The sequence below is a fragment of the Musa acuminata genome, chromosome BXJ3-5 (assembly GCF_036884655.1).
Source record: "Musa acuminata AAA Group cultivar baxijiao chromosome BXJ3-5, Cavendish_Baxijiao_AAA, whole genome shotgun sequence".
In the NCBI taxonomy this organism is placed as follows: domain Eukaryota; kingdom Viridiplantae; phylum Streptophyta; class Magnoliopsida; order Zingiberales; family Musaceae; genus Musa; species Musa acuminata.
Genome location: NC_088353.1, coordinates 36,968,081 through 37,029,028, shown reverse-complemented (window position 1 = coordinate 37,029,028; position 60,948 = coordinate 36,968,081). Strand labels below are relative to the sequence as shown.

General features: G+C 36.2%; 3 protein-coding genes across 4 annotated transcripts; 1 reads left to right on the top strand and 2 right to left on the bottom strand.

Moving 5' to 3' along the window:
• Window positions 1–273: 273 nt before the first annotated feature.
• On the bottom strand, window positions 274–35,285 carry LOC103985946 (kinesin-like protein KIN-UA). The gene is made up of 20 exons (XM_018826682.2): window positions 34,911–35,285; window positions 32,831–32,925; window positions 32,593–32,715; window positions 29,998–30,183; window positions 27,884–28,105; window positions 27,515–27,674; window positions 26,473–26,622; window positions 26,047–26,135; window positions 18,435–18,647; window positions 16,869–17,003; window positions 14,450–14,629; window positions 12,987–13,100; window positions 12,398–12,526; window positions 12,166–12,304; window positions 11,982–12,074; window positions 9,808–9,933; window positions 5,555–5,680; window positions 3,450–3,581; window positions 1,911–2,039; window positions 274–695 (listed from the first exon to the last, which is right to left on the bottom strand). The coding sequence occupies exons 1-20, from the start codon at window positions 35,056–35,058 to the stop codon at window positions 547–549; spliced, it is 2,838 nt and encodes a 945-aa protein (XP_018682227.2). The 5' UTR covers window positions 35,059–35,285; the 3' UTR covers window positions 274–546.
• A 5,540-nt stretch (window positions 35,286–40,825) lies between these two features.
• On the bottom strand, window positions 40,826–47,882 carry LOC135584380 (putative ribosomal large subunit pseudouridine synthase SVR1, chloroplastic). Of its 2 annotated transcripts, XM_065153039.1 has the most exons (11): window positions 47,392–47,882; window positions 47,170–47,249; window positions 46,205–46,305; window positions 46,048–46,117; window positions 45,723–45,816; window positions 45,568–45,616; window positions 44,039–44,189; window positions 43,690–43,746; window positions 41,741–41,796; window positions 41,137–41,330; window positions 40,826–41,046 (listed from the first exon to the last, which is right to left on the bottom strand). In XM_065153039.1, the coding sequence occupies exons 1-10, from the start codon at window positions 47,867–47,869 to the stop codon at window positions 41,258–41,260; spliced, it is 1,209 nt and encodes a 402-aa protein (XP_065009111.1). In that variant the 5' UTR covers window positions 47,870–47,882; the 3' UTR covers window positions 40,826–41,046; window positions 41,137–41,257. The 2 variants fall into 2 exon arrangements, with proteins under 2 accessions (XP_065009111.1, XP_065009112.1); XM_065153040.1 differs by lacking the exons at window positions 40,826–41,046; window positions 41,137–41,330 and having other exon boundaries at window positions 41,737–41,796.
• Window positions 47,883–54,643: 6,761 nt separating this feature from the next.
• Window positions 54,644–59,545, top strand: LOC135638025 (4-coumarate--CoA ligase-like 1). Its single transcript, XM_065150952.1, has 6 exons — window positions 54,644–55,676; window positions 57,107–57,299; window positions 57,739–57,881; window positions 58,304–58,371; window positions 58,521–58,623; window positions 59,248–59,545. Exons 1-6 carry the CDS (start codon window positions 54,663–54,665, stop codon window positions 59,359–59,361), a joined length of 1,635 nt encoding a protein of 544 aa, XP_065007024.1. The 5' UTR covers window positions 54,644–54,662; the 3' UTR covers window positions 59,362–59,545.
• The last annotated feature ends 1,403 nt before the right edge of the window (window positions 59,546–60,948 follow it).

Below are 60,948 nucleotides of genomic sequence, written 5' to 3'. Positions count from 1 at the left end.
GGATAAGGTCAGAATAAGGCCGGGCTGCATGCGGAAGCCAAGTGATAGGTTTTTTACTGGCTTTCTATTTTGCAAACGGAAAAGATCATGCCATCTAAAATATCCCGAAACAAAGCAAAAGAATGTAAAATCCACTGGCACAGGTGGTGATGTGGTCTTCGAAAGACCTAATGTTTTCACCTGAAAATTTTCAAGGACAATTCAGTCATGAGACAAATAAATAAATAGCTAGATAAATAAAGATTTCAATTTTCTAATATTTATTTTCCTTCACACAAACACACCGATTCTGTATGTCCCAACATAAGTTTTAAATTGGATGCTGATGCTCCCATAAAAAGATTGTAGCATGATCCATCAATCTTTTAACATGTTGCATAGATAATATGGCATCATTTCCGTGTTTCAGTTCTTTTTCTTTACATATACAATACACGTTCTAAGACCCAAAACAAGTTATATAGATTGGGTGCTGATGCTGCTATAATGAGATTGTTGTATGAAAGAATGAAGGAAAACTTTTGATGTTGCATCCTCTTTTTTATTTTATGCTGCATGAATCTCAGTAGAAAATGCTGGGTTTGAATCCAATGCTTTCATTGCGAGGTTGCGAGTATCTTCTCTAGAGGACTCTTGTGATATGCGAATAAGCTCCTTGATCCCTCCACTCCTTATGATCTCTAGTGTATTATCCTCTACAAAGGATCCATCATCATTCTTAGAAAAAAATGGTTAAACAAGTGTAAAATGTAAAACAATATTCTGAATGACATGTAATAAATCAAAATGGTTCATCAGCCAGAGTTCAGGCACCACATGTATGTGACAAAAGAATCTAAATCATAAAATAAATTATCTCATTAACTTCAAAAGCAACTTTAACCAGCAACAAACTCGCATTTGAAACAAGCAATGGCAATCGTGTCCATGCAAAATACATGTTAGATCATATGGTTTATAATTTTATTGAAAGTCAGTGTATAACATACCAGCACATCAAAATCATTTGATATAAGACTGCTTCATCGCAAACATTGTCAATGATCTGCTACACTATCAACTCTGCTAATTTAATTTCTTTGTATTTAATGGGTGATTGTAGCAGTTGTTTCTGGTAGATACCTTTTTATTTTATCTTTGCCTAGAGAAGAAAACTCTAATTTCTGCATGTAGTCATTTTCAAGTAAAACTCAGTCCAATTAATATGAAAACTTGGCTCAAACATCACCAAGTCCGACATCCTTATCCTTGGCCAAAGCAGTTTGATGAATTACCTGTTGTTCTATTTTTATCCTTCTGCTCAAAAAATACTTTTCCTGAATACTGTACTAGTCTAGAAAGCATTATATCATTTGGAAGTTGATAGAACAAGCTTCTTAACCTGCTGATGTATTAAAGCTCATTTAACCCAACCATAGTTCTCATCACCATCTCAATAAAACAATACAAAGCATAATTTATCAATTTTATGATATACCTAATAATGAATGAATAATATATCATAAAGACAAGATTAACGATAACGATCAATAACATGTTATGGTGTAACAAAGTTTATTATCAAATAGATGCAAAGAGCTAAATCAAAAAATGCCACAAAGTCCACAGTTTGTTATAAAGATCATGAAGACTCTGGTATTGCAATGAAGATTAGAAAAAAAATGATTGTTCCGGTTAAAATAATGTATTATGATAGGCAAAACCAGAAACATATTTGGACATCCATCGTAGACATCCAAATGTGTATTATGATAATTTAATACAAAATGGCTCATCACTGATCTACCAAGGGCATAACAGACTGATCCTGTTATAAATGCCAAATTTTCACAAAAAAATGATAGAAAGAAAAGTTAAAACGAATGGCAACATGTAAAAATAGAAAGTGTGTGAGTTCATAGCATATGTACCATTTTGAGCTAAATGACAGAATGCAAGTTCAATATGCCGTCTTGTTGAAGCTGAAAATGTAGCAGAGCTAGTGGCCATCCAATTTAATACTCCATCTTCAATAAGAAGAGACCTTCCCTTTCTATGTCCTTTGGAACAAACAATTACAAAGACTCAATAAAAGTATCCTGGTGAAATATCGTATAAAATTCTACTTGTACTTGTGCATAGAATTAAGTCAGAAAACAGGTGTGTAATTACACCTTAGAGAACAAAAAGACAGTACGCTAAACTCAGGACCATAACGTTATGTCACCTTAAATGTGAAAAGAAAAATATATATTTAGAATTGTGAGATTCTGATTTTGAACACCAAGGAATGTCCCAGAACTCCAAATTTGAAGAAATGAAATTGGTCATAAAGCATACTCAAAACATTTCAAGCTACCATAATGTACTAGAACATTTTTGGTCCCTGTCATCATTATCAAGCATAGCACTTATACCATTCCTGAAAAAGAAAACATATTTTATAAACACATCTAATCAGAATGATATGTGGAAAGTAAAGCAGATTTTTGCAGTCAGTTAACCTGGTCTAAATTTCTCATGTACTTGGATCCAAGGCCACGCAAAGTTCATGTTGAATTAGAGAAACAAGAAACCATGAAAACCAACTAATGATTCCCAACTTCCTTGTCATAATATGGTCATGTAACTAATGAACCATGCACCTTAGCCATGCTGACTAAGGGCTGGCACAACACGAGATCCATAGCCTAAAAAGGACTTGTGATAGATGCATAGAAGAAGACAAAGTGCTAGTGAATAACCATGCTAAACAAGCCACACCAATCCCATGCCAATAAATGTTGTATATTCATGTAATACTGTAGCATGCCAGGAACTGAGCAGCACGAGTAGGGAACCATAAACTCAATTGTAAGTACTTTAATGAAAGGTTTCAAGTTTTGGTCCAAAAACCATACCAGTCTGAGATCAGTACACAACACATGGTGTCCCAGTAAATCAGTTGACACAAACCTAAGAGAGTAAGAGAAGAGGGGAGCAGGAGGAGGACAAGTAGAAGAGGAGAGGACTGTTGACAGCAGTCAACAATTGTCCAGATTAAAAAAACGAAAAATGATTTCAAACTCACATGTGCCAGTTCCTGGTCAGTCCAGCAAGTTCTAGTCAGTATATATCGGTCAATCTATTTCTTTTAACGTTGCTACAATGTTATTTATTTAGTGGATGCAACAATGAGTTTGGTGTAATCGACCAGGAACACCTAGGATGATATCTAATCAAACTCTCACAATCGTTTAACTTTGGGCCTGTTTTACTTCAGGTTATAAAGCCTCAACATTATAAGAACCATCTCATCCAAGATAATCAGTCTTAGCTAGGTTTAATCCTTTTTAAGAAGAGGTATTACAAAGTAAATCATATCTTTCAAAGCAAAAAATGCAAAAGTTAAAAAGTAAGTCATATCGTAAAATAAGCTTAAGTTGACAAGTGATCAGTAATTTCATAAAACAAGAAAGAATTATAATAACCTCGTGATTCACATTTTGCAAAATTTGCAAACCCTCGGGCAACCTGAGCTATGACATCGCTATGTCCACACTGCACCATTCCCAAAAGTGCTTTGAGACCACCATCCTTTTTCAATGTCACATGTAACTTTTCTGTCAATCAAAAGGCATGTCTTAAGCAAAATTTTGTTTTTATCTAAGAGATAGAAAGATGAATTCTTGGATATTTCAATTGCATATATAGAACACAAAAATCAGAAAAAAAGATTAAGAAATATATATAAATCCACAATTTCCAAAAGAAGCAATCTTTAGTTTAAAACATAATGTAGGGCCACACATCAGAGGTTCTATAATTATTAGCATTGGCTCGTCCTCATTATATTGTTCACTGATAGTTTTAGGAATAGTAAAATTACATCAAATGAATCACTGGTGCAGTAAACCTGTGCACCAAAAGAACACATGTTTTTTCACAAAGTGCATAAAAGATGGTTTCATAACATTACCGGAATTGGAAAAGTAACAAGGAGGTGTCAAGACCATGAAATAACACAAAATATATGCTGAACACCTTTAAAAAAAAAGGTAGTTGACTAACATGTATTTTAAACCATGTCAATTGGCTACACTAATTTGTGAAATATTTATAAACTATAAACTAAGGTATGTAATTTCATACCGTACCGGAGTTTCGACGTTCGCTCGGTACAGTACGAAATTGTATACCGAGCGGTATACCGTTCGGTATATATAAGAATATATATATATATATATATATAAGGTGACGCCGCGTTGCCTCGACGACGTCACCGAAAAAGGCGATGTCACCGAAAAAGACGACGTCACCGAAAAAGACGACGTGTACCGGTAAGCTAACGGACCAATACATACCGCCCGCACCGGACGGTATTATTCGAAATTGCATACCTTTATATAAACTATAAAGAGCTCTGCTCACACTTCCAACTTATTTTCAACCATCCAAGAGTCTTCTCTAAGGGATAAATAACCTCGTTAATTGGAACAAATACATAATTTCTTATTATTTACTTGTATTACAAGGTGATTTTAAGCAACTCATTTCTGAAACCTTGTATTACAATATGACTTTAGTTCTTCTATTCTGTGATATATATATATATATATATACACACACACATACACACATACACAACATTTGACATATCGAAACGTACTGCTCAGTACATGCGATACGTACTAATCCGACAGAGGATCAGTATGGGCGGTATATCGTTACACCCTAGTGTACCATGTGTTAGTATACTTGGTACGTACCATACCGATAACTGGTCAGTACACCAGTACTGACCAATAATACAAACCATGCACACACACACACACTCGATATATATATATGTGTGTGTGTGTGAAGAGCAAATAGACAAAGGGAGTTCATTTTAGAAGTTAACCTAAGCAACTTAACTGGAGAACAAGTTCCCGCAATTATTTCATTCTACACTTTGAAGACAACTTGTCTAAAAACTTGGTCAAAACAAATCTTTTGGTGCATTTAATGGTTTTCAAAGTATAGAAAATCACAATTGGTAGTTTGATACAGCTAAAACAACTGCTAAAAAATCTACAGAGGTAAAGACTTGTTTGCAATTTTATCTCAGTTAAATATCACATGTAAAAGAAAAGGATTCCAAAACTTGAGTTAGTTTGCATGAAATTCCAGTTCAAAGAGACATACTCTATAAAAAGAAGTGAGAATCAGAATGAGAACACCTGCAACAAAAGTAAAGGACAAATAAGCTGCAATTGCTTGTTGCAAATTTTCAGCTTTGTTCTAGAATGCTTAATATTTGTGGCAATTGTGATGTAAGGGCAAGGCACCATATAATACATCATCTAATATTTCATAAATTCTTTCCTGAAGATAGAATATGCATCACAGGGTATGCATGAGATTAAACAAGATTTAATTTAAAAGGAAAGAGAAAATTATGATTTACCATTATGGTCATAGTACTTTATAGTGTGAAATATGATACATTTGAGTAGTTAATTTGCCACAATAAATAAAGTAACTAACAACCTAAAATAAACTCGGAACCCTAAACATTTAACAACACTGGTGATGCAAGATAACAGAAACTAACCATTCCCACATAAATTAGCAATTGCTCCAGCAATCATTCGAAGTGTTTGAGGATCTTCAGTTTTTGAAGCGATATTTGCTAGTAGCCGTGCACCGCCTTTACCCATTATTAAGCCTTGATTAGAACCTAGAAATAACAAGTAAATTCATGGACAACATGGTTAAAAAAGATACATCAAATTCTAATTGATATGTAAATTGATAATGATATAAGATACTCAAAATATAGATTTGTAAATGACACTCTTACTGTAATTATAGATTTACGTTAGGCCTTCTTTCTTAGTCCTTGTAATTATATACAATACTGGCAAAAAGAATTTAATGCAGGTACCAGTACCCTATCACAAACAGTCGTCCCACACCCACAACATCTTCATCAACAAACCGTTTGTCACTTATGTTTGCTTATACAATATTTGACAGCATATTTTGTCTTATTTTTGTAAGTTTTTGTTCATCTCAAACCCCTAAAACCACTCGGGTAGCATAGGACTAGATGGAATTTTGGGATAGTGTTGGGCCCTATTTGAATAAACAAGTTTACACACAAAGTGTGAACGTACTTGTCTTACACCTCAACACCTAGTTGAGTGACCGTTTGTGGACTTGCGAATGTTCTTTTGTCTTCTAAAGTCCTTATTTTTGTTCCACTTTTTTTCTCTCTTTACATACCAAGAGTTTGTTGAATTGTCTGTAAGCTTCCCCTTTTGCAAGACATCAAGACTTGTCCACCGCTTGTTTTATGAACTTAATCAACTTTCTTTTTTGCAAGTCCTTTGGGACCTATACGAGGTTGCTCTTAGGCTGACTCTTTATGAATGGATATCGCAAGTGTGCCCCCACAACTTAAGCAATTCTGACTAAGTCCGTGACATTTAGTATCAGAACGAGTAAGCGATTCGAGCAAACAATGGAAGTTCGCCATGGCAACGCACCATGGTGAATTGAGCAAGACTTGTTCGTTGTTCGTTTTTCTGAATTTAATCAACTTTCTTCCTTGCAGGTCCTTCGAGACTTGTACGAGGTTGCTCTTAGGCTGACTCTTTATGGATGGGTATCGCAAGGGTGTCTCATGACTTAAGCAATTCCAACTAAATCCGTGACATTTAGCATCAAAACGGGTAAGCGATTCGAGCAAATAACGAAAATTCACACTCTTGCCATGGCAAAGCACTATGGTGAATCGAGCAGGACGGCTCAAGTAGGGTCATTGCCCTAGGCAGCTATAGGTGGGTTGTAAGTGTAAACTCGCACTCAAGCTGCTAGAGCCTCTTAAGAGGAGCGCAATAGCCAAAATAGTGAGCAAGAAGTTGGCAATTCTTTACAAGCAGAGGAAGCGCAATCCGAAGTGCTAACTATGGGAAAGCAAAGAATCATGAGAGGCTTGCAACAACGGAAACCCTCCTCGATGTCCTCAAAGTGAGCTTAGAGGAGCTCTATCAAGGCCAGCAAAGTTCCTTGAGGTAGAGAACTCGTAAGAGGGGGCAGAATCTCGAATTGACATAGTGGAGTCCTAAGTCAATCGATTAATGGAAGACACACAAGAGTTTGTGCAGCACTAATAAGAATTTGTGGCAGATCTAATGACAAGGAAAACTGTGTTCACGGGAGCTCTTCATGCCGGAGGGAACAACACCCCCATTGCTCCGCCACAAAACTTAAGGACAACTAAGCTACATTGTTAGGTGGTGCTAGGGACATAAACAAACTTGATAATTTTATATTTGACATGGAGCAGTATTTTCAGGCAACAAGGCTTGAATCTGTAGAAACCAGAGTGTCGATCATGACCATATACTTAAATGGGGACATGAAACTCTAGTGGTGCACATGATGGGAAGAGATCCAAAAGGTCGATATCAAGTGGATACATAGGAAGACCTAAAATGGGAGTTATAAATCAATTCCTACTCGAGAACACCGGGTTCGTTGCACAAAGGAAGCTGAGACAACTCCATTAAAACACTTCCATTTGGGACTATGTGAAGCAGTTCTCAACATTGATGTTGGATATACAAAACATAAGGATAAGTTGCTGAGCTTCCTTAATGGCCTGAAACCCTGGGCACAATAGGAGTTGCATCGACAAAATGTTATCGATTTGGTCGGGACAATAGCAGTTGCAGAAAGGTTTATTGAATTTGTTTCCTTGAAGGACTTGGGAAGAAGCAACAGTCTTCAGGAAACCAACCATCTAAGTATTCCTGAGGGAAAAAGACTGCTCTTGAATAGAAGTGAAAGAGTTCCTAAAAGGGGTCGAGTTCGAAAAGCAAAGTCTCAAAAGCTGGCAGATGCTTCTTATGCAAAGGGCCACACATGGTGAGAGTACCCTTAAAAGCAAGCACTCAAATACCTTAACAGCATCAATCTATCCCCCAAAGTCCTTTGGGTTGGGTTCTCACTTATATCGATTTTAGTTGGTTCGATTGAACCAACTAACCATCAGAGACCGAACCAGGACCGAATCAGACCTAAAATCCTGGTTCGGTCGCCTTGGTTAACCCAGGCGCTCGCTCGAAGCGCCCAATGCCTGGGCTCGGGAGAGCACCCAGGCGGCGGGCGCCTGTTTGAAGCGCACCGCCTGGGAGATTAGCGAGATGCTCGGGCCTCGCCTTGCCCGAGCGTCTTTTTAAATCACTGGGCAGTATCATGATTTCCTTTGGACGAGGCATCCGAGCATTCACAAAACTTTGACTCTCATGGAAAGGGCCTGTTATTGCCCAAAGATGAGGACTGATGTATAGGAGCATGTTCAGACGTGCCTCACATACCAACAAGATAAAGTGGAGAAAGGAAAGCTAGTGGGTCTTTGGAGCCTTTATATTAGATAGACCATTGAAGAGCATTTCCTTGGATTTCATATCAAGCTTCCTGACAACAGGGAGATTAGTGTCGATACTTGTGGTAGTCAACTGATTCTCGAAGTATGCAATGTTTCTTGTTGCTCCCCTACAATCATTAATGGAGACGGTGGCCAAGTTGATGATGAAGAATATGGTAAAGTATTGGGGAGTTCCGCATAACATTATCAATAACCAAGATGCACGATTCCTGGGACGATTTTGGATCACAAGACAAATCTACCCAACAAAGCGAAGCAAATCGAATACTTAGTGAAGTGGTGAAAATTTCCCAAAATAGAACTGGTTGGAAGCCAAAAGATGCCCTGCGACATAAAGAAAAAGTCATCAAAGCCTACCAACAAGTGTCGATGAGGGCGTTGACAAATTAAGGGGGGAAGAGTGTTATCATGCGCTCACGACACCTTCGTCAACGAACCGTTCGTCACTTATGTTTGCTTATATAATTGTCTGGCAGCGTGTTTGCCTTGTTTTTGTGTATTTTTGCTTGGTTTCTGTAACCAAATGTAGCTTACAATGCTACATAGCAATCGCTTGCTAGACTGCGCAAAACTGCTCCACAATGGCCTCGTTTTTACGTGTTGTGACCTTTTTTCTGCGGGCTATGGTGCAGTGCAAAACGTCAGTCATTTCAGACCCCTAGAACCACCCGAGTGGCATAAAACTATATGGGACTTTGGGGTAGTGTTGAGCACTATTTGGATAAACAAGTTTGCATGCAAAGTGTGGATGGACTTATCTTACACCCCGACACCTAGTTGTGCGACCGTTTACAAACTTGTAGCTATTCTTTTGCCTTTTTAAGTCTTTATTTTCGCTTCCTCTCTTTTCTCTCTTTGCATACCAAGTGTTTGTTGAATTGCTTATAGGCTTCCCCTTTTGCAAGACATTGAGACTTGTCCACTGCTCATTTTCTAAATTTAGCCAACTTACGTTTTACAGGTCTTTCGGAACCTGTACGAGGTTGCTATTAAGCTGGCCCTTTGCGAATAGATATTGCAAGGGTGATTCACAACTCAAGTAATTCCAGCTAAGTCCGTGACAACCTAGACCAAAATCTTATTAGACCATAACTCTACTTGTTGTTACAATCTGAATAGCCTACCAAAACTATTAAAAAAAGTATTGTCTATTTAGATGTTGGTATCAACCAACATAGTCTGTACACTGGTATGTGGCCAGATAGGTGTGGTATATTTGGTACAATTGGTATACCATCATAATATTTGAAATCTTGATTGGCAAAATCTCATGAACTCAAATGCAAGTTTTAGAAATTGCAGTTCCAAAAAGATCATGAACTACTAAAACAATGATTCTTATAATCATTAACTATATATGAGTAAAAAATAGCAAGTTTTCTTCAGATATATGTTTATTGTCCACTTACTGTTCATAGCCAAGTTAGCTATAGCACCAGCAGTGACTCGATGAATATTTGCATCTTCCGATGATTCAAGAAGCAGAAGAAGAGTATCCAGGCCTCCTTCCGCAACGATCCTTTCCTGATTTACATCTGCAAAATGCAGAGGCAAGCAACTGAGATGGAAATAAAAAAAGAAAGATAATGTAGCACTAAAATGACATGTTAATAATTACATGCAATTAAAGGCAGTCGTAGTCGAAAATCCTAAATTGATTTTGAGATAACAGATACAATAGAATCATGACTGAGGAATAAATCTTTTTACTTCCTTTTACTGCTAGAGGAACTTAAAAATCAGAATTCAGGAAAAAAAAACTTCTACTAGAAAAAGTCAGCAAAATTCAAGTTTTTATGCAAACATATCAATGACTGGAATAATCCGACATCAGCTTTCACAATCTTTAATTTAGACTAGTTGGCATCAAAGTATTAGTTCATAGAGAAACAAGAGTCGAACACTGTTGTGCATAAGCTACTGGTTGCAAGGGAAAAGAGAAGTATATAAAAACTAACATAACAATAGCTACAGTCTCGAGTTAAAACAGCTACTTCAAACAAGAGAGGGAACCATAAATCACAAAACACAGAAGCATAACATAGTTAACTTTCATTTCCTAGTCATGACTTCTACACTGGAAGCTATCATCACAATGTAATGTGCATCACTGTAGATATTAGTATAGTTCGCCTTATTGGTCCGTACCAGTATACCGACCAACTATCGGTATGGTACGTACCGAGTTGTACCAAGCTGTACTGAGCATATTAACACACGATACATTGGGGTATACCAATGTACCGCCTGTACCAGTCCCCTATCAAATTGATATATACCATCCATACTGAACGGTACACCATGGTACGACGAGCCTTAGATGTTAGCATAAGTTTTGCTTTGTACCTGAAACCTAAATCCAATATATCATTTTTCAGCAAGAAAGATGATAAATGTGCATATACATAGAATGAATACAAATAGCACCACTAAGGAAATCCTAAAAAAATAAAAAATAGCAGCTTTTTACAATAGATGGATGTTGACCCAGTCAAATTATGCAAATATTATACAAATGATCACAAGTCTTAAGGTTCTAAACAAAGGCTATCTGCCATGTTTTTTTCAGAAGAAAGAATATCAAAAGATACATTTCATCTAGATACCCAGGATTTCATCAGGGATAATTGTGGGATAAAGTCTGGGAAGCCTTATGCAAGTCTTGCATGTTCATGTACTGTTACGATTGAAGAATTTATTCAAGAAAGATTTCTAATAGTCTATTACATATTTATTATTTCTTCATTTAGTGGTTATTAGTTATTCAATGTGTAATTATGGATATTAAGCACGTGATTCGTTAATGATGGACAAAATTTGGTGGCATATTTTGAGCAAAAATTGTGATCGCTTAAACTCTGCATAGTTTGCAATACAGAGAGAGATCTGTTGTGTAATTAAGTTTGGAAGCTAAGAAACCCAAATCTTGTGTGGTAGCAATTTTTCAGAATGAAACTCATAACTATGGATTTTGACAATTCTGAAACTAGCTGAGGACAACCGCTACCTTTTGGGGTTAGTGGCATGTAACTGAAACCATAGAGTAGAAATCTGGTCTATGTCCCAGGCCAAGGTGTCAAGGCTAGCTAGTGAGGCAAGTCTTCTGTTAAAATTTATCATACAGAGACAATTTATTTTGGGTTCACATGTTGTGTATCCTAATCATATGCTAGTTGTTATTTTTTGGATGCTCAAATTGGAATCCACTAATTCCATGCTTGGTCCTTTATTATGCAGTCTAGCCCTCTAAGTTATCTTCAAGAAGCTAAAGACTAATAGCATATATGTTGAAACTAGTATGAAGGTGTTTTGAAGATTCTTTTCAACAAGTCTGTTTCTTTTGCTGGTAAAATACTGGATATGATCCACAGATTAACCTTGAGTGCACTTGGGTTGAATGTCTATGCATACAAGGTTAGTGAAAGCTCCTTTTTCAAGTTGGAAAACGACAGCATTCCAAAAGAGATGGTATACTTGTACAGTCAAGCATATCTAATCACAAATGTCTGGAATTAATTGGTGAATTGATCTAATATAATTGTTATCCAAATCTCAAAAACACAGGATGCAGGATTTTACATACCTTCAGCAGCAAGATTAGCTACTACCTTTACTGCATGAATTTGCACATCCAAGTCCTCAGACTTCAATAAGGCTAATATATTTGATAGACCAACTAAAAAATGCAAATGAGTGCATGTTAGAGAAACAGTGGTGGATCAGAAAGTTCTCAATATCCAAATGTAAATCAACATTTACGGTCTTGCCTTCCTCAAATATTTTGGAGATAGTGTCCTTTTGACCAGATATGGTCTCCCTTGACCTGTTGGACTTGGGAATATTTGCAGGACCTCCAAGTGACAACGTTGATCTAGTTGTAATATCTCCCTTATATGGCCTTTTAGACTGAAAGAATCACAGTTATTGAAAAAAGGGTGATCATAACCAACATGCATGTAGAAGTTAATAAATAACCTTTTGAATAAAAAGAACCACTACCTCATACTCTGCATTGTCATCATTCAAGGCATTTTTCAATATGATAATTTCATCTTCAAGGCACCTCCTTTTCCTTTCTTCATATAGCAGTTTGTCTTTCAAAGTTTTAAGCTCTCCATTCAACAACTCCTAGAAAGAAAAAAAAATAACTCCTAAATATCCTCAAAGGGTAAAAGAATTTATCAACAAATTATAGAAATTTTTCCTCAAAAATTTCTTTCATCTCCCTTCTTTTGTAAGTGATCAAAATCTGAATATACCTACAAAGAGTTAAATGGTCATATACACTCGTAAAATTTGTTGATCCTTGCATATACTCATTTCAGGTATATAAAGACATCGGCAAGATTTTGCCTCTATATCTTGTACTTGTGAAGAACCCTTATTATAAGGACATATATGCTTCACTTCAAAAAGGGAAGAAATGCATATATAAGATATAGTATAACTTAGTTACAAATATGAGTTTATTCATTAATACTTGTTTATACTTTATACCATGTATAGAAAAATGCTTCAAATCATCAAACACGACATTGAACAATATCTGGAAATATGATCTAAAATTTTAAGTTAAATAAGTTCAGACCTTTTCTAGCGAGAGTTCGTTGTTCCTTGCTCTTAGGGACTGAATTGTACTTGCAGCATCTTCATTCAACTTTAAGATTTCCCTTTTAAGCTCATCAATCTCTTTCTCCTGCATCTGACATTTTGAAGTAAATGACTATATAAGAAGTTTACATTTCGGTGATTGATGCTAAGAAAATGACAACTCAATTGGTTATCTTAACACCTTGAGACTCAGAAAACAATCACAATGAAAAGGCCATAACAATGATGGAGCAGGTTCCTAAACAGAAGAGATTGTAAGTTTTGTAATAACTTGTTGCCGAGTATAACAACTCATAGTTCCTCATTCAATGAAGATTCAGAATGAAGATATTGAGTTCAGAAAAGGGATAGCCACTAATATAGTGGGTTCAGAAGGAAATATAAGGCAAAAACAACAACAAATATCAAGTCCAAGTGCACCAGACTCATAAACCAGTTGGCAACAGTATTTAATCACGCATAGCTCTAATATGTATGTGTATAATCATAAAATTCATTAACCACATATTGCTCTTAATCTACTTTATTCTTCCACATGGAACAAAAAAAGAATTATCACCAATTCCTAAATACGCAGTTGTCGAAGGAAAAAAGTAACTTTGGTAATAACAGTAGGATATTTAACATCTAAACCAATGATATTAGATCAAAAATTTGTAATCCTATCAAACTCACAGGCCATCTTAAGTGGGTGTGACCACATCAAAGGGCAGTATGGAAATTTCTAGGAGGTTAGTTAAGTGCTTCAAGTAAAATAACTCAAGAAGTGTGTTTTTTCAATTGTAAAGTCTCATATATGCTAGACAACCTTACCAAGAATATAATTTGGATTAAGATGGTTAAGAGTACATTATATGATTATCTGTTTTGATCACTGAAAAAATAAATTTAACATATAAATGATTCCCTGCAGAGAGCTTCTGAATTAATCCTTGAATTAAAGGAGTCATAAGAAATCATAATGACTTCATGGTGCACAGCTAACATAGACTTGTAAGCCTTTTATGCTGCAAGGTTCATTTTCACTGACACAATCCACAAAAATACATCATCCTACTCACTGAATAGATTGTGGCATCCATTTTGGATTACCAAACACATCGTTCATAATGATCTGGGAGCAAAAGCAACTAACTTCATAGAATGTGATTTAATCGATGAAATATTCTATTATTGTTTTCATACTTTTCATCAAATAATTCAATGTTCTTCGTCCATTGTTCTTTTTGTTCAGCAAGTAAGAAAGAACACATACAGCCAAGTTCAATCAAACATGAGTAGCAATATACTAGACTTTCCTAGCATTTTGCCAAAGGGATCTTTGACATCACAATAGAACTGCAGAACAAGCAGAGGACAACAATTGCAGATGTTGCAATCATGAGAAGATTCATACGATATATCCAAATTAATTCATAGCATGAAAAAGGAGAAGACTACCTGAACTGACTTTTTATTACCACTCAGATAATTCCTCATCCCAGACAACTGTTCTTCTAAATCTGCACAACGAGAGGATTCATCTTCTTGCTGTTTAATTAACTGTGCTATTTTCTTCTCATACATCTGTGTCGTCTCTGCAAGTACCTTCTGATAATTTAAATTTTCAAGCTCCTGTTGCTACTAGGGATAATACTTCAATTAGCAGAAAGACATGCAATATAGCAATTAAAAGATTTATCATACACACATCCAAATATATAGTTCTTACAGCTATAGACTGTGAACAATATAAAGCAGGGAAATCCAGGCAAATAGGCTTGATATACATTAAAAAAAAATTATAAAAGAGATAATTGTCATTCAAGATGTGTAGTATGGCAGATGGAACAAATTGGTGATTAAAAGCATGGTTCGTAATTCCATACCGTACCGGAGTATCGAGTTCAGCTCGGTACAATACGGTACGAGTATACTGAGCGGTACACTCTGGCATACCACTCAATATATAAATATATATATTAATAAAATTCAAAAAAAATAAATAAAGGGGCGACGTCGCGTCGTTTCTTCTCCCTGTGTAGGGAGAAGAAAACCTCGAAGCCTCAGCGACGTTGCCGAGGTTTCTTCTCCCCACGCCGAGACTTCTTCTCCCTGCGTGGATTAGAAGAAGTCGTCGATGATGCCGAGGTCTCCCCGTGAAGCTTCGGCGACATCGCCAAGGTTTCTTCTTCCCACGTCGAGGCTTCTTCACCCCGCGTAGATTAGAAGAAGTCGCCGACGATGTCGAGGCCTCGTCGCCTCAGACGAGGAGGCAACATCTCATCTGCGGCGTCTGGCAAGGTAGGGTGACAACAGATTGGGATCGTCAAGGGAGAGCAACGTCGGATCTCCAAGTTCTCCCTTTTCTTCCCCCTCTTCTTCTCCCTATTCTTCCTTCTCCCTCGGCTAATACCGCTTGGTAGTGGGACGAACGAAATCGACCGTCATCGATCAATTTCAGGTGGTAATGAGGCGAAAACAACCTCAATCGACAGTACCGCCCAATAGCGGGCAGTCCACATATCGATCTACTAGCGAGCCAGTACGTACCGCTCGTATCATTCGAAATTAAAACCCTGATTGAAAGAAGCTGTCTGACTGGGGGTCAATGTTGTTCTTTTCATCCCTACTCATGCCAAATATGCTTAAACCAGTATTTCTCCTTGAATTTGTGACTTCATTAGTACTCTCAAAATTTCTAATTTAAGAACAAAATGGTAGGATATTACTGTTCATATTGATAGTCCTGCTTTAAGGTTTCCATATTCATATATATGCAATCATTTCTAAACACCACGATATGTTTCTGATTTTAGCATAATTGATAGAAAAATTAGCCCATATTTGTAGCAACGGCTACAACATAATACATTTCCATGACCATTTGCGGGTGGTTGTCAAAACCAAAGTATGCAATACCGTACCGTACCGGTGTTTCGAGGTTAGCTCGGTATGGTACGGTACCGGCGTACCGAGCGGTACACTAGGGCATATCGAACGGTACACTAGGGTTTACCGAGCAATTTCCTCTTATTGTAGCACGGGGGTAGCACTGCTACAGTATAACACTGTAGCACTGTAGCACGGTCCGTCCAGTAGCAGACGGTCCGCGTACCGGTATGCCATCGGACCGGTACATACCGCCCGTACCGAGCGATACCATTCGAAATTGCATACCATGATCAAATCAATACTTACCTTCAAACAATGTTTTTAATATTTAAGTTCCTAAAACAATTGCTTGCCCCCTGAGAACAAAGAAATCACAAGATTCCCAAATATCAAATTTATTAATTTAAAATATTTATTTTCTCTGTCCTCTTTGCTCAATAACATCGAAATAGGTATATATAATTCTATATACATATCGTGGCCTCTTGCTTAACTTGATGTTGTTTTACATTTCAAAGCAGTGACATACTTAATCGAACCACTGATTCCTACCATTTGATCAAGAAATGAGATTTAGCTAGCTACATCAATCTTATAAAACCAACATTATTAACATCATCCACAATCAGCTCAAGAATCCAGATTTGGCACAAAAATTAAGAAAATTGTTAGATAAAAATGCTATTAATGATCAATTGGAAAATAAAGCCATATTTCAAAAATATTATCTACTTATTGCACCTAAGTCAAGAAACACTCAGTTGATTCAGGAGGCAAATTGTTTTAACAAGAATCATAAGCAAACACTATATGCTTAAACCATCTATGTTTACTTCAACTGAAACAATTTCAAGCAACAAAACTCTTGCGAAGATACAAAAAGAAATCTTACACCAATATCCATCCTTCCACACAAAGAAATATATAACGTTCGCGACAATGACAACAACAACAACAAAGATCTCTCAAGGAAACTAATTAGTACCTTGGCTTGTTTTAATGATATTTCAAGATGGCAAACTTCTTGAGACAATTTATCCTTTTCGCTCTTCTGAATGTTCAATGCCTTCAATAAACTTTGGGTCTCTAATACCAAATGATTTCTTTCTTTCTCCAAATGCTGAAATCAGTCATATGAAAAAAATAAAAGCATAAAATAAAGAGCAGAAATTTTGTAAAAATGCAGGATGGCAGAGGTAAAAGTATAGCTGTTAGAAAAGTTGTGGAATAAAAATATGCTTATTATGTTAGAAAAATAAATGCATGATGCCATTTAGAAAAACATTAAATTTAATAGAAAACAGAAGTAGTTGCCAAAATAGTCAACTAATAGTTGCCTAGCCCATTGGGAGATATCACTGCCAGCAGTGTTTATCAGTATGTCAAAAGAGGGATGGATATTGAGGCTACTGACTAGTACAGTTGGAAGACCATTTGGCATCTTAAAGTAGCACTCAAAATCAAACTTTTCTTATGGAAGTTCTGTTGGAATCGCTTACCCACCTCAGATAGATTTTCTTACATATTCCATTGTGAAACCGACCATGTTATATTTGTCAACTTGTTTCGGATTCTCACCCTTGCATCTTTTTTTACTGTCCTTTCGTCAATGTTGTTTGGAATTTGATTCAAAATCATCTGGGAGTTTACTTTAAACTGTTTAACCACTGGAAATAGGGAGCTTGGCTTGATGAAGGAACAAATATGGGTAACTCTGCATCCATGTGGATTAGATGCGGGCAGTATAGCCAGCATGCTCTGGTTCCTTTGGTTAAACAGAAAGGATCCTAAGTTTCACAACCACCATACCGAACCTTTCTCTTTGTTCAGCAAAGCTATTGCTGCCACATTTGCCTACCGCACCGTTAGTAATCTACCTGAGGGGACTTGTAACATGCCAAAATCACTTTCTTTCTCTTTTTCCTTACCACCACCTCCTTCTTCTAGCCATTCTTCACTTCCTACTTCTAACCATCCTTCACCCCCAACTTCTTTCTCCCTTTTCTGTGATGGTTCTTATGATTGCTCTAAAGGTCTTGCAGAGCAGGGTTCATCTTGACGGACTCCAAGCTAAAGATCATTGCTGCTGCTGCCAGCCATGCCAAACCTCCTCCTTCTTGGCTGAAGCCTTAGCAATTCTGCGAGGTCTTCGTTTTGCTGAAGCCGAGGGTCTCACTAATTTTAGCATCTGTACTGATGTGCTAATGTAATCAATTTTGTCTTGGAGCTCAATGTGCCCCCTTGGTCCATTAGGCTTGTTATAGAAGACATTAAAGCTCTTATTCATAGACTTACTGTTTTGTTCTTTACACACCCCTGTAGCCTCAATTATGAGGCTCATATTCTTGCTAACATATGGGAGGTTAGAGGTCTTACTCGATTTTGGGGAGGTCATGGCTCCAATCCCATCCATACTTTTGTTGCACTGACCTACTTTAACGCTTAATAAATAGTTTTTTCCTTTTTCAAAAAATATAGCTACATACACAAAATTGTTACAACAAGAAATGAAAATTGTATTTCAGAAACAAAATAAAGATATAAATGATACCTCATATTTAACAGAAATTTTCTTTTCTGTTTCAACTAAGAATGCTTCTTTCTCTTTCAATTTTTTCTCCAACTGCTCTTTCTCATTTTCTCTAAGCTTTTGCTGTCTATCGGTCTCTGATGTTAAATAGTCCACATGGTACTCAAGCTTTCTACAAAGACTCTCATAATCAACTTCCTCTTTTAGTTTGACAGCATTAACTACTTTCATTGCCTGCAGACATCATAAATTGCATAAAGAAACTCCCAAAAAATGATAGTTATTTGAAATATATATTGCATGTGACTTCAGTAAATACACATCCAATTCTAAACAGAAGTTAAGTATTAAATAGACGGCATGCCTCCTGTGATCCGAGTCAATTTATTAATGATGTTTGAAAACTAAGAAGTACTAGCTCTTCCTAAGTGTAATTTCTTGAAGAGTGCATTAGAAAACTAGAATCAGAATGACAATTGCATGTAAGCCAACTTAATTACATCCACAACAATTGCATTTTGTTGGTGATTAAATTGAAAGGACTACGTGTAACAATACGCCATTTCCCCCTTTCTTGACTACAAGTAATGAATAACGTATATTACATAATGAATATATGACTATATGAAAATATTGAGGAAAAAAAAGGATATATAGAGCCAAGATAACAACAAGAGAGAGAGAGAGAGAGAGAGAGAGCAATCATTTTGTTCACTATCTCATACACAGTAATGCTTGATCTTTCCCTAGAAAAAAATAGAACATATCCACAAAAATCACAAATTAGTTCATAATACAATGATACATTCCAAGAAGAAAAAAGAGTATAAGATAATGTGCAAAAGCATCTACAACAGGTTCATCGAGAAAGTAGTTACATTGGTCCACAAATTTCTTCAAGCATGATATATATAACGTATTCATGTAAGAATGATAACAAAATAATATAAATGGTATCACTAAAGTTGATTCAACATATGATGATACCTTCCAAGAAGCAAAAAGAGTATCAGATAATGTGCAAAAGCATCTACGACTAGTTCACTAAGAAAGTAGTTACATTGGTCCACAAATTTCTTTAAGCATGATATAAATGTAAGCACAGATGCATTATATCAACATAATCATGTAAGAATGATAACAAAATAATACAAAAGGTATCACTAAAGTCGATTCAACATAATAACACTGATAGTATGTTAGGACTCTAGCTAGGAGAGTCCTAATTGAGAGGGACATTCAAGTAAAACCTACCTAAGCCGACCCCTATTAAAGAGGTGAAGAGGACGGCTAGGGTTAGGGGGTTGTTTCTTAGAGAAAAATTAGGAGTTGTAAAGGAATAGGAGTCTTGAGTAGGAGTCCTATTAGGAGTTTGTTAAAAGTAGAAGTCTTGAGTAGGAGTCCTATCAGGAGTTAGGGTTTATAAGCCCTATAAATAGCCATGTATTTCTCCTCTTTTCAAAAGCAATAGATGAATCTTTTCTGCAGCCTTTGAGTAGTAACTTGGAGGAAGGAATCCCTATAGAGTTCCAAGGAGGCTGATCCCCTAAAGAGATCAACCCCAAGTTTAGAATCTGCAAGAGTTCTATCACCTGGTATCAGAGCAGCGTTCTTGGCGTCTCGCTGCCCTTCCACAGCCATCCATCATCCCTCCACAGCCGCCCAAAGCAATTCCCACAATTGCTTAAAAGATCGTCGCCAAATTTCGCCATCATCTCCACCACCGCGGATCATCCTTTGATCTTCCCGTGAATTACAATAGGTTCTGGTCTCCTACCTTACTGTTGCTGCAATTTAGTTATCCTTATTCGAAAATCCAAAAAAAATTGTTCCTATATTACTGCATAAACTTTTCGTCGCAAAGTTTTCATCTCTATGACGAAAGATACATTGCATAATTCTAGCCATATAGCACAGTCTGTTTGATCTTGCTACTACGTTTTTTCTATCCAAATCTCTACGAAATTTTTATGACAGCTTTGACACTTCCTAACAGCAGATTTCCCTTTGATTTTGTCAAAAAATTCTTAATATAAACCATTGATCTTTTACGTCTAAACTGCTATACTTGAAAATCTGCACTATAAAATTTCAACTGCATAGCACGGTTTGTTTAATCTTGCTACTACGTTTTTTCTGTCCAATTCTCTACGAAATTTTTATGATAGATTTGACACTTCCTACAGTGGATTTCCCTTTGGTTTCGTTGAAAATTTCTCAATATAAACCACTGATCTTTTATGTTTAATCTGCTATACTTGAAAATCTGCAGAAAATTTCAGCCACATATTATTGCCTTAATCGATCTATTTGCAATCCTTTTTGAACGAAATTTCTTATACACTTTATAGATCATCTTGGCTTCCATCTAAGATTGATTTATTGAGGAATTCATTTCTAAAAACGATTTTGTGTTGCTGCAAATTTTCGTCGCAAACCGCTGAAATTTTTCGACGTGAATTCTGCTATCGCAACTTGCACCAATTTCCTTGTTGCTATACTGCCGAAATTTTCTTGATTAAATTGGACATCCTTGCTGTCATATAAACTGAGATTTTGCTGTCAATTCCCTCCTCAAATCTCTCAAGTTTTTGGTGAAAATTTCATCGAGAAACCGTTATTTCTTCGACAACAATTCTGCTCTTACAACACAGCATATACTTGCAGCAACTTTCACTGATTTCTATCAAAACTTTGCTGCCATCTACCACAAATCCAAAACTTTCATCCACAGCCCTAAAACTCCACCAAACCACACCCTCAAACTGCACCCAAAACAGCCACAAAACAAGCCTAAACCGCAGCCTACATCCACCAATCCACCAGCCCTTTCGACCATCACTTCTCTCAACCTATACATGCCTTTAACCCGACAAAAAAAGAGAGATCTTAACATCACAGATTTGGCGGCATATACTATGGCATTTGAGAAGGAAATTAATGCTAAATTCATAGCCTTCGAGGCGCAAATAAAGGATAAGATTCGGACGCTCTTTACCGAACTCAGATTGGGCCGACCACCAAGCCCGAAGAAATCACATCAAGGAGAGAGCTCTGTCCAATCGCACAAAGCCCGAAGAGATGACTTCCAAGGGAGGGGAGGCTCTATGACCGACCCCAACTATCCACGCATGAGGGTGAACTTCCCTAGATGGGAAGAAGGAGACCCGATTGGTTGGATCTCGCGACCGGAGCGATATTTTCGGTACCACAAAACCGCGAACGCATCTATGGTGAAAATTGCAGCTATACATCTTGAAGGGGATGCCATACACTGGTTTGACTGGTTTGAACACACTCATGGAGTCCTCTCATAACGACAATTCAAAGAAGGACTGTTGATCCGCTTCAGACAAACCGATTACGAGAACATTGACAAACAACTAGCAAAGATCCGACAAACCTCCACCATTCAAGAGTACCAAACCATGTTTGAAAGGTTATCTAATCAAACTCATGATTGGTCTCAAAAACAGCTATTAGGGACCTTCATTGAGGGCTTGAAGCCGGAGATCTGGGGAGAAGTTAAAGCGCGACAACCATACACGCTTATGGCAGCCATCTCTTTCGCACGATTTCAAGAGGAGCAATTGAACCATAAAGCCCGGAGTACTAGGGTTGCTCCCCAACCAATAATACCGAAGCCCTCAGCCCCCCCTACTATCAACAGAGTCCTTGCACCAAAAGGTTTGACAAGAGAAGAACTTCAGGAGCAATCTGCGAAGGGGTTATGTTGGCATTGCGACGAGCCGTGGAGCCGTGAGCATCGCTGTAGTAAAGGGAGACTTCTTATGATTGAACCAGTAGAAGAAGAAGTCATTGAACATCTAGAAGAGAGCCTTAAACATGAAGAATAAGATGTAGAAGAAGAGCCACAACCGACCGAAGTTACAGTACATGCACTAGCCGGCTACTCAAACCCGCAAACGATGAAAGTTGGAGGCCTTCTCAAACAACAACCGATCACTGTTCTCATCGACACGGGCAGCACTAATAACTTTTTAAACAGTAAGGTTGATGTCCGGATGGCCTTACCTATCGAGAATTGCAGCAAGTTTGACGTTAAGGTCGCCGACGAATGGATTTTGAAGTATGATCGTAGGCGCCCGCGGGTAAAACTATTGCTGCAAGACCAAGAGATAATTGCATATTTCTTCCTCCTCCCTATTGATGATCATGCGGCCATGCTCAGAATTAAATGGTTGACGACATTAGGTGATGTTTCTTGGAATTTTATGAAACTAATTATGAAATTTTACAATAAGGAGAAACAGATGATATTGCACGGGAAACGTGGGGGCGACGTAACGACGATTTGCACACAACAAATGGAGAAGATTTTGTATAAAGCATGCAGCGGCATTTTGGTACAACTTGAGTAGCAAACTAAGGGAGAGCTAATAAAATTTGAAGATCTAAACCTACTTCCTTTGCTTGCTGAATTTTCAAATATATTTGACAAACCGCGCAACCTACCTCTTACCCGTCGGCATGATCATTGTATAACGATTCTTCCAAGCAAACCTCCAACAAATACTCAGTCATATCAGTATCCACATCTCCAGAAGGATGAAATAGAAAGGATTGTAAAAGAGATACTCGAAACTAGAGTTATTTGGCCAAGTTGTAGCCTCTACTCTTCACCGGTGCTCCTCGTACGAAAGAAGAACAGAACATGGCGATTGTATGTTGATTATCGAGCTCTCAACGGCATAACCATCAAGAACAAATACCTTATTCCAATAGTAGATGAATTGCTAGATGAAAGAGAGCACAAATCTTCACAAAGCTAGACCTTTGATCCGGGTATCATCAAATACAAGTGTGCAAAGAAGACATACCGAAAATCACCTTTTGAACACACAACGACCACTACGAATTTTTGCTTTCTTCAACAGAAGGTGGAATATCTTGGACATACATATCAGAGGAAGGTGTGGCAATGGACCCATCTAAAATTGGAGTAATGCAGAACTGGTCGACCTTGAGGAAAATAAAATTGCTACGTGGCTTTCTCGGTTTAATAGGCTACTACCGCAAGTTCATAAAAAACGATGGAAAGATCAGTGCACCAATTACTTCCTTGCTGAACAAAGATGCTTTCCAATGGTTAAACAAAGCCACCACTGCCTTCGACAAACTTAAAGTCGTAATGACGACAACGTCCGTACTAGCGCTACTCGACTTCGGCAAGACTTTCGTTATTGAAGCTTATGCCTCTGGTGTCGGAATTGGTGTTGTACTAATGCAAGATGGCCGCCCCCTCGCTTATACCAGTAATGCATTATCTCCTTCCCATCTTAAAATGACTATTTATGACAAGGAGATGCTCGCGATTGTGCATGCGGTGGCCAAATAGAGATTGTACTTGATCGGGTGACGCTTTCAAATCAAGATCGACCATAAAAGCCTAAAATATTTCTTGGAGCAGAAGATATCTTCTCCCGAGCAACAAAAATGGGTAATAAAGCTTCTTGTATATGATTATAAAATAACTTACAAAAAGGGGAAAGAGAATATTGTTGCAGATGCGCTTTTACGGCTTCCAAAGTAAGTTGAATTTTTTATCATTTCACTTTCAACTAGTGACTTCCTTAAGGTATTAAGAGGGAATAGCAGGAAGATCCGGAGACCAGTAAGATCATAAAAAAATTGGAGGAAGCACCGAGCTCCGTGGCTCATTACAATTGAAACTCAAAAGAATTACGCTATAAAGGACGGATTGTGCTTGTGACAAATTCTACTTGCATCTTCACGAGCAGATTTTGGATAAAGTTATTTCATATATAGGGTACTAAATTGAAAAGGAGTACGACATATCACCCACAAACCAACGATTAGACGGAAGTTGTAAATAGGTGCTCGGAGAAAACTCAAAGCCACCCACCAAATATGACTACCCAAGGAGAACTCCAAACCCAGCCAAGTGTCATTATTGATCGACGGATCGTGACTCGACGACGACGACCCACTACTGAAGTGCTAATACAGTGGGCGAACCTACCAACAAAAGATGCCACTTGGGAGAACTATGACTACTTGAAGATCAAATTCCCAGAATTTATGAATCGTCAGCCTCGAGGACAAGGCTGATTTGAAGAGGGCGGGTCTGTTAGGACTTTAGCTAGGAGAGTCCTAATTGAGAGGGATATTCATGTAAAACCTATCTAAGCTGACCCCTATTAAAAAGGTGAAGAGGCTAGCTAGGGTTAGGAGGTTGTTTCTTAGAGAAGAATTAGGAGTTGTAAAGGAATATGAGTCTTGAGTAGGAGTCCTATTAGGAGTTGGTTAGAAGTAGGAGTCTTGAGTAGGAGTCCCATTAGGAGTTAGGGTTTAGAAGCCCTATAAATAGCCATGTATTCCTCCTCTTTTCAAAAGCAATAGATGAATCTTTTCTATAGCCTTTGAGTAGCAACTTGGAGGGAGAAACCCCTATAGAGTTCCAAGGAGACCGATCTCCTAAAGAGATCAACCCCAAGTTTAGAATCTGCAAGGGTTCTATCACAGTAACCATTCATCTCCTCACATCAAGATATGATTAGCCTTCTTGAAGCTGAAACCTCTCTCTCTAAATGTGTGTGAAACTTGAAGGGTGTATCAACACGTATCTTGCTAGCATTGTTAATTCAAGATTGTCAAAAGTCAAAAGGCATGGCCAGTGAACTCTTAAAGCTTTTAGGCCATGTGCACAAGCAGGCTTCTAGGGAAAAATATCATAAAAATAATATATAAAATTTACAAGCACTTTAAACATTTTATATTTCCCAAAAATATTATATAAAATACCATATGATCTACTGCATTAACTTATCAATAGAGAAAAGATGTTCTTGATAGTCACCGGCTTATACTGAACATTTGAACAAGAATCCAAAAACTTGTTAAATCTTCACCTCGATGTTTCATTTAATGGTGTTTTAACAGGAGGTATTACTCAAATTACAAACATACATAAAATTAGAAGATAAAATAAAACCACAATAAAGAATATTGGAGCAACCAATGTAGTAATTGTCAAAAAATTCGCACTTGTTGCACTAGTCAAAATGATAAATATTATTTTTCCTAATTTTCTAAGTCAAATCCCATCACTCCTTAGTAATAATTATTTGTAACTAGCGACTGCATAAGAGAAAAAGCAAGCCTCAGGCACCAGGCACCCAATCTGACCCAGGTGAACCACCTAGGTGCCCTAATAGTATTGCTTATAATAAGCATTTGGAAAGGCTTACTTAGGGCATCAGATGATTTCATCTTAAGTAAAAACATGGTGTGTATTTAAATAATTCATGAAGATGCTGTTTCTGTGGAGTAACATTTAACATTTTAAAAAAGGACACATTTTAATATTTGCCAAAATATACCTTCCATCCATTTATTGGAACAAGCAGAAGTTAGCCTCGATAAAACTGGATGAAAGGGTATACAATAAAGTGGAAGACGATCTTTTGTTATGTTTCTGTCATGTTAAATAAGATAATGCACTTAAAACTACATACAAAAATTGAACAAACAGTCTAGAAGGTTGAACCTGAAACTTTTAGAAGAAGACAGATAAGAACACTATCTTCCATAAATATGCATATGCTACACACAACTATAACTCTTTCCATTGTTTTTCAACAATACTAACCCTCTGTCCAAACATTATTGTACTTGCTGTTTCAGAATAGTATCGTGCTGATGGACCAACCGTAACTATGAGAGATGTCCGTGCAGTGCCTACAAATAGAGGTTAAAATAAGATCACATGTAAACTTCATTTACAAAGCAAAATGAACTCTTATAGAACAAAACAAGTAACAGCAACATTTGTCATCATTTTCATCACACAAACATCTACTGGTTCCGTTCATTATGGAAACACAATAACTAGTGAATCATAAAACATTAGGAGAGTGGTACACAAATACCAAACAGAAACAATCCAGAATGAAAAGCACAATGCGATACAGAAAGTCTCTGCCACTAAAAAGAAAAGTGCTGACATTTGATTCTAAGGGATTAAAAGAAAAAATAATAACAAATCAATTCAGAAGCAAAAGGTAGATAAAATCACCTCCAAATGAATCACGAAGCAACCTCGTGAGCTTGGACTCTCTTGTTGGTATATAAGGACTGTTCTCAGCTAGTGCATTAATGCATTTCCCCAAGGAAGTCAGCGAAAGATTAATAAATTTAGTCTCCTCAATCATGTGGCCTTCAATGCCTACAAAATTTGATTGGCATAGTGAAGAGATGTGATGTAAGCTGCTAATGACTTCTCAGAACTTTTAATTATCAGACTAATATCTCTCGAATCATAACCTGAAACATAATGGGTATAAACTAGATCATCAACCAGCATAAATGTTCAAATTAAAGTACGTAAAGGAAACTTTGATTGAGCTAATCCATCAACTCTTGACAAAGATCATTTGCAGATAAAGTACGTTACTTCATTTACCAACTTCATTCTGGATTATTTAGTTTTCTCAAATTTTGTCAACTCACAATATTTAAATTTCTAAGACTTAATGGATGCTTTATCTCAACCTTCCACTTAAGTCAAGTTTAATGCCATGCATTGATGGAATATCACATAGCAAGAGGACGCTCTCACTTCCCAATGGAGATTTTACTCATTGGAAACCAAGCAGTTCTCCGTGCCATTATTAAGCTTACAGGGACCAACGATGCGAACCTTAATGATTTGTTTATGAGTACAGAGCCTGAAGTATGGTTCAACAATTACATTCCAAAAAGCCTGTTGATGCAACTGAAACATTTGAGAGTAGCCTTGACCAAGCTAAGGCCAAAGTGTAGTACCATGCTTAAAGCCAGTAATGCAACGTTCTCAACATTAGTGGACTTGAACAATCTAGTTCGATTTAATGGTTGTCATCAGAGTAGAGCCTGTGATTAAAGCTAAGTTCCTGATGAAATTAGAAAATATTCTGAATCATTTGGGTAAACACTTGACAGCATCACACCTTGGTAATTGCATAAAAGCCATGATTCTAGCATATGAACCCTGATCCTGCCACTAAATCATCTATATCATAATATTGCACATGAAAGAAGGAAATAATATTAAAAAAAATGTATCAATATAAGCATACCTGATTTATCTATTCTTTCTGATCCTGCAAGGTCAACAATCAGCAACTTGCTTTTCAAAAGATGTGGTAAATGGTGAGAAGATAGCTCACTATTTGTAACATTAGCCAGGGAGGAGGCATCATTTTCCTTTTTTCCTTCCAAAGATCTATTAATATGGACCTAGATACATGTCAAATAGCAAGGATAGGCAGAAGATAACTCTGATCAAATAATAATGCAAACATAGACAATTAAAAAAATTCTAACCTTGAAATAATAAAAGATGGGAGTAGAAACAAAAAATATACAACTGCAATAAATTATATCATGAAAGAAATAAAGATAAAACAGAACTAGACAACAAAAACTATTACAGGAGTTGCACCCACCACTAGTACTGCATGACTTCGAGATGATTCAGTATTTAGCTTAGTATTCGCAGCATGGCGGTTTGCTTCACCAACTTGCAACAGCTCCAAGAATTGATTAAGATCTTTTATCTGAACAATTGCAGAACCAGGCAGGGACACCTCACCAGTCTTTGGATCCTCAACTACAGGGATGTTAGTTTTCTCTGGTGCCAGCAGATCTTGTATGGTTTCTAGGTACAACTAAAGAAGAAAACAAGAATAAGGCAATCACCCTTATTATATTTAGAAAAAATTGTATTGACTACGCTGTAACATGTAAGGAAATTCTTTCAACTGTGAGGAGTAAAATTTTCAAATAATTTAATTACACCACTAACCAAACATTCATTAAGAATTTTTTGCAAATGCTCAACACTTTCAAGGGATATAACGTTATTTCCTCATGTAGTTCAAAGGCACCCTAGTGCATGAAACACTGGCCAATTCAGCATTTGGGAACGGTCAACCAATGCAACTTAAGTGGAGAAGCAGCTATTTCCATCAGAATCATGGTCACTCAAGTTGCTTTACAATGACATACTATTCTTCAAAATTTTAAATTGTCTTCAATATAGAAAGTGTCCTTTAGATTTTAGAGGATTAAAAAAGCAGGAGTACAAACAAAAAACCATGGAGAAGTAAACAGATCGGAAAGTAAATGACAAAATCACTCCAAAATTTAATAGTTTATGTCAAAAAACAAAGTTCCCAGGTGAAGATTACATATGGTAGTTCCTCGCAGAAGAAAAAATAATACTAAAAAAATAGATTTGTAGTGTTAAATTAATAAAGATGTATACTGTCCAACAAAATTTAAATGACCAGAAGTGGTGGTACAAAAACAAACATAAATGTATACCGTCCAACAAAATTTAAATGACCAGAAGTGGTGGTACAAAAACAAACATAAATTTGTCTCCTTTTCCTCGTTACAGCTTACCAGATTTCTGCATACAGCCTTGAGGCTTTACCAGAGAGAGATTTGTGTTGAAACCATGGTTCTACATTTTGTCCAGACAGGCATGTAATGGCAGCACAGACCATTGCATGTGCCTCCCAGTATCATATATACTTGAATCTTTAAAAAAAAGTTATGCAGCACCTATCAGTGTATCGTATATCAGTACACCAGCATGTACCAGACCCATGCCGGTCCATCCAGAGCAGTAATTTAAAAAGGCGCTCGGGCGCTCGCCTAGGCGCTCGGGCGAGGCGAGACGAGGCCCGAGCGCCTCGCTAATCTCCCAAGCGGCACGCTTCAAACAGGCGCCGCCTGGGCGCTCGCCCGAGCCCAAGCGCTAGGCGCTTCGGGCGAGCGCCTGGGTTAACCAAGGCAACCGAACCAGACCTAACCAGGATTTTAGGTCTGGTTCGGTCCTGGTTCGATCTCTGATGGTTAGTTGGTTCAATCGAACCAACTAAAATCGATATAAGTGAGAACCCAACCCTAGCCGTCGCCGCTGCCGCTCCCGATCCCGATCTCGCTGCTCGCAAACGTTTCTGTTGTCACCGCTCGCCGCTGTCGCTGCTCGCAAACACTGCCTCTGTCGCCGCTCGCCCCTCCCGCTGCTCGCCGCTCCCTTTCTTAATTTAATAGCATATTTTTATTTAAAATTTTAAATAATTATATTTATTAATTATATTATATATTTTTATATTTTAGCGCCTCGCTTCGCTCGAGCGAGCGCCTAGCGCCTCGGGCGTTTTTGGACCTTGGCGCCTAATGCTTTTTAAATCACTGATCCAGAGATCAACACAAGTCTGTTGCCCAAAACATCAAACCAATGATTGAAACCACCAAAACTGGTAATACTGGACAAAACCAAGTCAACGCTTTTGGCAGGAAGATTGGTTATTATCTGAAACTTACAATGTTTGGCTAAAAACTATATGGTCCAATATAATGAAGCAGGTAATGGAACTCATGAGTCATGAATAATATACTCTTCAACTGCATTCTACCAAGATCGAGTTTATAAAAAATGTCCTGGCCAGGAATAATGAATAAACAAGTATAATGCAACACTTATACAAAGCCTATACAAGTGCACAATGCTAAAAGAACAAGGTAGCAGAGATTCTATTTCACAAACCTGCAAGTAGGAAATCGCCATGATATCAGAGCCAGGAGATATATTAGCAAAAATATCCTCCAAAGCTCTAACCATAATACCACGTTCAGATGGGTCATCTTTCCCAAGTCGACCAACTGTGTAAGTTTTACCAGTGCCTGTTTGACCGTAAGCCATCACAGTCCCATTATACCCATCTAAAACACTCTGCAAAGGCATGTCAAAATGAAGGATGCATTGAATAAGCCCATCTAAAAGAATCTCAAAATAAATATGATAAAAATACTTTACAAGTTTCTGAACAACTATATGATATACAATTCTACACAATTCAGTTAAACAATTTCCTAAGAGATATAATCAACAGCAACGAAAAACATCCAGATTCCAAATTACTACTATAAGAAGGCATCTGAATAAGTGAATTAGAGTACCAAAAACAAAGGTTTAACAAACCATCTTCTAAGGAATATAATCAATGAAAAGCATCCAGATTTCAGATTACTAATATAAGAAGGCATCTGAACCATTTCCACTGGAGCAATTCAGTGGATTTATACTGGAGACAACATATCAATGAGTACTCTCGTGAATGCAGTGAAGTGTCGATCATGTACCAACAAACATCAACAAAAGGAAATATTTGTGGTTTTTACTGGTGAATGCGGGTCAGTGCTGGTGTGGGCTGGAGTCGTAAACATTGACGCTGAAAAAATATCAGTGCTGTTGTGGGTGCTGATTTTGGAACGGGTGCTTTTAAAATACTCGATAGTTTTTCAACTGACCCCACTGATAGTGTTTGTGGTTTCCAATTATTAATATAAAATATTTTTTTATTGGTCTTAAGCTAAGAACAAAGTACTAGAAGTCCAGGACCACATGAAGTTGTACTGCCCCAATATTGTAAACTAAAGAAGCACCTAGAAAATTATTTGCATCAGAAAGTAACTGACACAATCTCCAGGTGCAACCAATTGTATGGTTAAAAAAGAACTGAACTGTAATATATACATAATTGAAACATATCATACATTCAATTGTATGTTGCATTCCTATTATGTCAATGTCATCATCCCATGTGCACATTTGTAAAGATATAAGTGATCAAATGTAAGGTGTATGAATTTAAATCAAATTGCACATGTTCATGCTCTGTTACACAACACAGTATTAGATGCATAAATGAACCCTGCATATGTTGGAAGAAATGCAACATCAGTTGGAAGATTATTTGCCTTCCTTATCAAACTAATATCTAGGAAAGTGGTAAAATTATAAGTGTGTCTTTAAAGGTTGAAACTGAAGGAGAATTACAGGATATTGGAACGGTGGAGCTTACACAATTATAAACATCAAAGAAGGTTGCCTCTTTTCCGCTAGTGAATGAATTGAGTCAAGAATTAGGTACTAATTGAGAAGGTTGCATTCACATAGATATCATCAGAAGATTATTTTGGCTACCAAACTACAATAAGTTATTCCTTAGTTTAAAGGCTTCAACTAATAGAACGCTGACAAAAAAATGAACATATATGTTGATTTATTAAAGGTTCAAATGCTCTGTAAAATTCAAAAGGTGCATTTTTCATACTAAAGCAAGCTTCAAAGTTTTGATCACACCAGGCTTGCCAGACAATAAGCTTATTGATACTGAACTGTACCGAGCGATAAGCCTACTGTCCAATACCAAGCTCTATCCTACTGCCCAGTATTGGAGACCTTTTCTTTCAAGAATTGATAGCTATTGATCGTTGTTCTCTCTATCTCCTCCGCCACCACTTTCTTCTTTTCCTTTGCTTCCTCTTCTTCTTCTCCTTTTCCCAACATGACTCAATAGGGGTACTAGATATTTTTTTAATAAGCCATAGGCAACTATTGATATTTGTCTTCTCTTTCTCTCCTCCCTCGTCATTGCCACCTACTATTCTCTGCCTCTTCCTTCACCACCTCTGCCTCCTCCTGTTATATTCCTTCTTCTCCTCCCCAATTCATCCTCCTCCACCAACTCATCCTCCTCTGCATTGTCACCTCCTCCTCATCGACATTGCCATCACATCCTCCTATTCACATCATCGTTGCCTACTCATGTTCTCTCTCTATATGGTCACCTAGTATTGACCAGTACTGAATGTCAGTAAACCGATTCGTATATTAATACCGTACTGGTCCAAACACTAATTGATTTCAGTAGTAGAGCAAGATTTCAATCCTTAATCCAAAGTATGATTAAACAGTGGCATTTCACAGAAGCATAAGAAGATATACAAATATATGACATAAAACTTCAAGAAATAACAAATTAAAATCAAAATCCACCACATAAGATCACTTCACAATGGTCTCAACATAATCCTAAGACAGATGCATGACAGATGAGGAAATTGAGATAGTGCCATGTTATTACAAGAAAAAATAAAACAAAAAAATTAGATCTGTGAACACTTAGTTGTAGTTCTAATTTCTAATTGAAAATAAAATTACTGGACATGGCATAGGGCTGATAGAACACATTCTTAATTAAAGTCTAGTCAAGATTCAAAAATAGACTTGTTATGCATGTGCAAGCACATCTCCATTCCATCAAGTGAAAAAAACAATGGAATATACACAACTAACCTCCACTACAGGCTTTGCAACAGCTTCATAAACACGCCTTTGAGAAGCACTTTCTGTAAAAACCTCATCAAATCTATAGGACTCAGAACTCCAATTATTTTTTTTCAATTTAAGTCTCCTCAACTGAAAGACATCAATTAAAGAATTTAATATGATAAAAAAATCAATCTTATGATTTAATTGTTAAATCAGGAGAAATATCCACATTAGTGCACCCTAATGTAATAAAATGTCGAACCTCTGGCTGTAGCTCAACACAATCCGTAAAGTCCAGATCATTTTCCTCAGTGGTCTTAGGTCTAACTCTAACGGCTACACGTACTCTTCCAGAATCTGTAATAAAAGGAGCTGATTATCATATGACCAGACAAACTAAAAGACTATAAAAGAGTATAGTACAAAATGGACTGGCTAAATCAACAGAGATGTAAGAAAATCAAAGAAAGTTGTCAAAGATAAATTAGTAGAAAGCAAAAACATCTCCTGATTGCACTTTTGAATTGCGCTAAACAAATTTCTAACTTAATGGTACAATTTACTGGATGTAGATACATATTTTCGGGAGGGTGACAAGAACGCACACTGGTATACTAATACCATATAGGTTGGACAAGCTACCAAAACCAGTATTGCGTAAAGATTTAAATCCTTTCTCTAAACTTCCTTTCCTTCCAAATACACCAAAAAAATCAAGAGAAAGAGACTGTCACAACAACATCTCTACTTTCTAGCAATGTAAAATTTCCTTCACCTCATTCAAATCTCATTGTGACAGTTCAGGGTAGGGTCATCATTGAATTAGTTGAACAAAAGGTTCCACATCTACAAAGTTAAAATGCATCAAAAAATATATATGATTAGTAGACTCAGGATTAGCTCCACAAGCAAGCAAGAGGCATATGAAATCCAACTTTTCTCAAAGAGAACCTGTTTACCAAGGAAATATGTAAAAACATTTAGAGTGTGGAAAGTGTCTCTTTCACAATATTAAATTACAATATGGACTAGCTTCAAGATTTAAAAATTCACAAAATAAAGAAAAAAAAAATCTCAAGATAATGTTCTTTTAATATGAAGGGGGTCTTTTCCTATCTATTTTGTTGATAAGGAGGAGCAATACCAAATACAAAGCTTCAGCTAAAAGCCAATTCACTGAAGCAAAGTAATATCTTAATCATGAGTTCCTTCTAAAAATACCAAAGCCACAAATAGTTACTGCCTCAGAATTGAAGAGTACATGAATGGATAAATATTTTCAATAAAACTGCTGTCAAATAATTAGTCCTACAAAATCTAATGATTTGCCCATTGCTGAAGATGATCTGAAGCAATCCTTGCGGGTCTATTCTGATAAAGATTTCATCTCCAAACAAGGGAGACATGCAAGGTTTTTCTTCTTTTGAAGTTAAAAATTTTCTCTCCATAAGGTGTTTCCTCTTATTAGGAGTCTCCAGCACTAGTTACCCAACATGATGGTATAATTTAAATCTTTGACATTGATTACTCTCAAACCATTTAAGTTCTCACTTCTGCAAATAGTTGACCAATTGGCATCACTTGATGCGTCTTTCCCTTTAATGGAAACACCCTCTGAAACATATCTGCCTCTTTTGTGAGAACATAAAAGGGTAAGAGAAGGTAGAAAGAAAAAGAACTGGTAGACTTAAGAACAAAATTAATCTTGTCTCTGAAAATGTTAATGGCTAGACCAGAGAAAAATCAAAGTACCATAAGGTAATTCTTAGGCTGAATATTTGGATTTCCCATGTGGAAATGGGAGTTAGATTCTCAACATCAAGGTGACGCGAGATGGGGTTAGAAAAGGGACCAGAATTTCCAGGGCCTTTAAAGCTTTCAAATTACTTTCTAGAGTGAAGGTTCTTAATAAAATTTAAGAGCTAGAACAAATAATAGCATCAATAGAGGAGGCCTACCCTATCTCAAGTAGTCAATCCCACATAATTATCTACATTTTAGGATTTCTAAACCAAGCTTCTCGAATTGTGTCTTTCTAGATCTTTCTCCCTCTAGTATCAAGACTTCCTCTCTTGGTCTCAAAGCAGGCACTACATAATTCTAAGCAACACGAAAGGTTCCTAACCATCAGGTAACGAGTAAAACTGCTCTATAAATGCAGCCAGTCCTGCAATATACACTATCATTTATCCACAAGTTTTCATCGTCTTGAAGTATGGAACGATGTTAGCATCACCCAGAATCACACTTCTCACGGTCATGAAACAGAACCGTCCAAGAACCCAAGTAAGCAATGAAGAACAGCAATAAGAAAGAAACACAAAAAGAACAAGAGGAGGTACTCTTGTCATCATCGGAGGAGACTCTCAAGGAACGCTTGGCGGAGGACGACCTGGAGCGAGCCGGAGGGTTCCCTCCGCCGTTGCCCCTCGCGGGAGGAACCTGTCGCTCGGTGCGTAACGATCCCCGGGAGTGGGCGCTGGACGCCATCGCGGACGGCACGGGAACAACCCTAAGGTGTCGATGGCGAAACAGGGTCCGCCTCTCGGTCTTGTTCTTGATCTTGATGAAGAGGGTTTGATGGTAGGAGAAATGTCGTCGCCCTCTTCCTTGGTCATCTTGTGGGAAGTCTTATAAGGTGGGAGAGGGATTGATGGAGGGAGAAAGGGAATCGCCTGCGACACCGTCGTCGCGCGAGTTGAGGCCGGCACGATTGCCTCACCGTCGTCGCGACCGCCACAACTCTCTTCGACTCGGCTCTCTTGTTTTAAATTAGATGGAGGGAGGGACTAAACCAAAGAAAGATTATTTTGCATTCCAGCCCAAGAATTTTGTAGATTAATCTCGTATATAAGAATAGGAAAACAAAAATCTATAACCACTATTTTCGATTAAACAAGACTTATTCAATATTTTGTAATCAATGATGATTATACAATAAATAGTGTATAAAACCATCTTTGTAACTATACTATTATTTTAAATTTATCAAATCATTACTTAAAATATATTAACTTGATTGTCGAAAGAATTTTATTAGATATAATTGGACCTAAATTTTTTTATATAAGAAAAGAGTGAAACGTGATATAATTTTTTTTTATTTCTAGTGAAATTCTCTAATCGACTGAGTTGCAATTCTCGAGGTAATGCAATAAGTTTTATATTTTGAGTCAATCATCCAAATTGATGATGTCAATAAAAAAATAAATTAAAAATAGATATAAACATATATATGAACCACTCGCACCGATAAAGCGAAGAAGATGATAAAAGGAGCTCCATAGGGAAAATATAAAAGTAATCGAGGGATCAATCAGTAAATCTCAAAGAGTTAGGATCCAACATGCAAAATGGGAACGTTTGAGCACTCTGCATTCCCGCTTGTTGTGCGGCCACTTCGCGTGCGAGAAATAAAGCGATGAGATTATTATAAGGGGATCAGAGCCGTCGGCATTGCGATGCTATGATTCGACGTTTCGGACCGTTCAACTAGAGCGATCGTGTGAGACTAAAAGGGATCCGCCGTTCGTCTCTCTTCTTCGAGCCACTAGTGTTTTGGGATCTCATGCTGCCCACTACTTAGCTGGTTAGTTGGCATTTAAAATTTTAAACCATAACTAATTCTTGGCGATTTTATATATCTATTCTTTCAAAGTTAGACCTAACACATGTTTCTGTTACAAATTTTAGTATTATATATAAATATATATGCCCATCTATATTCTTAAATATTATATATATATATATATATATATATATATATATATATATCACTCGTTACAATATTTATGATAAACTTAGATCCACTGTTGTTAATCATATATCACTAAATATCAGAAAATACCAAAAATATTAAATATCTAAAATCTCTTTACTATATTTGTCCCCTTATGTTTTCTGATATATTGAATGGGGATACTAATGTCAAATTAAATTTAGACTAAGCATGATCAATTAATGAAGACTGACTACGATGGCATATCCACAAATTTTTAAGATTTGCACAGAAATATATATATATATATATAGTCATAGATTACAACTAAAATGGTTTATGTGGCAATTGTACGCTAAAACAAATTGATATAATTGTTTTGATATCTGCATGTACAGTTATGTTTTGTAGTTACAAGGAAACGATACTTAGAGCTAAGAGATATACATAAGAGAAAGAGAGAGAGGAAGTTGAGGAAGAGAAAAAAAAAATAACAATTCAATTCAATAAGTTATCCATTACCTAGGGTAGCTGATGGTAATAGAATTATCCAACAATATTTAAAACAATTCAAATTCTTCTCACAGGGTTTGACGTCCTTGTAATGTGAGAGCCTAATAATGTCTCAACATCGTGCTTTAATCCTAAATGGTCCTATTTGATGACATAACTGACTTGCCAACATAATAATCTTATAATCATACAATATAAAAAAAACTTATATCCAATTTAATGACAGTAAATTCATCTAGCTCTATGAATCAATTTAATTCTTAGGAGAGGATAGAATTCCTAATCCTACTTTGGTTTACAACCTGACTAGCTGGTACAATATATGACAAATCCATCTTTACAACATAGAAGTACAATAGCATATACACATGATTATATTAAATCAAATATTTACCAATGAACCAGTTGATGATTAATACTGGGGTTGTGCATCTTTGTATAATGTGAGAGAGTAAGGTGAATCAAACTAAATACGTTCTTTTCATAAACCTCTGCACGATAGAAGCTCTAATAAAAATGACAACCTCCTGTAACATTTTGTAGAATAGATCAACATCACAGCAATTTCTCTGAGAGGTAAATGCCCACACGCATCACCAAGGAATCTCCACAGGTTTTGAAATACGCTTCTGAAATGAAATTAAGTCAAATGATTTATGACTCATGAAAAGCAAGTAGAATTGAAGTAGTTGATTTGAAGAATAAAAAAAACTTTAAAGGGGATGAATGCTCGAATAATTCTTCTTACAGTCCAACTAGAATTCTGGGGGGAAACCAGCCTTGGGGCAAAAAGTATGCAACTTATTGCAGTGGAGGCAGAAAACAAGGAGTTTTTCACGCATGTTTAAAGAGCTTCATACTAAGCCAATGCAAATATACCAAAATGATCATTACAGGTAGTGTAAGGGGAACCAGAAAGCAATAGTACCTGCTGACAACAGAGAAATGAGACATTGAGAAGAAGACAAGAAAATGTATGACAACTGTGAAATAGAGAAGGCACATAATAATCTGCTTAAATGTAGATGTAGCTTTAAAATTTCAACCTACAAATTATCAGCAAATATTTTGCAATATTGTTTTGTTTACCGTTGGAGATGATGGAATCTGAATAAAACATTGTCATTCCCCAAATAGTTGGGACCTCATGGCTTTTTGTTGGTATACTTGAGATTAGCTATGGCCAGAAAATCCAGTGGACCATTGTGTTTTCTGTTTTGATCCAGATATGTGCATGCACACCTTGCTGTTCTCAGGTGCAGGGAGGAGCTTCTGGGTGTATTAGAAACTAGAAAGCATTGCTGCTAGCTCGTTAGACTATGGCCGATTCACTATAGGCATTACAACAGCAACAAAGCAACATTTGAAAGCACTGCTGATAACTCTTGGAGAGTATCTAATTTTCCCCTAAAGAAAAAAAACTATCTAATTTTCAACCAGTTGTGTACCAGAAAGCAAACTACTTTACACGGAGCTCTGATTCTTTTGCTTCACTCTGTATTCCAATTTATGCAATAGGGGGGGAATAGTTGTCATTGATCCATATTTGTGCTGTGAATCTGTGATATGATCACAAAAGATTGATGCTGTCTGATTGTTGTTATGGTCTATGTATAACTCAAGTTCTGTCTGATTGTTGTAGTCCAATTTGTGCACTAGGGAGGGAATAGTTGTCATTGATCCATATTTGAGCTGTGAATCTGTAATATGACCACGAAAAATTGATGCTGGCTGATTGTTGTTATGGTCTATGTCTAACTTGAGTTCTGTCTGACTTTGCAAGTTTTTACATATTCTCAATGGAATTTTTAATTATTTCTAGACTTTTTCCATATGACAAGCTAAAAAGTCAATTCCAATATTTGCATGTTTTTTGGCCTTGGAAGATATACTCAACTTGTTGGGAGCTCATCAGTCATTGTATTCCTAATTGGTCAAGAATAGTCTAAATACAAATATCTATTAAAAATTAGATGGTGACATGCCTTAGAAATCCTAATATTGGACTTCTGGCACTAAAAGATTGTGATATGCAACGACAAGCTGGGGGCAAATACTTAGTGAAATGTCAAAAAAGCAAATACCAATATTCATCCATACCACTTTTATCTTCATATAGCAGCATCCAAAATAATTCTGATACTTGCTAAGTATTACTATTTTCTTCAAATATATGCATAAGTATATACATACATAGAATGCAAGCGAATTTATAAACCACCCAGCAATTGAAACTGTTAAATTCTCTTAAAATTCACTTTCACCCTTTAAAGACTCAATTATCATAATCTTCCTCATATGAACATTTGCAACAAGTAAAACAAACATGTCCAATGATTATAAAAGAAAAACATCCAGAGCACAAAATAAAGTGTTTATCAATCCTATTTAAGGAAGAAGTTACTAGTGATTCCAAAAATATCTGTGACAACTCACAACTTCAAAAATAGAGATATAGATCATATTACATACAAGCATTACTGGAAACTTTATCTAAACCAATTCCATCGGCAATTATCTTAAACTCAATTTTACCACAATGGGACTGAGATATGCAACATTTACCAGTCATTTTGAATGGAAAATAATATCGGACTTCTTGATTCTGAAAGAAGCTTGGATATTATTGCAGCATAACAAAATACCACAAATGAAATGACGCCAAAGATTATACAGATCCATCCGCAGCATAAGTTTGATCTTGAAAAAGTTGGCTGCAACATTATTCTCGCTTCTCGAAGTCTTTCAATTGTTTTTATTCACTAACATGAAAGATAAAAGAACAAACATTTCAAAACTGGCAATCACAACATATAGAAGTCAGATCTCAAAATCTGGCATTCAGTTAACTCAGAAAGAAATTATGGTTATAAAGATAAGACTGAAGAAGGAGAAGAAGATAATTGTAGGTATTGAAAAAGGTATGTGCTAGCTTAAGAAAAATAATAATGGTCTACATGTCATGTATCGTGATTCAAGATCCGCCATGGGCCGAAATGGTGGAAGTCTAATCGGAGTTGGAGAATTAAGCTAAGTTGCATCATTTCACCAAGATTTCAGCGGTAAAGGTAGGAAACACAGGAACGAAACGATTCCCACAACTGATTACAATGGGCGGATTAGGATCGAGCACGGACGATTCCGGCAACAAAAGATCTAAAGATAAATGCAAGGAATCGAGTTAGCAAGAGAGAAAGAGGAATTAAACGAATACGAGAGCTCACTTGCCACCGTTGTACTAGCCGAGAAGGACCCAGCAGCCGTTGTGGACCGCCATCTGCCTTCTCCGTCAATCCACGGCCGACGATAAATAACCCTAACTCCAAACCGGTAGCGCACAGCAGTAGACCTCAAGAAAGGGAGGGTCGCATGGGTTGACCCCCCTGATCCAATAACGAAACACGAAGTAACCAGCGTCGTTTGCCCGAATCATAAAGCCCCAGAGATGACGGTCCGGAACAAATGGCTACACTAATCCATCGTATTGACAGAGACTAATTTATATGGTTCCACATATTTCTTGTTTTATTAAGTCAATTTTCCAAATGACATAAAATAATATAAACACTGATCACCGGGTATTATGGAGATTACATCAATAACTCGGGTCTGAAAAGAATTTAATTTAATTTGTTTTCGTAAATTTCGTGACGACGAAATTGAACTATTTCTAGAACTACAGAGATGCGGACACGTGTAAATACAACCCACCAGTATACAAGAAAATAGTAAAAACTAGAGTTCTTAATCCTCATCGAATAAATTTTAATCTAAAATAATACTAATATATCTTATTCATTTACCAAGTTAAGACTTAAAATTTTATTTTAAATCTAAAACATTAATTTGATGATAATATATCAAGAGTTGATGACTTGAATGCCGATAAAAAGGTTATAAATTCAATCTCCTCTATGCCATTTACCTTTGCCAAAACATACATTCCTTAAAAGCTTTTCTTGTTCATTCATTATGGATGATAGAACTTAAATTAGAGACATAGATTGAATGAAGAAAACAAACAACTAAGATGAAAAGGCACAAGACAATTAATGTGCAAAGACACTATACATAAAGCAATGTGCCATTTAGACATTGACATATAGAACAGGATTACAATGAACCTATCTCTCTTCCAACTAGCTTCATGTAGTTAGCAATAAGTATATCTCATCTGTTTAAGCTGGATCTTTTCACCATCCTTTTCAGAAGTTCATCAGTTACCATTGAAGTTGCACAGTGCTTGCCTGAATAAAATTAATAGATGAATGATAAAGCACTGGTTTGCAGCTAGAGGAAGTTACAATGCAATGTGATCCATGGTTGCGAAGGCTTACCAGCAAATGATTTCAATGTGATGCCTAATTGGATCAAGGATGCTACATGGAGATCACATGTTCATATACGATGCTTGTTCTGGGAGTATAAGCAATATCACTACTGAACCCTACACACAACTCAAGTGTTCTTTTGAGCGTTCCCTTCCAACAACTTGAAGTCAGCTTGTTTAAGTTCAACATACTTTCCAAGCCTATTCAATGAACATTAAAAAATAAATAAATCTTCAATTAATAGTCAACTAATCCTTTAAGGTAACCATTTGTGATTATACATCTTTATTATTGAATATATTCATTGAGGAAAAATTCGGCTTTGTAGATCCATCTCAGTTGTTGGACATGCATTATGGAGAACATTGTCCATGCACATAGGCTCATGAAAATTTTGGACAATCTGCATTAGTGAATTACCACGTCTGCTCAATTGTCCATGCACCAAGTCTCTTAACAGTAAGACATAAAGGTGCACAAAAGCAAAATCTGCTGTTTATATTGGAGAAACATCTTTATATAGGGACATTGCGAATTGTTGGTGTCGTGTATATATAATATATATAGTGGAGATAACTAGCAACAAAAGATAGGCAAGAAAAGGAATTACCCAAGATCTGATGGGAGCCTGAATCCACCGATGCCTACTCGCTTCAACGAATAAAGCTACGATATCAAAATAGATTAAATTAGCCAACAAAGTCTAAGTGCAAACACAAAGTAGAAGAAACAAAAAGTATCAAAAAGCTTTTGGTTCAATAACCACGCCTGATGTTAAATTAAATAGCAAATCCTTATAGAATACACAAAGATGAATAGATATATGCAGCATATGTTCCCATCTATGTTTTCGTACACATATAAACACACAAATTAGTATACCATATCATAAGAGTGGGGTTTTGCTTCAGTTAGAGGTACATATTTGAATTTTAGAAATACACTTTGAACAGTACATGTATAATTTTAAACTTTGGAAGGTACATGAAATATTTGATAATTTTCAGGGTAATATATAGATTGCATAGTGTAGATGGATCGCAATTGAGCGGACATTTGCAAATAAATAGAAATTTTAAGTGGTACTGACAACATAAACTTAGTTCAATGCCCAAGTTCAATATATATTCTTATTGCAACTGATATGGTCAGAGAACTCACTATGAAAAGAACTGTTGATCAGCTGGTACTGCGTCACAAATGCACTCTTTGCAAACATAACCAGTGTCAGTCAGCATAGATCCAACGCTGTACTATTAGCCAGAGCCTACTTAAAGCTTCTCAATATTGACAGTGCTGGCACAGTATCAATAGGATGCTACTCATTGTGCCAGAGGTGTGGCCATACATTTTGTTAGTTATAAAACACCTGTACCTACCAGCAAAGTCTTTTCTCCACAACGTACCAGCATGTTACCAAATTGCCTCATGCAAATGAAAATGAATTTCTAGTTGAAAGCACCACTAATTCCCTTTAGTGATGCTTTAATTAGACAAAAGTCTAAAATCTCAAAACTTGTGTCTAATTTTTTCAAAAACTCATTCTCAAATTTGTCTTTCAAATACTGATGGGAGACAGGATATTTTATGAATAGCATTCCACCATCTTAGCCAATAGACCAAAACATTCGGTGGCATTATTCCCTACAAAAAGTTCACTCTAATAATTAGTAGCAGTACTTATGAAGATAGCATTAGTAATTATTGTCCAGATGTATTTTCACTTCATATTGATACTGCATTCAATGTCGTGGGATGACCACTTGCTAGGCAATCCCCAAACAGACCTATATGTATCTGGCAGTCTACCTTGCCATTTGGTCAATTACAAGAGACAGGAACTTAAAATCCTCTCAGAAAGACCATATCTGAGATATGGACCGACTCTATAAACAGCTAACAGCTGCAATTATCGAATAAGAATTTTACTATATGCTCATAATTCAATGACAAAGGTGAAATGAAGAAGTATCTTGGGTGAAGTAGGCAACAATATACACTATGAAGGGTGGAAAGACAAACCAAACCAGTTGCCTTAGATATTAGCATATTGCTATTTACTAGAATTCCTTTTAATCTATCATGTTGTAGTAGTTGAATAAGAAAGACCAAGAGGCCAAAATCAGGTAACAGATTGCTCTTTATATGTTATTAATTACTAATAGAAACACCATCTGATGAAGCTATAACAAGAATAATCTCCAGGAATAAATTAAAATACCCATGAAGAATCACTCAAGTTTGATCTGTGCCTTAAGGACAAATGTGAAAGTTATTTCTGTGGACAAATGTCTAAATGGCTACAGAAAAATGCTCCAAAGAAACTGCAGGAGAAATACACCGATGAGCTTATGGTGATCAACAAGACAAAAGAGGCATCAAGATTTGCTAGTTAACTGACCACAGAATCAAGCAGCCAATCTTTGAAATTCAGCAACAAAAAGAAATACTCTAATTAGAAGAATGATACTTGAAAAAATGTTGATTGCAACTACGACAAGACTAGTCACAAAAGAAATAAAAAATATATAATGAAAAAACATAAAAACAAAGACAAACCTGCAATCCTGCATTTTTTACAAGTTCACGTACTTCATGATTCCTCCCATCATGAACCTGTCAAAAGTCATTACAACACACTGGTTATACTTGATGCATCAAGAATACAATTCAGATCAATACTGATGAAATAATCATAGAAAAATTATACAAAATTTAAATGCAGGTTAAAAAGGGGGGAAAAATCAAATAGTTGGTCTTTTGCCTTTTTCAAATGTATCTAAACCAATAAAGGCTGACAATCTGTGTATGATGAATATATTGTTATTTATCTATACCTTCACTAGATTGATACTAATAATGTGATAATGTTTAAAATACAACTCAACTGATACAAAGTATTATGTACCACTATTCGAAGTCTAGGCCTTGACGCATCAGGCTGATTTGCCAGTAGTTCCACAAGATCAGGAATGCAGTGGACACCTTCAACCTCGGTGCCCTCACTTAGAGCTCCGAGGTGTCGTCTATTGATCTTACCATCTACAGTTGCTATATATCTGCAATAAAAAGAGTGAGATTTAATATAATCAGGAAGGCTTTATTTGAAGAATTTAAAGCTGAAACATTAAATAACAGGAACAGAGTATCCTTGTTTGAGTATCAACTGTTATTCTGAAAAAGGATTAGCTTAATGAATAACTTGAAATAAATCTTACCCAGAAGAGATGCATAAAATAAAGCTATGTAAAGAAAATAAGAAAGCTTGGAAGAGACTTAAAAAATATTTAAGAGATTCCTAGGTCTTGTATAACAATCACATTAAATTTCAATCTTATCAAGTGGTGCACTACCATCAAACCAAAACAATGATGTACTATAATTTGTTAAGATTCGATATATATTAAGACATAAATGTTCCAATTCAAAAATATCACAATTAAGCAAACAATGAACATCTGCATTCTGCAGAAATAAGCTGCTAGGTCTGTTACTTTCATGACTTCTGAACAACAAAAATGCATCAAAAAATTTGTAACCAGAAAAGTAGTTGTATGGCACAAAAACAATTATGAAAAGGGAGAAAGAAGAAAAGCACAAAAAAAAGGTAAAATAAGGGAAGAGGTGACATGTTCAGTTAATCTGGAAGAATATCCCGACCAGTGTGTAGGGTGTCAATGTATATATGGACACTTTACCAAAGCTTCCACTAGAGCAATCATATCTCATGGTTTCTTTAACAAAGCTTCTAATAGACTATCACACCACAAAAGTTTTGGATGTTCATGCTCTATAATATAATGATCACTAAAAGGGAGCTCAACCAGCTTCAAGAGAAACACAACCAGTTCAAACATGTTTAGTATTTTGATTTCCTAAACGCTGTCCTTGACCTAAAGCATCAATTTAAAACTTCTACAAAGCAGTATTCTAGGAAATGGATGTACGAAAACTCCTTGCCATTTGCAGTTTTATATCGACTTTCTAAACAAAAAATACTGAAAGAACCACTTCCCATAAGCAGGACTAAGAATTGTTACGATGGGGACATCAGAGGTTGTTCAATGTCTATTCTGAAATTTGTGAAAATAAGCTCCATACTTACATGAGGCATGATTGCTTTTCATCAATTTTGGATACAATTAACCCCATCAAACTTATGTATCGTATAAAGCGAAATATGTAGCTTTCCATTAACAGCTTCAATGAAATAAAAATACATCATTGAGACAACTCAGTCAATCTGGCCAGGACAAACTATTGAGCTCATTGTGAATTGCAATTGATCTTTCCCTGGTTATTAGAGGCATGAACATAACCTGAACAGACACTTTTGCGATCCACTCTTCAAATATTAACTACACAATCATTTGTGGTAAATAAGATATGTATCTATGCTATCTTAAAGTGAAGCATAAATATCAAGCAAGAACATACTCTTTTCTTAATTCAGATGAGGGATGAGAAATTCTCTGAGCAAAATCACCTGAGAAGAATTAATGCAAGACAAGTTATTAGCACATAGAACTCCAAATGACTAATCATAAAAGCAACATAACAGGATAATGTCTAAGATGCCGTATTATTTGTACCATCATTAGTAACAATAATCAAGCCAGTTGTTGCAACATCCAGGCGACCAACAGTGAATAGTCGTGGCTTTGGTAGCCCTGGATTTGATTTACTCTGGAAATATGAAAAAATGTGAACCTTTACAGAAACCTACACCAATAAAAATGTAAACAGAAGGGAAAAAAAAAATCAAAGCTTCAACATTTCTTGTATAACATTACAGGCTTATTTTGTGTTAAGCATGCGTGTGAAGACTTGCATAATTTTTTTTCCAGACAAAGTATACGCTTGTATTGTCAAATGACATCATCCAAAGTCCATAATAGGAATGTCAAATGGACATACCCAGCTCTTCAAAAAATCACCAAAGAGGGAGAAAACTGATTTTGAATCCTCAGCACCTGAGCAAATATACCTGCATCTTTAAAGTATAACCTTAAATACAAAAGCACATTAAACTAAAAGGTAAGTGAGAAGGGATTATGATTCACAAATTACCAACCCTTTTGGTTTGTTAAGTGCAAAGTACATCTTAGGAGGCAGCTTCTTAGACAGGCGATTCCCATTAACATATATTGAATCCTTCGCAAGGTCAACCCGGGTCTACATATCACCAAAAATATATCCAATACATTTATGAGATTATTCTGGCAATTTTTTCCATAGGAAGAATTTCACAGAGTTTAGGCAAATTCAAAGTTAAGAGGTTATCATATGAGAAAGTTTTATTAAATACTCAAAAAACTGGGCTCACAGTTGTACCTATTAAAAAAAAAGAAATTTTTCTATGGGAAAATGTAAAAGACAGGATAAGAAGCAACTTGTGTCTGATAAAGAAAATTGAAAATAATTCTACAGCAATATAATATTAAGTTCAAATAAGTAATGAGAAATCACAAGCTTAAGCATGCATTTAAGAGAGTACACTACAAGTTAATGTTGTACAAAGAAACAATAAGGACAGTTTAATTATGCTAGTCAGGATGTCAAAGGACAACACTGATATGGACAACACAAAAATCAATCAAGAGAAATAAGGATACAACATATAGTAGCATCATCTCAAAAATGGTAAACAAGGATAAAAATCACTGATAGCACTACACACTGAAATTTTGCCCATTGACCCAACAAAATTTTACAAAAAGAAAAAATTGACAGTTGATGGCTATCATAGACTGCAGGCTCACAATGCTCTTAAGAAAACCTCAATCTCACATGAGTTTGCAATAGATCATGCAGCCAACTGATTCTTCAGTGCAGCCATGAACAATTTTTTATGATGGTTTAAGTCACAAGAAGATGCAACAGATGATACGAACAAGTGATTTTTAATAATAGTTTATTAGCAGAAGTTCAGTTTTTACATCTAAAAAATATTAGCTACAAATAACTAAACGATCAGCAGCTAATGATCTAAGTCTATCTTCCACTAACTCTAACAAAAGAATAATGAAGAAAACATACCTGTGGAGAAGTACAAACTGACCCATTGACTGTCACTTTCCCTTCAAAAATCAATTCTTCGCAACTCCGCCTTGATGCCACTAAAACAGAATAAACAATTAAAGAGAAAATACACAAGATAACACCATAGATTTACCTCCGGCAGCAGCCAGGAGCTGATAATAAAGAACATTAGTTGAAGCTTTTCTCCAAATTATAGAAACAACGGGTTGGGTGATTTACCTCCAGCAGCAGCGAGGACTTTACTGAGCCGCTGCGGCTGCTCCCGAATGTTCTGATTGTAAAACCTTCTCGCGGCCTTGGAGTACTTGGGAGCCGATGTGGTCGAAACGAGAGAAGACGGAGCCGTCGCTATCGCTCCCGACGGCTTCTTCTTGTCGACCTTCTTCTTCTCCTTCTTCGCCATCTTAGCATCGGCCATGGCCTGGAGGAATCGGGCGGGAGGGGTGGACTGGAGAGTGAGCTGGCCATCCTCGCCGCGAACAATCCACGGAATGAGGATGGGGATGGGTGCGGCGGAGGGGTCCGGAGAGGAAGGGTCCGGCACTAGGGTTTTAGGAACCGCCTCCTTAAAGTCGGGTGAGGGGGCGGCGCCGAACGAGATGTTGAACTCAGTGGCGGCAGAGATGCGGCGGAGAAAGGGAAAACGGCGGAGGGTAGGTAAAGGGTGGAAGGCGGCGAACGCCATTGCAGCCGCCATCGGAGCGGTGAATGGTGAGGATGAAAGAAGATAGAGATGATAATTTTAACGTCAGGGGGTTTGTAACGGGACGGCGCCCGTTATTTGCAAGCCGTTATATTAAAATGACACGATATCGGGGACTGATCTGTTGCTTGGACATAATATGACGGGTATTTCTTTGGAATAATAGAAACCTCGTCGACCGATTATTCCGTCATTTTTAGACTTAATGCACTATTACATGACCATTGTAGCTTAAAAAAACTCTTATTATGGGTTTTTGGTGAACGACGCACACTAATTGGTTTTTACTTAAAATAGTTTTTATTACCTTAGTAAAAATATCTCTCCACCAATAACCCCAATCATTATTATTATGAAACGTTATGAAGTATTACATGCCTAATGCGTAGTAAAAGAATAAAAAGTAAAAATTATTTTTTTAAAATAAATTTATCAAGATAAACGAAAATGTAAAACTCGAAACAATAAAAATCGCGTAAAGGATACGAGAAATTCCCTTAAGATCACATATTCTAGTATGTGGATAAAAGAGCTCTCACGAACTCCTCTCTAGCAGTAATCCACGTGATGGACACAACAACGATGCACCTCCTCGCGTAACGTATTCTTTCTTTGTAATCACGCACCATCACGTAGTAGTAAATAAAGAGGAATCGATCCCTCTTGTTGTCCTCTCGGAAGGAGGGAGAAGAGGGGAGAAGATGAGGAGAGTGACGACTATAAGGGTCTAGCTTATGATCCTTTGAGCTCCTCTCCTATTTATAGAGAGCACTTTTACTAACCTTAATAGATCATGTCTTAATGAGTATTGAATCTACATCCAATTACCCCTAGCTTAATGGAGATGTTGGTTTCCTATTCAATAACCACTATAAGTTTTATTGGGTCTCACCCAATAGATCTATTAAAATAGGAACTTATTGGATATTTCATATTCAATCCTCTAGGCCCAATACCAAGCTGGTCATAAGTTGCATCTGTCAGAACTCCTTTTGACTAAATAAATTATTATCCTTATAATAATTTACTCAACTTATTAACTATGGACATACTATGTCACTACGTCATAATCCCTAAATAGTATAGAGAGATCTAATCCATTGGACTTATCTACCCTCAATTATTGTGTATCTATAGTCTATCATCTATCTAATATATCATAGAATGTATATTGGATGTAGTATTGTTAAGCTCATACAAAATCTATTTGAGTCTCATTTTAATCGAATTCCCTCGAAGAACTCCTTCTCTCTGAATCTGAATCTGAATCTCATGCTTATCAAATTCATCATGATCCAATTAACCCTGGCTAAAAATTTGCCTGAGTGAAAACACATGATATTTCTCTCATGATACCGAGAGTAGATGATCATCTATTGATACTTAATTACTTTCATAAGGTTGACTGTCATACTCAATGATCATCTGTACTAGATCTAAAACTTTCAAACATATAAATCAGATATCAAAGAATGGAGTCTTCAAATAAAGCATCTTGGTATCTCAAATTTAAGGACCAGATATATAATTAGGGCTATGGACTCACTATCTAACAATAAGATATCATTAACTATCTAACATTCTGTAAACAAATCATTCAATGAACTTATTCTCCAATGAGTATATAGTACATTGGTCTATCCGGTTATCTCAATGTCCTGTTGAGAAACCTCAGAGAGCATCACATGCACAACGAAAAATTAAAACAAAAGTCGTTCTCAAAACATATCTTATTGGATCACCATATGACAACCGGGAGCATAAAATTTAAAGCAATAAAGTCGTATCAATAGATTAAGATATTGTCATATATGGGAGATAATATATACCCTAAATCACATATTTTGGTCCATGGGATAAAGGAGGTCTTGCGAACTTCTTTGTAGCGGTAATCTACACAGCGAACGCAACAATGATGCACCTCCTCGCATAGCAAGCTTTTTTCTTGTAATTGCATACTACCACGCAATAACAGTCAAAAGAAAGCTCAACCCTCTTGTTGTCCTCTAACAATAAGGATAGGCTCATAATTGAGAGAAAGATGAGGAGGAGGAGATAGGAGGCTGATTGCTATAGGGTCGATCCTATGATCATTTTGAACCCCAACTCCTATTTATAAACAACTTCCTTTATTAAATCCTAACGGATCCTTCTTAGTGGGTATTATATCCTCATCTAATAACTATTAACTTAATGGATATTAGATCTCCATCTAATAACCACTATAAGTTTTATTGGGTCTCACCCAATAGATCTATTAAAATATGGTCTTATTGGATATCACATATTCAATTCTTTATTCATCATATTGTCCAGTATATGTGTGTGACCCTCTAGGCCTAATACCGAGCTAGTTGTGAGTTGCACCTGTTAGAACTTCTTCTAACTGAGAACTTCTTCTAACTTAATGAATTATTATTCTTACTATGCCATAGTCCTCAAACGGTATAAGGTGATATAAAATTCATTGGACATATCTACCCTCAATTACTGTGTGTCACGCCCCCCAAAATAATATATTTGAAAGGCATAAACCTATATTAAATCAAGAATACTATAATTCATCAATAATCCAATCCAAGATCTAAACTAACATTTGAGAACACTAAAAAACATTCAAGCCAAAATTCACATCCATAAAACTAAAACCGGTGCAGTTTATAATCATACACCACATCACTCAAACGTTTATGAAATTTTTCAATCCAACTTAACAAAATATTAACCACACTATTAAATCTATAAGTCTAAGAATTTATACAATAAGAACTTTAACCTTTTATTGTAAGAGTATATCATCTTAAAATTAAACTTAACATTCCAAAATTTACAAATGTGAGAGGTCTTTTGAAGCTCTTACATTATATATCATTCCAAATTTATCGACAACATTTCATGCAAAATATACTTATACAATAATAACATAATATAATATTATTATATTTGACTCGTATTAGTAATCGAACTTAATGCAATATTATTATATTTGTTAGACTTATTAGTTTATTTTAAAATTTAGAGCAATGTGTAAAATACTTTTCAAAACTTTCATAATACAATTAGATAAAATTATTTTAAAATATATTTTTATTTAATTAATTTGATTTTAAATTTTTATATTTAACTAGATAAAATATATTATAGATATAATTGAATTCAGATTCTGATTATTTGTCAATAAAAAAAAGTTCATTTATGATAATATTGCTCGAAAGATTATAATAGAAGAGACTTTTCTAATTATCATCCTAGCTTTTGCTTATAAAAGGATAAAATCTTACAGGGACAAACTACTAGAAATTAAATTACAAATTTATTCTTAATCTTTCATAGATGATGTCATAAGTACCATCGATTAGTGAGTTTGCACTTTTCCTAGCTGACGTGGAAGACTGTGAGATAAGACCACATAGGCAACCCGGTTAGAAGTCATTCTATTACTAAGGACTTGGTTCAGGATGACCAGGTAAGTGATTTGGGATCTTCCTGGTTGCAAGGTTTCTCTATAGGGTTGGGTCGTCTAGGTATCCTCGAATGGAGGATAATCTTGTGGTTGCATGACTACATCCTAATAACGGGGTCACTTCCTAACAGTCGATGTTCTTGCATGACAGGCTAGCAACAAGAGTTGTTGGCACGACCCCTCTAATGCTTAAGTCAACGATGGGAAAAAGACTATTAAAAGTGTCAATCCCCTCCTCAAGTGTCAACCCCTTCAATGCTTAAATCAGCGAAGCGAAGAAGATAACAATGTAAGCTGTATGACTGAGTTAGTATGTAGAGAGTCCCCTCCTCAGCATGAGCTTATGGGTTCCTTTTTATACCTGATCCTTAAGCATTCTTACTAGTTGGCCTAGGATAAGATTAGGTGAATCGTCTAATCATTTTCTAATCTTGATAAAGTAGGACGGTTATTGTCAATCATTGATGCGAGACATATCGGGATGCACTGCGGATGCCATTTTGAGACTGATGACTTAGAGCCTTATTTAGGTGTTAGTCTTTGTGGCAGATGAGTTAGCATGGAGCAAAATCATTCCTATCATTCTCCTTGCAGATTAGTATTATTATTATTTTTGAATGGTGTATTTATATGTGCGTGTGTGTGAAGAAAAAATATCAAGATTTGTTTAGAAATTTTAAAAAATAAGAAATAAATTTTTTATTTATCTCTCGCATCAAATTCCCATTACTCTTCCTATCAATATTTTTCCATTTAAGGTTAGATACACTTGATAAGTTACCAAAGAATAATATCTTTATTAATGATATTTATCATTAGTATTTATTTATAGGTTTTGTTAATCTTTATTATTTTGATCTAATACATAGGTAGGTAATAATCAAGAATATAATCGTTACAAAAATAAATTTTTAAAAAAGGATAGTTGTTGAAGAGGAGATTGGATAAATAAAAATAATCAATTGTCACCACGCTATCTCTTTGATAATTTAAATCATTACATCACGAAAGAAAATAAAAAAAGAAAATAAATTTTTATTTTACAAAGGGTAAGGTAAAGGGTCAAGATGTGATTCCAATATAGAACAATATGGTAAACTGTTTTCCATATCTTTTCTTTAATCTTTAATAAGTAGATCTTAAAAAATAAAAAAGTTTCTCAATCAAGAAAATGGACAGTCATTTGGAGTTATCTAAATGAAGTCAAAAAAAGAAATTTCCAAATATGACCGGGTGGTGGGTTGGTCATTTGAACTTATCTAAATGAAAAAACAAATAAAGACTTCCAAATATGAATGGGCAGTGGGTAGGAGGGATTGGAGACTTCGTAATAATCTTCTTGCTATTAGGGCTAATCGTAAATTATCTTGTATAATTAATTATATCTTTATATTTTTAAAAATTATATTAAAATTTTTATGTTTACTAAAGTAAAACATTGAGAGCCCTATATAGAGTTAAAAAATAATTTTATAAGATTAAAAAATTTAAAAAAATTTATTGAAGTAAGAAGATTAAATATTATAAAAGATCTCAATATAATTTTTAAAAATATAATGATCAAACAATATAGATTATATTTACACTCATGTGTTTTTAATACACATGATCTTATATTCTATAATTTTTATTCTATAATTTTTACACTAAGTTTTACAAATGAAAGTACACTTCAAAATAAAAAGTCTTTCAAAATAGACAAGTATACCCACTCCTGTTGAGATAGGTAACATGTTGGGTCCGTTTGGGCTGGACGAGGTTGGAGCCATTATTTTTTTTGTATGGTAGCTTCGAGTCAGTTGCCCCATAACAAAGATAGTCTTCTCTCTCCTTCCCTCGCTTTCTATATCGTCTCGCCCTAAATCGTCACGCTCAATATAAAAATCTCAGCTAAACAAGATCGAGAGAGCAGGTAATCACGTTCATTTTTTTTATCCTTCAATATAAATTAATTATCATAAATAATATATTATTTTTTATTTAAATTATTGACTTTTTTTTAATATATTTTTGTCGTATAATTAAATAAATAATTAAAAAAAAATTTTCATTATATAAATAAGTTAAAATTTCAATTAATTTATTCCTAATGAGTGATGTAATTTTTAGAAAGTAAATAGTTCAAATTCTATGAATCATAAGAAATAAATATTATAATTTTATTTTTATATATAAAAATAAATTAAAAATAAAAGTTAAATTATTACTTATCTTGGAAGGAGAATTTTTCTTATATAAAGAGAGATCATTTTTCATCATTCTTCATTGAGTCTAGAGAATTGAGAAAAGAATTCCGAGGAGAGGTTTGTTATCAATTTTTATTTATATTTTAAGTTCTTTGATATTAGAATTATTATAAATTTTATGATGCATAATAATATTTTTAATTTTAAAATTTTTATTATTTTTAAAATAATAAAATCTGATTTAATAAGATAGATTTTAAATATTAATGTGATTGTTATCATATAATATATATAACTACTCGAGTTGTCCACGTTGAAAGTATACTTAAAAGGAGATATATACTTCATATATCAAGTATTATTCTTGGTAATATTTTATTATATTATTTCTTATATATATATATATATATATGTATGAATATAAATAAATGATCATGATTATCTATATATCTTTGTTGAGAGTAGGTAAAATGATTTTTTTCATGATTAGCTGATTGTTGATGTGATAATTAAACAGTTCCTTTATTTGTTATTAGGAGATACATAACCTCACTTAGACAAGTGAGAAATATCATTTCATCTACGATTTATAATACCATATAAATTTCCTTCAAAGAAATTTATCTTATATAATATATCTCTTCATCCATTGTTGAAGGAGTACACTGCTAAGTGTATGTTATTTAATTATTACGTATTTAAACGAGATGTGTTGCATATGATTGATGTCCCATTTTATTTATTACATAATAATAATAATTATTTTTAATATATAATTTTTATAATAAATTTATATTTTATTATTTTATATTAAATTATTAAAAATATTTATATATTTTTTTATGAATATTAAAGATTATCTTTATTTTTTTAGGTTACTACTAACATGTAATTATTAATTAATCTTTTATATTTATTTTTAAAATAATTTATTACTTTGTAATACATTTGAGTTTTGGGTGGAGAACTTTTTTTCTTATGATCCGATATATTTTTTAATTAAAAATATTTAATAAAGTTAAAAAAAAAATTAAAGATTTAGATTTAAATTGTTTTTATAAAATGAGAAATAATGAAATGATAATTTATATTTTTTAAATCTCGGATGCGAAAGAGCGAGCGTCGATCGGCTAGGACGATGCAGGTCAAGTCCGGCTACGGCTCCGACGGGGTCTACCGCTCGCTCCGGGCGCACATCGCCTTCCCCGACGACCCCGACCTCTCCATGGTCCCATTTTTCTTCCGCCGGGCCGTCGCGTACCCCGACCGCCTCGCCCTGGCCGACGCCGACACCGGCGCCTCCCTCTCCTTTCAGGCCCTCCGGTCCGCCGTCCTCTCCGCTGCCGCCGGCTTCTCCTCCCTCTGCGGCATCCGCAAGGGCGACGTCGTCCTCATGTTCGCTCCCAACTCCCTCCACTTCCCCGTCTCCTTCCTCGCCGCCGTCTCCTTCGGTGCCATTGTCACCACCGTCAACCCGATCTACACAGGCCACGAACTCGCCAGCCAGGCCCGCGATGCCGGCGCCAAGCTCGTCGTCACCACCCCGGATCTCTGGCCCAAGGCCGCCGCCTTGCGCCTCCCCACCGTCATCATCGGCCCCAGCGGCTCTCCCTTGTCCCCTCCCCCCGAGACCCCCGTCACCTTCTTCGACGACCTCGTCGCCAACTCCGATCCGGCGGGGTTCTCGCCGCCGCCGGTGTACCAGTCGGACGTGGCGGCGCTGCTCTACTCATCGGGGACCACCGGTACGAGCAAGGGCGTCGTGCTGACCCACCGAAACTTCATCTGCACCGCCATGATGATGACGGCGGATCAAGATTTTAGGGGGGAGGGGCAGAACACCTTCCTCTGCTTTCTGCCCATGTTCCATGCAGCCGGCCTGTCACCGATCACCTACGCCCAAATGCAGAGGGGCAACAGTATCGTGTCCATGTCCAGGTTCGACATGGAGGCGATGTTGAGGGCGATCGAGAAGTACAGGGTCACGCACTTCTATTGCGCGCCGCCGGTGATGATCGCGCTTGCTAAGCAGGGTAAGGTGACCAAGTACGATCTCAGCTCGGTGAGGCTTGTGGGTTCTGGCGCAGCGCCTTTAGGGAAGGAAGTGATGGAAATAGTCGCTAACAACTTGCCTCACGCCGACATAGTGCAGGTATCATCCGGACCTCTTTGCAAGTACTCCAATTATACTGGTGAAGTTAGATAAATTGTATTTATTTCAATTATACTGGTTCTATTATGCATTCTGAAAATTTTAAAGATATCTTATGCTATGCTTTCGAAATTTATCATAAATAAATATTTATTTAAAATAAATAAATTCTTTATATATTTAACCTATGCTTTCGAAATATGCATAAATATTAAGTACTTTCTTTATGCGTATATAATTTACAAAACATCAATTTTATATGTATTTCAAATCATGATTTTCTAACAATATCTTTTAAAGCATAATAAAACTTAAATGTATTTTCATAATGAAAGTATAAGCAGTTGCTTGTCAAGGCATAAAACATAAAACATTATAGTGCAAATACTATCATTAAATTTTCAAAATAAGCATAAATATTACTAAGGCTTCTATAGATAAATATAACTAAAATATATATGCCAAAATAGAAGTTGTAGTATTGTCAATGACTACAACCACAGTATATCTCCATGACAAGATCTAAAACTATATTTAACCCTCATAGTATAATAGTATAGGTAACACATATCACCCTGTGTCTAGAAGAAACTTGTTTCTAAATAAGTACCAATGTATAATCTCTGACTAGATAACTACCATTATAATAAAAATAATATGTCGATGACTTTTTTACAAAATAAGAAGTTTTAACAAATCTTTTTTTTATATCATTTCGAAGCTGATGCAATTATATTTTATTTAAAATTAATAATATTCACATATTCTTCAAAGAATGGATTTTTTTATAAATTATATAATATAAATAAATAAATATTTGTAACATAGCAAGTGGTGGGAGGCGATTCAATTAAGTCCCTATAAATTTTGTATTCACAACGAGGTCCTAGAATTGAATTTTGGGATATTACATTCTGAGCTTATATAGTTAGTTTTCTCCTAGAATTGAATTGTGCTTTAATATTCACACTGAACTAATTTCTAATGCTAGAATAAGTGTTTCTTTCTGGAATAGTCCAGTAAATTGCAGTGTAAATAGTCTCACATGTGAAGAGTAGCATTCTGAATTATATAATCTGCAATTGTTGTGCACACTATTGCCATTAACAATTAACCTCAATAATGCATGCCAAAATTTCAAATTTCCACAAGCCATCCTAATTTATAATTATCATTGCTCCACATTTATATTATAAATTCCACTTGAAATGCATTAGTTGGTCGATAAGCTGATCACTGTGTACGGTACATGTTATTGTTCTAATTAATAATGAATGCTGCTGCTCTTGCTAGAATATGATAAATTTCTTTGCCTAGAATATAATGAATGAGTGGAGTATTATTATTGGTGCTTTCCATTGGAGAGAAGACAAACACAGGTACAGGAGTGACTAAATATATTTGATTGTTTGCTTTTGTGTTCCAAACAGGTATATGGTATGACAGAGACTTGTGGACTCATATCGCTAGAAATTCCTGCCCCGGGTGAGGTTCGTGATTTTGGTTCTGCTGGAACAATGGTGTCTGGAATGGAGGCTAAAGTTGTCAGTGTAGACACATTGAAGCCTCTACCACCTAATCAATTAGGCGAATTGTGCTTCCGTGGACCAAACATAATGCAAGGTAAAATCTTGTCACAGTGTAGGTAAATTCTCCTAAACTCAGCAAGAGTAAAGTTCCACAAGTTGTTGATTCAAAGTTGTCATGTTCTTCTACCTTTATGCTCTTTATCAATGATCTTTATATCTATGGAAAACCATTATCAAAATTACCTAAACATCAGGAGTTTAAATGTTACCTTACATGTAGCATGATATAGTTCTAGTTCTCCTTCAGCTCCTACTTATTCTGCAAAATGACTGCAGGTTACCTTCAAATTTTGTGACATCATTGATCATGAACTTCATTTGTTGCTATTCTTTTTTTCTTTAAAGATAATTTCAAGAGAATTTCTTTGAGAAACATATGATGGATAAGGTCTCTGTTATTTTTAACCTATGTTTTAATTTCTATTATTGTACATTGCTGCTGCTGCTGAGTGCATTGTTGCAAACTTCTTCAGGGTATATTAACAATCCACAAGCAACAAACTTGACTTTGAAAGATGGATGGTTACATACCGGCGATCTTGGCTATTTTGATGAAAAGGGACAATTGTTTGTCGTTGATCGAATTAAAGAACTCATCAAGTACAAAGGTCATCAGGTAAGCTTTTATTATCAAATTCATGTGTTGTGTCATGTTCAGTGTGCAACTGGAAACTTAGATCTGGAGTTGCAGATAATTTTGTGTTTAGTAGACTAGGATGTCACTATGATCCAATTATCGGAAACGACGGCCGAGAGAATCTATTTTTGTGTTATATAGTAACAGTAGCACATAACTGTATAATAAAAGAAAGAAACTGTTTCATTTTTGGTTGCATAATATAATCTTACTTCCCTGAGGAAAATGAAAAGCATTAAGAACCTATCCAAAAAGTTGAAGAAACTGAAGCAATAGTAAGTACTTTGGATGCAGAAATGATTTGATGATTAGTCTCTTGCTTACTAAATGTAAACTTTGTTTATTGTTAGTTCCCTTTTATGTCAAAAACTCAGTTTTGTATTTATTTATTATTTTGATAGGTTGCACCTGCTGAACTGGAGGGATTGCTTCTTTCACATCCTGAGATATTAGATGCAGTTGTTATTCCGTAAGTCGGAAATTGTAATGCAACTTCTTTTTCAGTCTCCTCTCGGAGACAGCATCGAGCAGATTCAGATGCACTTGTGGTTAATCATTGCATTACGCGGTTAATTTCAGACTGCAAAATTCCAACAATTCTTTATGTTTCTCATTCAGGTTTCCTAACACTGAAGCTGGAGAGGTTCCGATTGCTTATGTGGTCCGATCTCCTAATAGTTCATTGACTGAAGAAGATGTCCAGAACTTCATCTCGAAACTGGTAACACTGAGTGTCTATTTTTACTTTTATTCTGTTTTCCATATACTGCAGAGTGAGTATACAATTTTTCTTTTTTTGTAAAGAAAGAATCCTACAACAATTAAAATATTCCTTTAAAAAACACCAAAAAGATTAAAAGACTTCCTTATTCTTTTAGCCCTTTTGACACCTTCCTATATGGTACATTTAATATGAATATAGCTGAAACGAACTCGGTGGCAATGGATTCCTAGTGGGGAGCTAAACTCGTTGTATTAAATGACATAAACATCTGTAGGGTCGGAAGATCTATGTGTTAATCTTGACTTAGTTGTAGGATGAGTTGTTGATCACATTATTTTACTTGCTTATGACAATCCTACTCTGTTTTAGCTATAAAATCGTTTTGTTTCATCATAAATGGTTTCAGTTGTTCTGTCACTTAAAAGATCCACCATTTATTTGTCAGCAAAGTCTAAAGCATCTCATTTCTTTCAGGAGTGTGTTAAGACTTAGAACAGGACAAATCCAAAGAACTTAGCAATCCAATTATCGTTCAAAATTTCCCTTTAATTTTTCCTTTTTTAAACCCGGTTTTCCATGTTGCAAATGTCTTTCTGAGTCATTTTTGTCTCGCATCAACAGGTTGCACCTATTAAGAGGTTGAGAAGTGTTACCTTTGTCAACTCTGTACCCAAGTCTGCCGCAGGAAAAATACTAAGAAGAGTGCTGATTGAGAAGGCAAGATCAAAGTTGTAGAGGGTGTTACTTCCCTCGTAACATTTATCCCAGGTTGGAAGTGAGAGATTTCCTAACTACTGGGATTTCCTAGTGCAATTTCGTTGGCTACATAGCAGATGAGATTTCCTCGACTGCATGACAAAATTTCGTTGGAGAAAAATCCTCTCTTTCGTTATGTATAAATATATATTATATGACATTAATTGAGATGTGTTTTTTTTTTATCATTATAATTTCATTCTTCATTCTATCATTTTATTGTGGCATTAGAGCAGTAAGAAGAGAGGTGCAAACCTTCGCCTTCGACTAGCGACCATCATCGTTGCAGCCACATTTCCAAGTGAGACTTCGCGGCCAGTCCTCATCTTCCTCATCGCGGCAGTCTTCGCTGATCTGCCACAATAGTCTGCAGTCTTCGCTCATCTTCCCAAGGGGACGCCTGTGCCCTCAACAATCTACATGCTGGGTGGTCCGACGCTCTCCTCTACGTATACGTACAGCTACGTCACGCACAGCATCGCGTGGATCGCTGCTACGTACACGAACTCAAGCCACCGCAATCACCCACCTCTCACCTCCCACCTTCCACCTCTGTCAGTGCACCGTCATTGAACCGTTGCTCCAGACCTGATCTGCTTTCGCAACCATCGAGCAACCCTCTTTGTGGACCTGGTCGCCAGAACCCTCTCGCTAGGCACCATCGACCAGCTCCTGGCTGTCCTCGCCTCCGGCAACATCGTCCTCACTACTTCCGGTGGCATCCTGTGGTAGCGTTTTGATCTTCCTACGGACACGCTCCTGCCGGGTCACGTCTTGGTCCTGGAGAGGACCTTGTCTTGGTGCAGGCCTACCATCCCTTTCTACTATTATCGAATAATCTTTGTAGTTCTCTCCCGCTGCCTCTAATCGGTGATCGGGGCAGCCACTGCATCTTGCTCCACCTTTATCTCGACAAGCAGCATTTGGAATCTTTCCATACCACTTGTTGCACCACTGCATCGTTGCCCAGATTCCTAACTGCTGATCTGCTACATAAAGATCTATAACTGTCTTACACAAAGCTAACCTTCTCCTTCAACAAAGACCTCGTTTGCCAACAACCTTCCTCAGGTGACACTGATCTGCACCACCACCACCTCTTCTTCCCTGATCATTGTTGTCGCTACAACCTTTTACCTACTTCCATATGTCCTCAATATCTATCTCTGATGCTCCAGTTATTGTTCCCGCAGGGAACCATAGTATTTTCCCACATACAAGCCTTATTTCCATCAATGCAGCAACTCTCATCCCCTTCAAATTATCCAAAGGTGGCAACTACGCATCCTGATGGCGGTGAATATCAAGCCCTCACATCCTATCTCTCATCCTGTGGCATCCAACACCTTAAGTCACCTTCACACACTCCTCAACTAGTTGGCTCTGTTGAACGTAAACATCGACATATCGTAGAAACTAGTCTCACTCTTCTACATTAAGCCTCCATGCCAACCACTTTTTGGTCTGTAGCTTTTTAAACTGCCACTTACCTTATTAATTGTATGCTCAATCCAGTCCTCCAATATCAATTATCATTTGGAAAACTATTTTTCAAATCTCATATTC

What these genes read in the sequence shown, in the direction of transcription:
- LOC103985946 (XM_018826682.2), bottom strand. Translation starts at nt 35,058, where the DNA reads ATGGCGTCCAGCGCCCACTCCCGGGGATCGTTACGCACCGAGCGACAG. An exon ending in TGGCGATTTCCTACTTGCAG is followed by an intron (nt 28,106 to 29,997) that starts GTTTGTGAAATA and finishes TTTCTTCTTTAG; the next exon opens with TTGTACCTAGAAACCATACA. An exon ending in TATCATTAAAACAAGCCAAG is followed by an intron (nt 14,630 to 16,868) that starts GTACTAATTAGT and finishes TATCCCTAGTAG; the next exon opens with CAACAGGAGCTTGAAAATTT.
- LOC135584380 (XM_065153039.1), bottom strand. Translation starts at nt 47,869, where the DNA reads ATGGCGGCTGCAATGGCGTTCGCCGCCTTCCACCCTTTACCTACCCTC. An exon ending in GATTATTGTTACTAATGATG is followed by an intron (nt 45,617 to 45,722) that starts GTACAAATAATA and finishes AATTCTTCTCAG; the next exon opens with GTGATTTTGCTCAGAGAATT. An exon ending in GGCCTAGACTTCGAATAGTG is followed by an intron (nt 43,747 to 44,038) that starts GTACATAATACT and finishes GACTTTTGACAG; the next exon opens with GTTCATGATGGGAGGAATCA.
- LOC135638025 (XM_065150952.1), top strand. Translation starts at nt 54,663, where the DNA reads ATGCAGGTCAAGTCCGGCTACGGCTCCGACGGGGTCTACCGCTCGCTC. An exon ending in CTCACGCCGACATAGTGCAG is followed by an intron (nt 55,677 to 57,106) that starts GTATCATCCGGA and finishes TGTTCCAAACAG; the next exon opens with GTATATGGTATGACAGAGAC. An exon ending in TTAGATGCAGTTGTTATTCC is followed by an intron (nt 58,372 to 58,520) that starts GTAAGTCGGAAA and finishes TTTCTCATTCAG; the next exon opens with GTTTCCTAACACTGAAGCTG.